Source organism: Neltuma alba, unplaced genomic scaffold (genome assembly GCF_004799145.2).
Source record: "Neltuma alba isolate B1F8T4 unplaced genomic scaffold, ASM479914v2 tig00011088_pilon, whole genome shotgun sequence".
NCBI classification, from domain to species: Eukaryota; Viridiplantae; Streptophyta; class Magnoliopsida; order Fabales; family Fabaceae; genus Neltuma; species Neltuma alba.
Genome location: NW_021635829.1, coordinates 9469 through 69790, shown reverse-complemented (window position 1 = coordinate 69790; position 60322 = coordinate 9469). Strand labels below are relative to the sequence as shown.

Below are 60322 nucleotides of genomic sequence, written 5' to 3'. Positions count from 1 at the left end.
ATATAACTTGCTTCTAATAAGTAATCATTCAATCTGTGGATCACGCCGAGGAAAAAAAGTCAATTTCTTTTCAAGACTTATTGTCACTTTTCTATATAGTTATTAGGGATTCGATAGGTAAGATTCGATATTTGAGTATTTGTCTGACTCATTATTTAAGAGAAGTCATCTATTACATCCAATTTAAGTAATTAATTTATTTATACATTTGTAAAAAATCAGTTATAGTTTTATTTATCAAGAAATTTTGGTATTCTGAAAATGATTATATTTTTGGCCAAAAGAAAATTATTAAGTTTTAAGTATTTTTAAATTTTATTCTTTTAAATTTTCAGACTTGTGTTGTCCTCAGAATCCTTCATCAAATGAGCAAGACAATGATTTAAAAATATAACATAAAGACTTCCACATATGCTTTAACATCGAGGGTTAAATGAAAGAATTTTCTGAAGCATTATAATACAAGGAAAATCCCAAAAAAATGATTATTTGAATTTCAAAATTTTAAAATAGGAATCACTACAAAAACGTGTTATCATTTGCTTTTTAAATGTAGTTATTTTCTTTATGAGTATAGTAATTAATACTGATTTGAAATTTTGAAATTCAACAACCTTTTTTTTTTTTTGAGATTTTTCCTTATAATATGTATAATTGAAGAAATAAAATGTAACAGATTCACAACTGTCCATGTATCACTCTAGTTGTATCCTATAAGCAATAATATGAAAAAAAAATTAATGTTTTGACCTTAGAATGACATTGAGGAACTCTTGTCAAACTCTGTGTGTGTGTGTGTATAGACACGACACACATACATGCTGAAAGTCAGTTATAGTTAAGTAAATATCTTTCCACGCTTATATATAAATTAATTAATTAAATTTTTTATGGTTCCACTTCACCAGCATTGTTAATTGACTTTTTACTAATGTTAAATAATATTACCTCTGATTCTTAATATAAAAATTATATAATTAATTAATTTAAGAAGATTAAAAAAATAATTAAGTTAGTTAATTATAACAAATATATGTTAATTTTTAAAACTGTCTTATTTAATTATGTGCATGGAAAATATCCCTCGGTTGAAACCTCTTACAATCAATAGGGATAATTTAAAAAAAAAAACTACTAACTCTTATATTAAAGATGAGAAGTAGTATTATTGGATTTTGACTTATTTTTGGTTATTTTAATTTTGAAGTTTTTCAAGTCAGATGGGGGCTTGATTCAAAAATTTACTAGCAAATTCATTCATAACGTTACTAATTAAAAAACTAGAATTCGTTTTCACAACTCTTTGCTATTATTATTCATTCTGAGCCAGATTGTAATAAACTAATAAAAACCACCCAACCCATGATTCTAGAAACAGTTGTAACTAATAATTTTCAGCTTGAAACTAAATGCATACCTAATAAATTTTAGTCAACATATAACTGTTAAAATCCAACATTGTGCCTATTAGATTATACCACCTTTTTTTTAAAAAAAATTTTCAACTCAACTCAAATGTCATGATCAAATATACTACCTCCAGTTTTAAATATAAGATCTAGTTATATTTAGAACCAGATGTAGTATTTTTCAAAAGAAAATTACTTCTTAATTAATGTCGCTAATAAATTGTATTAAAATTCAAATACTGAAGCTAAGGTGTCTCTTTTTCAAATGTTTAATTTTTTTTCTTAATCAAGAGTTTATTTAGAGCCAAGTTCATTCATTTATAAGATTTAAATCCTAAGTTTACTTAAGAAATATATTAAGTTTTTCAATTGTGCTAAATCACTATCGATGGGAGGAAAACAGGGAAATTTTTTTTTTTTAAATGAATGAAGTTTGAAAAAGAAAAGAAAAGATTATGGGAAGTTGGGTCGAAATGGAACGGGAGAAAGGGAGAAAAGTGGAGATAGCGTCAGAGGCCACATTTGCAGAAGAAAAGAAAAGTGGCCCCAACGACCCACCCACCGACTCTGCCATCCCCACAACATCTCCATTAACCTCACTATATTTATTTGCCTTTTCCACCCGCCACCCCCATAACTTTCTAATTTAATTTTTTAAAACATTTTTATCCGATTTTTATTGATTTTTTTTACTTTATTTAAAATTCTGTATAAATTTTATCCAATTTGTGTCTACGGTGGCCGTCCAATGGTACGGTGGAATGGTATAGATGTGTGTTAATATGTATGGGCCAATAGAAAAATGAATATAGTTCCTAGAAAATTTAATTTCATAATAAGTAGACAACATCAACTTATTGTCATTTCATGTACTGAAACTTATCATTATATGTTACTCATTTATTGCTTAGCCTTTATATAGCATGAAAGCTCCGCTATAAATAAAAGTTCACTGTGGTCTGGACTCTGAAGGTGTCTTAATATTTGACATTGGATTTTATATTGTATGTGCACTTTATTCTATGGAAATGGTGAGCATCAAGTTACATATTTATTCTTCAAAAAATTCCGATGTAATATTAAAAAAATAACATAATTACCAAAATATCACATAACAAGTGAATGGCAAATTTCAATACATCAAATGACAACAAGACCCATGCTACTCACTTGTTATTAAGACTTTCAAATTTTTGAAAAAATTGCAATAAGGTCCCATAAAGGAACATATTCACAAAAAGGTCTCATAACAACTGAGCAGCTCATAATGATAAGTTTTATAATGGGAAATAACATGTTTTAGCTACTCACTTGTCATTGAATTTTTTTTTGTGTGAATATGTTCCTTCCACGTGATCTTATTGCAATTCTCCCTAATTTTTTTTCCCTTGAGACATCATATTGATTTTCCTTTTATTATTCGCAAACTTGTGACCTTCTTCCTCATTTGTAGACATTTCCAGGGTTGATCAACGAAGGAGGAGACTGAGAGGAATGGCCAAGGTAAGGAGAGAGTGGTGGGATTCAGAGATCAAATTTGAAAAAGGATTGGGATGATTATTACAGCTCCTTTGTTTTACAGCAATTAGATCAATATATAATCTGACGGTCTAAATCAGCACATTTTGACTATATTGGCACGATAGTAGAATCATCTCTCAACAACAAGATCTTCATGTGAGTAACAAAAACATGTTTATAGGAGATGAGTTGCGGCTTTAATAGTTAGATTAATCTTCACTGACTTGTATATTATTTTCTTAAAAAGCTATCATATTACTTTTTTCATGGTTATCAAAATTAATCATGTTTTATTATCCATGAAGTTGGAGAATTTATCCTCCCAATACTTAGAACTTTATAAGACAAAACTATTTTCACACATATATATTTATCACGTAAAGTGGAATATTAAATCTTCACCATTAATCCAGATATAAAGCTGTCAACAAGGGCTTGCTCAGCCCTAAAGGACCACCCTTGACAAGCTAGGGCCTAAAAAGACCAACCCTTTATATCATTTTTAAATTCTAAGCTTTTAAAATTATTTTAAAATAAAAAATAAAACTATAAATCTCTTGAAATTCTTGATTCAAATAATAAATATTAGTAAAATACAGTGTCGAATTATTATTCTTTAAAATTTCAAAACTGATACAAATCATACCTCAATCAATAATAGTGTGTAAAAAACCGTCAAACACTAATAAACTGTTGCCCAAAATTTTTTTTTTAAAAAAGATCAAAACTAAATAAAACAGACAAATGAGAAAGATAGGAAAAAAATTTCTTTTATATTTTGAACTTTCTGACATTTCGAAAATGTAGAGAAAATATGTGTGTGTATGTTAATAACGAAATTTAAAGAATAATTATTTAGTTATTAAAATAATAAAAATGTAAGAATATTTCTTTAGGAGTTTAATTTAATGTGTGCGAATCAGAATTTTTCATGTAGTAGCATTAAGATTTTTCCCACTAAATAATAATATTAATATGAAAAAGTAGTAATCAATAGATCCGGAATCCCCGCACCCAAAATCTAAAACTAGATTGCTTTTGTTTTTTGTTTTTGTTTTTTTTAATATACCCGAAACCTAAAACCAGATTCTGTCAAAGAAAAGAGGGAAAATAATATTTAAATGGAAATCGACAAAGTGAATGGAAAAAGCCTGTTAACCAAGGGAGAGTGGCTGTCCCCGTCAAGCAATACAATGGCGGCCAATCCCTAAGAAGACGGAAAAAAGAAAAAGCAATATAAAGGAAAATACCGATTTATTATTTCTAAAATTTTACTCATCCCTTTAATATTATAATTTAATTAGTTTTCGATCATTTCCATTCTTTTATTACATATCAATGTTATTCAATGTAAACAATGAAGTTTGTTATTTTTTTTTCATAACTTAAAAGCATCTCATTGATTTCATGTTATGCATAAAAATACGTCTTTGCCTTTGGCCTATCAGCTTGCTTTTGGCTCCTGCTGGCTTTATATTTGCATATACTACCTTGGATTTTTAATATAAAAACTACTCCTCCGATCCTAAACATAAGACTTTTATACTAATGTGTATAAAGATCTTATATTTAGAACTGGAGGCGTATTTAATTAATTGATGAGTAGATTAAAGTGGTTAAAGTTAGTTAATTATAACAAAGTGTGACATAATTTTCTTGAAAGATTTCTATATAACATTAGATTATATACCAATGTATAATTTAGGTAAATTAATTGAAGGGAGAAAATGATAAATATAAGAAACCAAGTGAATTTAGGTCTTACATTTATAATTAAATCTAACCTCAACTATGTAACCAAAAAAAAAAACTCTAACCTTAGCTAGTTTTTATATTAAAGATAAAAAAGAGTAATATATATGTGCGGTGGATTGATATATATGTAGCAAAAGGGGGAAAAAAATAAAATTAAAGATGATTCAAAAGTTATTAAAAAGAAGACATATTTTGGAATGATATGAAACACTGACCCAAAATATGATGAATGAGATCATAAAACACTAGAATTGCAACTATCACAAACCTTCTCATCAATCAACAAAGAGAGAGATACAGGAGGACCACACAATACTGGGAGATTGATCCAATCAACCAACCGTTGAGTGCACTATATACATCCATACATATATCACAAAATTGGTCAACATTTCACTCAGGCTTCAAATTAATTAATGGCCAATAATTCTTACCAATAAGATTGGATAATGGCGTGCCTTCCTTATTAATGGATTCTCAACAAACATTTCAAGGGAAAAAAAGGGTTTTGACTTTAGTTTTATACTACCCCATTTCTTAGTATAAGAGCTAGTTGACTAATTTGAATAAATTAAAAAACTTAGTTAAGGTAGTTATTTGTAATAAATAGGGGTTATCTTTCCTAAAATATCCTTGCTAATCAAGTGTATTAGCTATAACTACTATTATTACAAGGACCACCTTGGAAAACAAAAGGTAGATATGAGAGACAAAGTAAATTGAGATCTTAGATTTAAGATCAAAATAAAAGTCAAATGAACTCTTATATTAAAAACAAGAGGTAGTATATTGCAAAAAGTCAGAAGATTGAACATATACATTATTGCGGGTGGGAGAGATCCCACCTCATATATGGGAGCATCTTTTTGGCTGTGAGAAAAAGTTGGATATAATTCATTTTGGCTTAATGGAAGCCTTACAACTTTAGCAACAGTTACAAAAAAGTATTAGTATCTAACAATAATATTATTAGGAAAAGAAAGAACTTAAATGTATAATGTTTGATTCAATGAAGAAGAGGGAAAGAATTTTAGCAAAGGAGAGATATTCTGTGAAGGAGAGAAAGTTTGAAGATTCCTTCAAATTTCCCCGATTTTGAAGGAGAATGTTTAGGAGCTCATTTGGTTTCTTGTTTTGGAAACAATTTTTTTATTTTTAAAAAACAGAAAAACAAAAAAATTTGTTTGATAATTTATTTTTAGTTAATTATTTAAAAAACAAAAAAATAGTAACTTGTTTTTGAAAACTAAAAAACCAAAACAACCTTTATATTTTTTTGTTTTTTTTTTTTTTTTTGTTTTGAAAAATTAGAGAAATCTTCTCCTCTTCTCATCAACTATCCGTCACTTATCACTATCAGTGACAATTACCACCCGGCAATTGTGATTTTATATTTTTTAACTGTCATTTTTAAGTTATCAAAACAAAGTTTTTTGTTTTGTTGTTTTTAAAACTTGTTTTAAGAAACAATTTTGTAAAATTATTTTGAGAACAAGAAAACAGAGAATAAAAACAAACAGACCCTAAAATTCTTCTTCCTATCTTCTCCATCTGTTTTAACTAAAACAAGAGTATTGGAAATATCTCCCTTCCGTATTTTTATATCAAATAAGGACAGGAGAGTAAAAGCCCTCCTTTTCTCCCTCCAACCAAACAGATAATGAACTAAAATAAAAAATACATAAATAAAACAATTACCTTGATTTTTTTTGTTTTGAAAGCAGTTTTTTATTTTGATAAACAAAAAAAACAAAAAACAAAAACTTGTTTGGCTATTCATTTTTTGTTAAATGTTTTTTAAAAAATCTGTTTTTAAAAACTTAAAAACCAAAACAATTTTAATTGTTTTTTGTTTTTCGTTTTGTAGTTCTTATTTTTTGTTCTCCTCTTGATGGCTTTTTCTTCTTTTGAATATTTGAGTTTCATCATAGCCTCACCCTCTCATTTGAGTATGTTTATTTTCAAATGTAATTCTTTAGAACAATTTCCAAATAGATTTTTTTTGTTTTCAAAACTTGTTTTAAAAGAAATTTTATAAAATTTTAAAAACAAACAACCAAAAACAGATCCAAACAAGCCAAATTTCGGTATTCCTTCTTTAATTAGGTTTAAAATGAATTGAATATTTCCCTCTGCATGGATCGAGAGGAATAGAAGGGATGGGATGAAAGAACTTAAATGTATAATGTTTGATTCAATGAAGAAGAGGGAAAGAATTTTAGCAAAGGAGAGATATTCTGTGAAGGAGAGAAAGTTTGAAGATTCCTTCAAATTTCCCCGATTTTGAAGGAGAATGTTTAGGAGCTCATTTGGTTTCTTGTTTTGGAAACAATTTTTATTTTTTAAAAAACAGAAAAACAAAAAAATTTGTTTGATAATTTATTTTTAGTTAATTATTTAAAAAACAAAAAAATAGTAACCCCACCTCATATATGGGAGCATCTTTTTGGCTGTGGAAAAAGTTGGATATAATTCATTTTGGCTAATGGAAGCCTTACAACTTTAGCAACAGTTACAAAAAAGTATTAGTACCTAACAATAATATTATTAGGAAAAGAAAGAACTTAAATGTATAATGTTTGATTCAATGAAGAAGAGGGAAAGATTTTAGCAAAGGAGAGATATTCTGTGAAGGAGAGAAAGTTTGAAGATTCCTTCAAATTTCCGATTTTGAAGGAGAATGTTTAGGAGCTCATTTGGTTTCTTGTTTTGGAAACAATTTTTATTTTTAAAAAACAGAAAAACAAAAAAATTTGTTTGATAATTTATTTTTAGTTAATTATTTAAAAAACAAAAAAATAGTAACTTGTTTTTGAAAACTAAAAAACCCAAACAACCTTTATATTTTTTTTTGTTTTTTTTATTTTTTGTTTTGAAAAATTAGAGAAATCTTCTCCTCTTCTCATCAACTATCCGTCACTTATCACTATCAGTGACAATTACCACCTGGCAATGTGTGTTTTTATATTTTTTAACTGTCATTTTTAAGTTGTTATCAAAACAAAGTTTTTTTGTTTTGTTGTTTTTAAAACTTGTTTTAAGAAACAATTTTGTAAAATTATTTTGAGAACAAGAAAACAGAGAATAAAAACAAACAGACCCTAAAATTCTTCTTCCTATCTTCTCCATCTTGTTTAACTAAAACAAGAGGATTTGGAAATATCTCCCTTCCGTATTTTTATATCAAATAAGGACAGGAGAGTAAAAGCCCTCCTTTTCTCCCTCCAACCAAACAGATAATGAACTAAAATAAAAAATACATAAATAAAAACAATTACCTTGATTTTTTTTGTTTTGAAAGCAGTTTTATATTTTGATAAACAAAAAAAACAAAAAACAAAAACTTGTTTGGCTATTCATTTTTGTTAAATGTTTTTTAAAAAATCTGTTTTTAAAAACTTAAAAACCAAAACAATGTTTAATTGTTTTTTGTTTTTCGTTTGTTGTAGTCTTATTTTTTGTTTGGAAAAATTGGGAAACTCCTTTTTCTCCTCTTGATGGCTTTTTCTTCTTTTGAATATTTGAGTTTCATCATAGCCTCACCCTCTCATTTGAGTATGTTTATTTTCAAATGTAATTCTTTAGAACAATTATCCAAATAGATTTTTTTGTTTTTAAAAACTTGTTTTTAAAAGCAATTTTATAAAATTGTTTAAAACAAACAACAAAAAACAGATCCAAACAAGCCAAATTTCGGTATTCCTTCTTTAATTAGGTTAAAATGAATTGAATAATATTTCCCTCTGTATGGATCGAGAGGAATAGAAGGGATGGGATGTTTGGGGTAATTTTTAATGATTTTATTTTAAAAATAATGAAGAGGTAGGGTGAAAAATTTTAATAAATTTTCCCTTCTCTTCTCTCTCTTCTATTCTCTCTGTTCTCTCTGTTAAAATTCCCCCAAGTCACAACTTTTATTTTTAAAAAAAGATATTAGAACCATTAAGATTTTTCCTTTCCACAACAAAACTAGAAACTGGAAAAAAAAACAGAATATAGTGAAAAGTGATAGAGTACGCATTCAATATAAAGGTTTAAAGCCCAAAAAAGCAAATATCTAGTTAAAAGGCCCAATAAGTCCTCCAGAGTATTCAAGAGATGTTTAGTCCAAGAATGCTTACATGGAGGAAGACATATATAATTGCTGGACTTGTATTCTCTCCACTACCCTTCCTATCTTCTTCCCCTCCACTACCCTCCTTTTCCCTTCACAACCATTGGATTAAAACTTCAAGGATCCAGATTTAATATTTTATAACATTTTATAAAAATAAATATTATTATTAAAAATAGATAAATAAATTTAAACTATTAAAATTTAATATGATGAATTCATAGTTGTAAGCTGTAATTATGGAGCAAATTTTTCTCAATTTTTTATTACAGTTGTGAATTGTTTAGACCAAATTTTAACAATTTAAATCTATTTATTTATTTATTTTTAATAACACTATGTTTATAAGATGTTAAATCTGAACCCTTAAAGTCCTGATCCGATGGTTGCGAAGGAAAAAAGACGGTAGTGGAGAGAATCTAAGTCCATAATTGCTTTGATGATAACATGAACAATCATATATGTGAAGCTTGATATGACACATGACAACATAGTTTCAATGCCGCAATGTTTGGCATGTGAGTTATTAGTGTATACACACTTAGATGTTAAGAAAGATAAGAGCATGTTTTAAAGGCCTAAAAAGAGTATTCGAACCCAATTCCCATGTGATTGAAGGCTCGATGCAATTGTCTGTGCAAAGAGGAACCAATGGAACTGCAATCTATTAAACTAGGGGGCAAATACATTATGTAATAGATCATGGGAGTTTTAGGACATGATCCAATCATATCTAAACCCAAATGGGTGTGTAAAAACCCATACATGTTTATAAACGTAGATACTATTTATGAAGATTTATTTAAAAGGTCCAAAAGGATTCAAAAAGCATTAAGAATGATTTTATATGACATTATTTTTTAGGTGATTTTTTATTTATATCTCAATTAAGTTTAAATATGTGTGAAAATTATTCTCTATTATCCAATAAGGGAGAATTCCAATTAAATCTAATTGAAATACGTAAATCCAAATTCAGCCTATATTTTTAACAAATTTCTAATCAGGCCATGAGGCCTCATTAGGGATTTATGAATGTGACCATAATGCCCTCTTTAATTAAAATAAAAATTGATTATTTTGCCCCTCCCAAGTGTTCGCTCATCTCTTATAATTATTTTTAGGACTAAAAAACACATAAGTATTTTTATAGCATTTAAAATTTGTATATATAATTAAAACCTGCAAAGATATTTTAATCAAAACATATTAAATTACATTATAAGTGTCCTTTAGCTAAATATTTTGTACTTTTAGGTTGTAAATATTTATTTTAAGATTTTAAAATATCTTAGTTACAAGAAATATTTATTATTAAGTTGTTGTAAATTATGTTTTTGTGTAGGAAACCAACATCTGCTTAACTAAATAAAACTAACGTAAATTATAAGAACATAATATTAAATTTTTTAATTAAAATATTTTGAGATCTTAAAATAAGTATTTGCAAACAGAAATAAAAAAATATTTATTTCAAGGCTATTTACATTGTAATTTAAAATGTTTTATTAGAATATTTTTTAAGCTTTTAGTTATATATACAAATTTTAAACACTATAAAATTACTTATGTGTTTTTTGTCCTAAAATAATCATGAGATATGAGAGATTAGTTAAGAGTAAAATAATTATTATTTTTAATTAAAGAAGGACATTTTAGTCATCTAACAACATTCAAAAATTCTAAATTAGGCTTCATGGCTTGATTAAAAATTTGTTAAAAGTATAAGCCTTAATTTGGATTTAAGTATTTCAACCAGGTTTTATTAGGATTTTCCCATCAAACAATGTCTCTGGGATTTTTCTTAAATTTTTGGACATCATCTGACGGTGCCGAGTGGAAGGGCCATCGCTTAACGGATAAAAGTTACTCTAGGGATAATAGACTAATTTGCCCCAAGAGCTTACATCAACGAGAAGGTTTGGTATCTTGATGTCGGCTCTTCACCACATGAGGCTTTAATTCTTGACTGGAGGGGACACCAAAGGCCTTTGCCTTTCCATTCCTTGGATAGATAGAGAGGGAGGGCAGAGAGTTTTTGGTTTTTTCATGTTGTTAAAAGTTGAACAATGAAAATAGATGGAGAGTGCCTAATCAAATTGATCAGGTCAGACTTCCGTCCCTGCTCGACGGTTGGGTCTTGCAATCAAGCTCCCTTCTGCCCTTGCATTCGAAGGCCAATCTCTGTCTGGTCTGAAGAAATTTTTGCACGCATCTGTTACCTTCTAGGAGACCTACACCCAATTAGGCTTACATACTCATATTTTTTCAAATATTACACCTTTGCTCCTACTAGGACATGAACGGGATGTTAGTTATATAATCTAGGGGTTGTTTGGCAAGCACCCCAAACCATGGTTTGGAAAAAATGCCAGCCAAACAGCCTCTGAAAAATATGAAACCATAGTTTGGGGGCAAACCATGATTTTGAACCCCCAAACCATGGTTTTATCAGAAGCAACTCTGATCTGCTTCTCGGCTCCAGTTACTGAAAGCGCATGGTGGGCCCTCAACAGATGACCAAATAGCCCTGTCTCCAATTATCAGAAGCAGTCGTCCAGTGGTTCATTCCTCTCCTCAATTATCATGATGACCAAACAATTGCTCTTCCTCTCCTCTTTTACGCTTTCTTCGTCGGTCCAGTGTTTCATTCCCCAGTCATCCACAGTCTTCCTTTCCTCCTTCACAGAACGAGTCACCGTCGGTGAAGAAGTTGCCGTCCAGCCATGGTTTGAAGGTGCCGGTGAGAGAAATCGCAGTTATTAGTTGTGAGTTTCGGCGCTCAGGTTCGGTGTGAAGCATTCGGCGGTGGTTGGTGTTCCCTGGCTCAGATCCGGCGCTCAGGTAAGGTGGTTCAGATCCGGCGTTTTCTTCTTCTCCATGGCCTCGAAATAGTCCTTGCTCTTATCCTCTGCTACTCGATGCCTTGGGAGTTTTCATGCTCTTCTGTTAATTTCAGTGTCAATTCGCTCAATTTTCATTTCTGTTCGCTCTATTTCTGGATATTCTTCGTTCTTTGTCTATTTCTGGACATTCTTCGTTGTTTATGCCTCATGTCTCTACTGTTGGGTCTTGCGACTTGAAGGGAATGACTCTGGGTTTTTCTTACATTCGAGATTTCTTTCTTTAGTGTTTCCATTATGTTTCGAGTTGTAATAATCAGTAAAAACCATGGCTTTAGATGCTGAAATAAAACTTTTGTGCTGGAGCAGTACTGACGGTCACAGGAGGAATGCACTTATTGTCACCGAAAGGGACATTCAAAGGATCATTGTTATCATCTTGTGGGCTTGCCCTCCTAATTTCCGATCAAAGCAACCAAGCATCTACTACATCTACTACCGTTCATACTTCTAATTCCTCTCCTTCTACTTCTGTCCTCCGACCTGAACAAGCATCCATCACACAAGAGCAGTATGATCAGATTCTTAAACTTCTTCGAAAGGAACAAGATGATATTGCCGTAAATGTGACTGACTGTCCTGATGAGACTTTCTCAGGTTTGGTTGCTGCTCTTCCTAAATCCTTTTGTGAATCTCATTGGATTCTTGATTCTGGAGCCACCTGTCATGTAGTCAATAGTGTTGATATGTTTGATACGGTTGATAGATACACTGGTCCTATAAAAATGATTAAAGTACCCAATGGAAGTCGCATGCTCATCACTCACGTTGGCACAGTCAAAATTTTAGATAATATTGTTCTTACCAATGTTTATTATGCTCATGGGTGCTGTTATAATTTAATCTCAGTATCTCGTCTAACAGCAGGGAAGGAGTTTATCGTTTCTTTCTATTCTGATTTTTGCACATTGCAGGATCTCATTCGTGGACAGACGAGGGAGATTGGTAAACTCCATGATGGACTCTATATCATTGAAACGGATTAGAAGGGCAGATACAACACTTAGTATTTCTGCTAGGCATGCACAGGATATTTGGCATAGACGTCTAGGCCATGCACCAATAGATAAACTCAAGCATCTAGATCAAATTAGACAGGAAGTTCCTACAATTTACATGATAAGTGCATCATATGTGCCCGTTCTAAACAACCCCGCTTACCTTTCCCTTTCAGTACTTCTAAATCTCAGTCTTGTTTTGATCTGATACATGTAGATGTGTGGGGACCATATAAAAGGCCCAGTTACAAATTCTATCGTTACTTTCTTACTATTGTCGATGACTACACACGTTGTACTTGGACTTTTCTGCTTGTTAATAAAAGTGATACTGTTTATCATTTAAAGAATTTTCTTGCCTATGTCCATACTCAGTTTACTTCTACTGTTAAGAAAATTCGTAGTGACAATGGCTTAGAATTTGTTAATGCTGAATTACAACATTATTTGCAAAGCAAAGGAATTATACATGAGACTAGTTGTCCCTATACCCCACAACAAAACGGTGTTGTGGAACGTAAGCATCGCCATCTATTGGATGTTGCTAGGAGCCTTCTATTCCAATCTGGTATACCCCTAAAGTTTTGGGGGGAAGCTATTAAAACTGCAACTTTTTTGATCAATCGTACTCCCTCCTCTACTTTAGGTCATAAAACTCCTTTTGAATTATTATATGGTTACCCACCTGATTTGTCTTTCTTAAGAGTTTTTGGTTGCTTGGCCTTTGCCACTAATTTAAATATTCAAGACAAGTTTCAAAATCGATCTGAACCCTGTGTTTTCTTGGGTTATCCTGGCACTCAAAAGGGTTATTTGCTTTATAATCTCCAATCTCATAATTTTTGTGTTAGTGGACATGTCATCTTTGATGAAACCAGGTTCCCCTTTCAAGATGCAGCAGGTCTCAATCAAGGGGGAGCTCCTCATAATGATATGATTGATCCCTTAGAGCAGTTCAGCCACAAGTATGATGAAGAAGCTCCTCTGCCTATTACTTTCAGGCAAGATACTTCCTCTTTTGACCACCAAGACACTGTTGGAGATAAGCATGGTGATCCCATCATTCCAAATGAAAGGGAAATACCTCAGAACAGACCTGTTAGATGCAGAAAACCTCCTATCTGGATGAAAGATTACACATCCAGCACTGGAACATGTTTCAAAGGTCTGATAGGATATGCATGTACATCTCAAACACCACAAACAGTAGGTAAAAGGGAGGTAAAATATCCTATGCAATCTGTTCTTTCTTATTCTAACCTTTCTACTAATTACAAGCATATTCTATCTAGCATTGACAGTGTCACTAAGCCTTGCAGCTATGAAGAGGCCATAAAGGACCAACGCTGGATTGATGCCATGCAAATCGAAATAAAAGCTTTGGGGGATAATAAGACATGGGAGATTGTAGATTTGCCTAAAGGTAAAAGACCCATAGGGTGCAAATGGGTTTATAAGGTTAAGTATGACTCAAATGGAAACATTGAGCGCTTCAAAGCTAGACTTGTTGCTAAAGGGTATAGCCAACAAGAAGGGATAGATTACTTTGAAACTTTCTCACCTATTATTAAGATGGTAACTATTCGTATTGTTCTCAGCATTGCTGTGATGAATTCTTGGGAACTTTTTCAGATGGATGTGCATAATGCCTTCCTCCAAGGTGATTTAAAGGAAGAGGTATATATGCACATTCCACAGGGACTTGGTAAATTTGAAAACAACAAGGTTTGTAAATTAACTAAGTCCCTATATGGCCTTAAGCAAGCATCACGGCAATGGAACGAGAAGCTTACTGAAACTCTTTTACAAGGTGGTTTTAGGCAAAGTTTCTATGACTATTCTCTGTTTGTTAGACAATCTGATTCTGAAACTATTTTGGTGCTGGTTTATGTAGATGATTTAATAATTACAGGCAGTAATTTAGATAGTATTGCTGAGGTAAAACGACTGCTGCACAGTAAATTTAAAATTAAAGATCTAGGAGAGTTGAAATATTTTCTAGGAATAGAAGTAGCTAGGTCAAAGCATGGGATAATTCTTAACCAACGTAAGTATACATTGGATATTTTTTCTGAAATGGGCTTGACTGCAGCTAAACCGCTTAGTGTACCTATGGAGCAGAACATCAGATTACATGGTAAACCCAAGAAGGAGACTGATGATCCTTTGATTCCACAGCCAACCATGTATAGACGATTAATAGGTAAGCTCTCCTATCTTACGGTTACTAGACCTGACATTAGTTTTTCTGTGCAGACCCTCAGCCAATTTCTGAATGCACCAAGGAGATCTCATTACAATGCTGCACTCAAAGTGGCAAGATACCTGAAAGGAAGTCCAGGATTGGGAATAATGATTGCTGTATCTAAGTCAAACAAGCTGGAATGTTATGTTGATTCAGATTGGGGGACATGCCCGGATACTAGGAGATCAGTCACTGGATATGTGGTAAAGTTTGGAGGATCTCCTATATCGTGGAAATCCAAGAAGCAAAATACCGTTTCAAAATCTTCAGCTGAGGCAGAATATAGAGCCTTAGGGAATGCTGTGTCAGAAGTGGTTTGGGTCACCAGATTGTTGGAAGACCTCCATGTAGATGGACTGAAACCTGTCAATGTATTCTGTGACAGTAAATCTGCCATACACATTGCCAACAATCTTGTTTTCCACAAAAGAACTAAGCACATAGAGATCGATTGTCATTTTGTAAGAGAAAAATTGCAGCAAGGAATCATAAGCCTCCAACACGTGAAGAGCAAGGAGCAACAGGCAGACATACTAACAAAGGGACTTGGAGTACAAGATCATGTTAGGTTACTTAGCAAGTTAGGGACAAAGAACTTATTTGCCCCCTAACTTGAGGGGGAGTGTTAAGATATGTGTTCTGTATATTATTGTAATTATCTCGATTGTTAGGAGGTTAAGTAAGACTTTTGACCGTTGGACCAATGTCTATAAATAGAGGTCCAAATATGTTCGGTCAAGTGTGTAATTGAATGGGCTTTTAGCCTAAACTATCAATGAAGTCCAGATCGTTCTGTCTTGAGTTCTCTAGCCCATCTTAACATGGCTCAACCACAAGCGAATCCATTTGATCATTACATGCCCTATTATCAGTCTCATCAGCAACATGATGTGTGGATGAATCTAGCCAATCCCTTTGCTCATAGGGCGTATCCTGGGAATCCTATTTCACAACCACAGGTCATTCATGGAGCGTTTCATCAAGAAGCTAACATCAGCCGAAATTGGAAGCATCCTCCAAGGGAATAATCGGTATCGATATATATAATGCAGAAAATAGAAGCAGAGAGAATGAAACTATTTTGATGTATAATGGCCATGGACCTTGATGAGAATGAACTATGTTGATGTATTGTGGATCCATAGAATGAATAATGGAATTATTCAGTGAATTGTCTCTGTTATTGGATTGTTGTGAACTTGCTGATTTGGGATTTGATTTTCTGTAGCGCCAGAAACCCCGTCGTCATATGTATGAAAGTATTGATTTGGCAGGTTAAAATGATATGGTTCAAACTATGTAAATCATTTGATTATATATTTTTATCTTTCTCTGTTATATATGAATAGATCATTTATATATTAGGCTCGGAGTTTTGTGTGCGTAAAAATTTATAAAGCACAAAACATAACAATAATATGATTATAGTACAAAATAAATTAAATTAACAAAAAATTTTTAAAAAAATCTATGATTACATAAATTAACAATTAATTAATTAATTATATTAAACATCAGAGGTTATTATACATGTAGTATGTTATTACAAAAAGTAGTTGTGAAAAAATGTTATAGAATTTCATGTTTAAAATTATTAAAGAAAATTAATATTTTTCTGTTAACAAAAAAAATTCATTTTTCTATAAACATATTTAATATTATGTTTTATAAATATATATACACATATTAATTATGTATTAATTATATTATCTTATATATTATTAATTATGTTAGTAAAAATTATTTCATTAACAATTTTATTTCTTCAAATCAAAATATATCATAAAATATATCTTTTATATAATTATCATATTAACTTATACCCTTTTTGGTAATTTCCACATGTAAAAAGTGCTTCTGGTAATAACTATCCAAACACTCTCACTTCTCAGAATCTCTTTTTCACAGAATTTATTCTCTACAGAATCTATTCTCCAGAAGCTATTTTCTAAACCATGGTTTGGTTTCATCCAAACACACCCTAAGAATGTTACTTGGGCATATGTACTATTTTATTTAACTCTTAACTAAATTTTAATTATGAGTTTAGCCTTTATTAGATAAAAAAAAAAAAAAGAAGGAAGGATCTTGGCCAGTGATGAGGAAAGGGTCCAAGAGATATATAATTTTGTTCATTGATGTTATCTTATTTTATTTTTGAATTAAATTTTAAGCGTAGAATTCCTCTTTATTTCATTTATTTATTTTTCATACCGTCAATCATTTAAAAATCATCTTTAACCCAAAGAAATATCTCCGAGCATATATGGCAAATGATATTATATTTGATCAAAAAAATAATTAAAAAAGACACATATACTATATGTACTTTGCTAAATTGGATTTTTTTTTTTCAATTCTATTTAGGAAAAAATAATAACATAGCTTCAATACTACCTCTTATCCTTGATATAAAATCTAGTTTGTAATTCAATTACTATTTGATCATAAAATCATAAAAGATTTTATGTTTTCTTTTTGTTGGGATGCATTTAACTGATCATTTCATCTACTTGTTCACAAGCATTCCTTTAATATACCATATTGCTTAAGATTTGTAATCATATTAATTTAATTGTAATGAATTTGAATCCATCAATTTTAAACCCCTAATTAACCAAAGTCAAAGCTCAATGAAGTACAAATTGTAAATAAGCTTCAAATAATAATGACGGTATTAGATTTAATTTATTCAATTTCCCTCGTTTAAATTGGATTTTTTTGATCCTATTTAAGGAAACAAAATAACCTATTTGCCAATTGCCATATGTTTAGGAGAATCCACAAAATCATACAAGAATTTACTTTTTGTCCATAATTAATTAATTGTTTTTTAAATTCAACAGTCGTTCCCAAGCAAAGCTTTCAGTTTCAACACAATAAAAAAAATAATTTGGTCAAATCTTTATATAAAATGGATCAACAAAGAAATTGTGCGTCTTTAATTTTATGCACCCATCTACAAAAGTGGATATTATCATACATCTGGCAGAAACACATTTGAAACAAGCCCCATGAAGCGGCACGATTATACATGCAGGGTTGTCTAATTCGTGAGTTTAAGAAAACTTGTGATAGGAATATAAACTCAAAACATAGATTCAGATCGTAAGCTCATAAGTATTTACTTTTATTAATAAATTGGTATTAAAAGTTTACAATTAAATATTACAATATTAAAAATGACAATAATTTTATTTACAAATATTTTAAATCCAAATAATTAAAATTACATCTATCAATGTTCATAATATATCATATTCAACTAAAAAAATTTCTATGAAAGCCACATAATTATAAAGTCACTGAACAAAATTAAATCCAAAATTCTAAAACGAGTTTAAGAACTAGTTGATACAATTTTGTAAGCTAAAGACATAAAAAGAGTAAACTCACAAATTCAGCTAAGGTTATAGCTAGTATGGTTTAAGAATAAATTGACATGATTTTGTAAGCTGAAAACGTAAAAACATTAAACTTGAAAAGTCATCTTTTGAGTTTGACAACAATGTATATATGTTTTTAATATAGTAATAACCTACCAATTACAATAATATTGCTCAAGATATGCAAGAGGAAATCCAGCCAAAATAAATAAATAAATAAAGACTATGACTTCAGAAATAGCATTCTACGTTTTATAAATTTTGGGGAACAATAGGCGGCAATTCGCAGAACCTTTAGGACATGCTGATAATCTTATGAGCATCTGAAGGTTTGAATCTGCATTTTCCTCAGAAGAACTGCGGATGAAGATGGTCCTCAAATTCCTTGCATACTTCATCATCAATGAAGCGAGTTCAAATTGATCGACATTCCAACCCTCTATATTCAAAAAGACAAATTTCCTTAAGATTTGATGCAATGGAATGAGGAATTTCAGGCATTGCGTCGTCCATCTTCCTTCTCCTGAAACCAGACACAGGTTGAAGCTACATATACATATGTGTGTGTGTGTGTGTGTGTTATAAATCTCAGTTAGAAAACTAACCAACTAAAAAGTAGCGTGAGCATTAAGTTAACTAAAATCACAACCAACCTTATGAATGACAAGAGCTTCAAGTTTTGGGAATCTTTCAAGACATTCCACAAAGTGATTCGCGTCATGAGTAATAATCCATGACAATTCCAGGTGAGTTAAATTATAAAATGTTGGAATTGCATTTTTATGAGGTACCCACCAGTCCTGCATTAGGAAAACTAAACAAAAAAGTTTACAATTCCGGATATAAAAAAAAATTATGGGAATGAAACAAAAGAAATAATCATTGTGAATACCTCAACAAACCGGAGAGACCTGACATTGCTAAAAGCTGTCAACCGAACGTGGGGTGGTCGAAGTTCTGCTGACACCAAATGTTCCAACCTTCTAATTTTGGAGGTCCCAGATAAATGCTCACATTTCAACACCACTTCTTCAAGATGAGAACATCCATTAAAGATATTAGCTGCAGATTCAGGGCTTTTAAATTGAACTTTCTCCAGATGCATTACTTTAAGTGAAGGCAAATTAACAGTAGATTGAGCATTCAGGAAAACCCTAGACAACTTTAAAACCATAATGGTACTGTTATGGAAAAGGCGAGTAGGCAAATCAACGTCGTTATTAAAATTTGCAAAACACAGCTCGAGATGCTGGACTTTACTATTGATGGCTGCGTTAATCCAAAGGTTAATCTTGAAACGGGGAACTATGAATTTCTGACATTTGAGGCGAAACATGTTTATGGTCTTCGAATCTGACAAGAACACGACTGCGTCTACGAATTGAATGAAAGAGACGAGAAGAGGAAATGCAGAGTTAATAATATCGAGAATGGGCATGGCTAGCCCTAGCAGTGCCCATCTCTTGGACAAGATCAGACTTGTGGCAACGGCTTGCTTGATCGGAAGAAAAGAAAGGGTGTGGTGAAGAAGATGATCTGGTAAGTTGCTAATCCTGTCACTCTCTTCTTGTGTAGGCGCTAATTTTGCGAGTTTGGACGCTGATGAATTTGCCATACCGGATCGGCGAAATTTCACAGAACGAGGCTTAGCTTCTTGGGATTACTGCCGGAGGCCGGTCGGAGTACTACAAAGCCGCCTTTGGACGCCGCACAGTTGGTTGGCCGGAAAAGTCCGCAGAACAGGTTCGGAGAAATTTCAAGAACTGAGGCTCTTTGCTTTATGTAATAAGATCCTGACCCTGTAATCACGAACTGGGTGCTCCCTTGCCCAAGTTTCAAAAAAATCAAGGTTAAATGAATTTCAGATTTTAAATAACCTTCAATTAATTGTTAATTATAAATATAGAATTAGATTTATTCAATTCAATTTTCCTAGTGTAAATAGGATTTTCATGATCCTATTTAAGCAAGCAAATAACGTATCTGCCATGCTATTTAGGACATCCCGCAAAATCATGCAAGAATGTTTTTTTTATTCCAAATTAGAATCACACAATAATTTATTCCGATCAATTCATTGTTTCAATTCAACTATCTTGGTGCCGAAGCAAAGTTTTCATAAAAACGCCTTGCGATAACCTTGGGAGCCAATCAATGGAACTTTTATTTTTAAGAGTTTTTATCCAAGTTTTTCAATATCTTGATTAAAAGTAATTTCGTTTTATAATAAAGAAAAAAGTAATTTTATGCATTCATCCTTTTGACACCTATTATTCTCCATTGCTCATCCTGTTCTCTCCCAGAGAGGACAGAATTGAAATAATCTGCCACCATTAGAATAAAACTACGTTACTGATTCCCCCCCCCCCACAGGATTTGATGTCTTTAAAATTTGATACGAACACCCACTTAACAAGTGCAATTAACTATTGACAATGCCATCATCCTCAAATAATACACACTAACTATTTGTAAAAGATGCATCTTTGTCTTTTTGGGTCAAAAGTAAAAGATATATCTACTCTTGATTTGGGAAATCATTCTTAAGGCACTTCAAATTAAAGGTGATGTTCTACAAAATCACAACATATTTATTTTATGCTGTCTGATCTATTCTTCTCTACAGTACTTCCAATGACCTTCTTTGATCAACATTATATATGGAGGGGAAAAAAAAATCTATCCACGCATTCTTGTATTGTATACATTATCCAACTCCAGTAATTGAAGAATTTAAAGGACATATGGTTTTTCTTTGATCGGTCTCTTGTGCAAATGGAATCCACACCCAACGCAAACTTCTACTCAGTTATAGCCTGTTATATTTAAGGAAAAAATATAAGGTATGTTTATTACCATTAATGAGCATTCATAAAATAATAAAATATTTTATTTTTTTAAATTTTTTAGAACGCAATTACTTAAAGAATTTTCATGGTGTTTAGGAGAAATATCTACATTGTATTTTCGATATATCATGTTGCTTAATTCATATGTTTTTGCCATACTATTGCTTAATTCAGATTTGTAATCATATTAATTTAATTGTAATGACTTTGGATCGATCAATTTTAGATTTATCCAATTTTCCTAGTTTAAGAATGGTGAACATTTTTTTCCCAGTTTAAAAAATAATATCTCCCACATTTGAGCGTGTCAAATCTTCCGTTAACAGCACTGTATGAAGAAGTTGAAAAGAAAACTTTCTATCATCAGAGAACTGATTCAATTGATATTTAGTATAAGACAATACTGTTGGTCTATATATTTTCTTTTTGAAAAAATTGCATCTAATAATTTCTGGGCATTTAAGATTAAAGAATTTAGACAGGAAATTTTTTAATACTTTATTTTTATCAGCGTCAAATTTATGAACTGATATTCAGACAAAAACAGTTATGATCTGATCGATAGGATTTACTATTTCAATTTACTTAAAAAAATTCATTTGCTGTAAATTTTCTGAAATTTTGTGGCAAGATTGAAGTAATTTCGATTTTCATTAAGTCATTATATTTTTCAAGATTATTATCATATCGAAGCTTTCAAATATCATGCTTAAAAGTAATTTTGGAACTACAAGAACAAATTTCCCGACTTGGAAAGACTACTCTGGTCCTTAATATAGGATTCAATTCTTCAGTTAGTTTTGGTCCTAAATATAAGACCCATTTCTCATATTTATTAATTTTCTCTAAATTACCCTTATAGATACTCCCTCAACCATAATCAAGTAAAAGAGGGAGAGGGGGTATTAAGAAAGATGGTTATGGTGTTTTAGGAAAAATGTGTCACTTTTCTTATAATTAACTAACTTACCTAACTTTCTTAATTTAATCAGATTAGTTAAATGGCTCTTATATTAAGGACCAGAGGAGTAACTTCCTTGGCTTCTAAACTACATATTCTGTACTTAGATGAGACCTTTTGGTTAATAATTTATCAAAAAAATTTGACTGTTGATAGAGTACATATAATGACTTTGTGTGATGATCTTAATGGATAAAGCTTGTTGTTGGCAAGTAGTTTCCTAAGCCATGGATTACTCTTGGACATTATGTATTTTAACACACTTTTTTTTTTTTGTATCACCAAACGTAAACAGAGTCTGGATCAATCTGACCGGAAGGGTATAAATATGAAAGTTAATTACAAAAGAAAGTAATACACACAAACAAGAAATTGTTACTTACCTGATTAATCACGAGAATTTCAAGTTTGGAGCAGTTTCTTAGGCCTTCCCCCATCCAATTCAACTCTTCAAAAGAGGTCCTTAGGTATTTTGGACGACAGATTTTGCAGTGAAATCTTTTTAACAATTTCCCTCAAAATAGAAGTAGAATCGATCCTCAATTAACATTTTTTTAACACAATATGATGTGTCTACATAATAATCGTATTTCATAAGGAGTTTCTTAACGTTTTTCTTATTGATATCATTTGATCTTTTATTTAAAAAAAAAAGGAGTTTCTTCAGAAAAAAATATTACATCTTCTCAGACGCTTAAAGTTTTAAAAATTAGATTGGAAAATCTTCAATATTTTATTTATCATAAGGATGAAAGATATGATCATGTTTTAAAGGATTTATTACTTCTTTTTTTCAAAAAAAAAACTGCCTCAAATTTTAATAACAATATTACATCGTGGTGTGAATTTAATTTTCTTAAATTTAGTCTTAAGATTCTCAAAATTATATTTTTTAAGATTATATGATCCAAATATTTTCTATAAGGTGACTCTTAAGTTTTCTGCTAATATTATAAAAAAAAAATCTAATTATAGAGCGAGTGATGCCAATTATTTATGATTCTCTATTAAAAATTTCAATGAGAATTATCTTTGATTTCTCTTGATATGATTGCCCCCGTTAAAGCATAAATTATTTCATATTTTGATTATCTTAAATCACATACTTCAACTGTTGTTCTTCCTGGGAAAAATCTCATGCCATTTTGAATCATACTTAACTAACTCACAAAAAAATATTATTGATCTCATTTAATTGAATGATTGATGTCTCTCCAATTTTTATAAATTGCATTTTAAACTTTACGTATCTAGAAATTCAACAAAACTCCATCAAGAGGCTGAAATACAATATAATGTTCATGGTAGAGAAGAAAATACGATACAGTGTTACACACATATATAATATTACTAATCACTTAAAATATTGTCCATGGTAGAGAAGGAAATCGTCCAAAAAAAAAAGAAAAGAAAAGAAACGTAGCACCCAGATTTCAAGTATTTAATTGAGCAAAATCCTGCAATTCACAGAAACTTTGGGACACGATAGTAATCTTGTCTTCAATTGGAGCTTCGAGTCTAAATCTTCTTGAGCAGGAAAATAAATGGAGATCGTCTTCAAAACACTTGCACTCTTCATAATATATCTTAGAAGTTCAAACTGGCATTTTGTCTCTCCATACTCACACAGACTAAATTTCTGAAGATGTGACCCAAGACACTGAGCTGGAACATCAGCCATTTGGGTCTATCACACTTCTCTTCCAACCAGAAATAGGATCAAGCTAACAAAACATATATATATATATATATATATATGTCAGTTAGAAAACTAGTTAACTAATTGAAATTATTTGTGCCAACACAAATTATGTGTTAAAATCTAACAAACCTTGTGAATGACGAGAGGTTCAAGTTTTGGGAAGCTTCGAAGAAATCCCACTATTTTATTAATGTCATCAGTAACCATATATGACAATTCCAGGTGAGTTAAATCGTAAAATGTTGGAATATCATGGATAGGTAACTGCATGTTCTGCATTAACAATAATTACTGCCAAGATTTTGGATATATCAATCAAAAGAAAATAAAAAAGTTGCAAAATAAATTATCAATTAGTACCTCAGTAAACCGAAGACGTGTCACATTACACAAAGCATCACACTTAAATAAGGGGGTATTTCTGCAGAGACCAATTGTTTAAGTTTCTGGATCTCTATCTTTGGCATCTTAGCTTTATTATGCATATGCAAAAATTTTAGTACCAGATCTTGTAGGAGAGCACTACTAGAAAGGAGTTTTGACATGCATCTAAGATTCAAAAATGTAACATTAACCAAATGCATGACTTTGAGTGAAGGCAAATTAATATAACGATGATTAGGTTTAATGGTGACATGAGTCAGCTTTAAAACTACAATGGAAGAACTATTGAAAATTCGGGTGGTCACATTAAAGAACGCAAAATCTGAACACAGCTCAAGATGAGGAACTTTGCGATTTATTGCAGCGTTAATCCAAATATTAATCTTGAGAGGGGCACTTGTAATTAATCTTGAGCACTTGAGACGAAACATGTTTATGGATTTCTCACAATCTCGTAAGATGAAGATTGTGTCTACAAATTTCATGAAGTAGTCAAGACTGGCGAATTCAAATTCGTCAAAGTCAAGGGTGAGAAGTGAGAAACACAGTGGCCTCCATCTTTTGGACAAAAGGCTTGTGGCAACGGCCTCTTTTGTGGTAGAAAAGAGAGGATATGGTGAAGAAGACGATCTGGTAACTCGCTAATCCGATCGCTCATCATTGGCCTTTCACTTTCTTGTTTATGAAGTGATTTTGCGCCTTTGATTCTTCTGATATATTTGGATTCTGGAAGAACCCTGACTGTTGATCTGCTTTCTTTAACCCTCTGGCAACATCAAGGCTTTTCTTTTTTCGCTTTTGATTCTTGATAATTTCTTGGGAAAATTAGGAAGAATGACATAGAAAAAAATAATATTTATTAATTAAGAAGGATCTTAAAAAAAACTATAATTATTTCTAAGGACCAAACACTAAAATATAAATTTAAAAAACTAAATTACCCTTAATTAAATTCCTACATTTTCTTCCATCAAACCTTTCATTGAATATTTTTCTATAATCTCCTTCATTCTTTATAATCCTTTTCTCTTCAATATTTGCAAAAAAATTTATTAAAATCAAATCAAAATAATTTAATTAATTCAAAATATCTTATATAACTAAACAAAATGAAATTATTTGTTTAGTTTTGTCTTTGTTTTTCTTTGAATTTCAATTGAAATTCTCTCTTTATACAAATATGTCTTCTTTTAAATTCTTTTGTTTTATAAATTATTTGATTATATGTTTTATATTATAATATATTTAAATTTAAGAAATATATTTAAATTGATTTCAATAAATACCATTAGAATTTTTATAAATATTTTTCTTGATTTTAATTTTTTAAAATAACAAAATAATCAAATAAATGACAATTTTCAGATTCATTATTATATCTACAATTTTTCATTCTCTTAATTTTAATAATTTTTTAATTATCCTAACAAGATCAAGAAAAAAACAAAAAATTACAGAAATTGATAAAAAATAAAAATAATATGAAAAAAAATTAAAAATCAATTTGTGCAACTGATTTCTCTGCTTCTTTGTTGATTTATGTGGAAGTGATAGATTTTTAATTTTAATCCAATATCATTAACATATGTATAGGAGCATACGTGAGATATGATTAGAAAAAACTTAGGAATTTAGTTAGGGATAGTTTAATATATTTAAATTTATATTTTAATATTTAGTCCTTCTAGATAATTGTGATTTTTAAAATCCTCTTCAATAAATATTATTTTATCTATTTCCTTCTCATTAATTCTCCCTAATTTCTTCTTAGAACTGGTGGAGGCACTGAGCGCTGGAGAGAAGCCAATAAAAAAATAGATCGAGAATTGAATGAACTGTACATAATCTCTAACACAAATAATCTCGAAACATATACAACATATATATCTTTCCGTTATGATAAAGATTTTTAGTCTCATCAATTTCAGTTTGACAAAATATAGTCTTTGCTCCTCATAATTTTGGTTAACTTGGGGTCAATGTCACTGCAATTTATTTCTCAAATAATTAATTTTTAAAATTATAACAATGACGTTTGATCACAATAGAGATTTTGCCCAACGTTGATAAAATATCTATATTTTTCTTGGCTAAATTGGATTTTTTAAAATTCTATTTGAGGAAACATATAAGGAATCTTCATAAATTACCATCTATATATGAGGGTCCAAAAAATCATAATTGATTTTTTTTTTTCAAATTTTTGATAAGGACGCCTTTATTTAAAGAATTTTCACGGTTTTCACAATTCACACAAGCTTCATTTAATATTTTTCTTTGCCAACCACAAGCTTCATTTATATATACCATATTGCTTGATTAATATATTTTTCCATAATATTGCTTGATTGAGATTTATAATCATACTAACTTTTTGATGTATTTCTGAGTATCATCCAGTCACTTTAGATTTGAAATTAATCCTTATCGCGTTGAGAGCGTTAAGGTTAATACCTTTCCAACAAGTGCGCTTCCTGAGAATCATACTAATTTATTTATTATCATGAAGTTGAATCCTTTTTATGGAAACAAAACAAACGTATAATCTCCCACAGTAGAGCGTTTCTTTTTCTTCTTTTTTTTTTTGGGTCAAACATTTGAGCGTTTCAAAGTTACCATCATTTAAGGGAAAGATAAAGAATCCAGTGAATGGCAGCCAATTCCTAGAAAGGAAACAACCGCATATGGTAGGTTTTTTAAAGATCTATTTGTCAAAGGGTCTATATGTAATCTCTAATTCTCGCTGCTTTTTTTTTAATAACTCACCAACGTACAGGATGGAACCCATTCCCTCACATTGAAGAAAGTCTTAAGGGTGGTTTTTGGTGACTGTAATTACAATTATAGTTTATGAATATAAATTTGACTCATTCAATTAAATGAACAAAATAAATAAGACTGATTTAAATATCTGGCCCCAAAAAGTAGAACTGATTATTCATTACTTGTCTACACCCACCATATTATTTTTGAAAAAGCACATATAATAATATTTGGATATTGAAAATAAAGTATTTTAGATTGAAGAAAGCTCAATTCTAATAAAATTCACAATATTTTCTCCGTCATAGAAGCCACTGTTTTTTTCAGACCTTCTTATATCTGAGTTTTTCAGTTTCATGCTTAAAATTAATTTTGACCATTCACCCACTTTTTTAACGGGTTCTATTTTCTGTTGCTTATCCAAGAGAAGAGAGAAATTAGGGATTTAGTTTCTCCCTCCATTTTCAATCTTAATAATTAGATTAAAATTTAAGCAGTTCAAGTTTAATATAAAACATTTTTAAATATTTTTTATGGCGATTTTGAATGTAGAAGTTTTTCAACTTGAAAAGACTAACTTGGCCGCTACTTAAACAGAACTTCTTAGCAATTTATCAACAAAAAAAAATTGATTGTTGAGACTTGAGACGTATGTTATCATAAATATTGTTACTGTTATTAACAATTAGCTTTACGAAATTTAGTATTGTTATCATAAAAACCCTCAAGATTTAATTATTACCTCCTCGTAATCCATGGATTGTTCTATTAGGAGTGATTATATATGTATTTTAACAAGTATGCGCAATGACATTGCCTCCTTGCATGGCATAAAATTAAGGTCCCTTGAAAGTGGGAGGTTGTAGTTTTAATCCCGCATTTGCACTTATAATCTCATGCTATTAGTACTTATCATAAAGAGTGTGAGAATCACCTGAAAAAGAATATAAATTAAACATGCTTGATTTCAACAACACTCCACTAAATTTCAACCCCCCCCCCCCCAAAAAAAAAAGAAGAGAAAAACAGTAATAGCAAATCAGTTAAGATCATCTCTGGACAACTTTAGTGGAACTCAGAGGCTCCAGGAAATGGTGAGAATCTTTCGAACATTCTGTTATTCTTGTTTGTACGATAGAAGCTGGAAATGAAGATATTCCTCATTGACAAATTCAAACTCATCTCAAGCCCTCGAATCTACCAAGTCTCTGAATTCCTTCAAGTGTGATGAGACACATGGAGGAACTTCCAATATTGGTTCCATCGACCTTCCTTTCCTATGAGGATGAGCAAAAATCTGACCAAGGATATGAAAGAAATCAATGCTACACACATATCATTCAAGTTGAAATTAAGAAATTAACTAACCTGATTCATCACAGGAACTTCATGTTTGGGGCAGCTTCTTAGGCCTTTCACTACCCAATTCAAGTCTTCATCATAAAGACATGAAAATCCTATGCGAGCTAAATTCTCAAACCTTGGAAAATCATCATTGACAGATGATATTTTATCCTACATATGAATGGAGACTAAACTGAATTAATTTGGTAATAGCATTGTATTTAGAATGAAATAAAAAAGACAATATAATATAGATCAGCATCATTATTCATACCGTATTTAACCGAAGAAAAGTCACATTGGAAAATGCTTTCCACTTAATTAGATTGAAAGGAACAGCTGCTGAAACCAAATGTTGAAGCTTTTCAATATCTGATGGTGTACATCCATGAATGTATCTAAATCTAAATCTTATACCAAATCTTGCAGAAGAGGACATCTCGAAAGGAGATTTGCCAAACTTTCAAGATCTGGAAATATAGCCTCCGCCAAATGCATGACTTTAAGCAAAAGGCAAATTAACAGAATAAAAAGTGCTCAATCTAACCCCACCCAACTTTAAAGCCCTAATGGTACCACAGCTAAAAATTCTAGGGGACACTTTTATGTAGAAACTACTGCAGCATAGCTCAAGATGCTCAACTTTTGGATGAATAAGTGTGTTAATCAAAGATTAATCCTAGCGATCCTTTAGCTATCATACCGATACCTAGGCCAATAATTTCGAAGCCGAAAGTTTTCTATGGGTTTCGAATCTGCCATGTAGAGGACTGTCTACAAACAGAAAGAAATTGTCAAGACTATGGAATGATGCATCATCAAAGTCAAAAGTGTTCATTGAAAGCCAAAGGGGCTTCCATCTCTTAGACAAAAGGCTTGTGGCAACAACGAACTTCCTTGGTTGGAAGAAAAGAGGGGATAAGGTGAAGTATAGAGTCTGGTAAACTACTAATCCTGTCTTCCACCCTTGCTTTTCTTCCATGTCGCTTTCTTTGTTCGGACATTGATATTTCCATATTCCAAGTTGGGACTGCGCGTAGCGATCCATTACTCAGCAAGGATGAAGACTATGAAAGAAAGGAAACACTATCATTAGTATTCATAATAATACTATTATTTGCTTTTTCAATTATCTGTAACATCCATAAAAATAAGAGAACACTATTGTTGAAAAATTCCCCATTGCAAAACTGTTACCCGGAAGTTCCAGGTGCAGCCGATATACCGCACACAAAACAAAAATACTTGCACATAGTTGACGATACTGAAACAAAGAGGTCCTTAGGTATTCTGGGTAATAAATTTTGCAAAGAGTAATTTTTAATAATTTTCCCTAAAAATAGAAGAGCTGATCCCAATAAACATTTTTTAGCATAATAGCCAGATTTCATAAGGAGTTTCAAAAGTCAGAAAGAAGTTTACATATCTCTCCAAACGTTGAAAGTTTAAAAAAATTAACATGGAAAATCTTCAATATTTTATTTATTTATCAAAAGGATCAAAGATATAATCACATTTTAAAGGATTTATTACTTGATTTGTTTTTTTTCCCCAAAAAAATTGCATCCAAATTTTAATATCAATATTACTTGATTTTCTGAAATTTAGGTTTAAGATTCGCAAAATTATATTTTTAACAGTATACGATCCAAATATTTTCCCCACACGCGATTACATGAAATTCAACCTGACTTCAGATAGATTTTTTGCAGCGCGGAACCTCTCCATTGCATACCGTCCCCATTGTGCCTCCATTTAATTGAAACGGCATTGTTTGGATTTTTTTTTGGGGAAAAAATGGCAGCTTTCTTTTCCAACCCTGTTCAGCATCCATCCCAAATTTGTTTCGGCCTCTTTTTTTTTTTTTTTTTTTTTTTTTGCAGCTGAGCAAGAAATTCTGGGTTTTGTCTCGAAAAAATTTCCCAAGTCATATGTGAGAAGAAATAATGGAAGAAGTTGCTTAATGGTTCACCTCTTGTGTTTGTTGGTTGCCTCTTCATTTCGTTATATGCATCTGTTTTATAGTTTGTATGCACTCCTTTTAGTTACTTTCATGTTGTTTCTTATGATCGTTTAACCAGGAAAAAGAAGGAATCGTTTCATTTTATATTTATACTTTTGCTTGCCTCTTACATGTTTCATCACCTTTGTCCTGGGTGATTTTCGGATGATTGCCCGATATCAATTTGCCAAATTTGGGATGGACATAAAACGGGACTGGGAAAGAAAGCCGCCAATTCTTGTTCAAAATAAGCAAACGATGCCGGTTCAATTAAATGGTGACGCAATGGAGAGGTTCCTCGCCAGATTTTTTTGAGTGGGGAAAAAGGCAGAAAAGACTAAATCTTAGCTTCGTAGGATTATGGAAAGAGTATTTCAGTGGAGAGTTAAATTACTTTACATTATTGAAGCCTATCCGCTAATCTATTTATCTACGGTAGTATTACTGTATTAGAATTATATGTTTTTGAACGGAAAAATCCCTTTTTTAATAAAAATGAATGGAGAAATCTACATAAGAGAGACGATACGTAGCATTTAAAATGTTCATAACAAATTTCAAATCTCATTTAATTTAAACGATTATTTAATATGACTGATAAGCTACATTTTCAAAATTTGAAATTAGTTTACACTTCTCTTTTATGAATCTCCGTTAAAAGTTTCATGAGGATTATATTTGATTACTCTTGATATTATTGCCGCTGTTAAAACATACATTATTTTAAATTTTGATTATTTTATCAATTTGCAATTTCCCGGTACAAAACTCCCGTATGAATTTTGAATAATGCACAAATAACTTCTTAACTTTTTTTTCCCTAGGTACAAGTATCCTCATATTAGAAACAACATTATTTAAAACACTGTCAAGCACTAAACTTGAACATTTTTCCAATAAGAATTCAAACTTGGTTTATTACATTATGAGGAGATAACTCCTTCCGTTAGACTTGTGTACCCAACTTCTTTGATGACTTCTTAACTTTTAAAACTTAATAATAAACCTCTATTAGGTTTGAAATTTATGTGGACAACTAAGAGTGGAAATAGGCCAGGCCCCATCCTTAATAGGCTAGGCCTGTGGTGAGGCCTTTGGCTTGAGCCTGGCCTGTGACTTGTGAAAGCCTTTTATTTGGCCTAAGCCTAGCCTGACCTGTGACCTATTAAAAAACCCTTGTTCAACTCAAATTATCCAAAATATAAACAAAAAATATGAAATAATGAGGAATAGGAATAGCCGAATGGGAATAACTTGAGTGACCTAGGTTAAATTTTAACACTCGTAAATTTACAATTTTAATCCCAAAAGAATAATAACAGGCCTAGATTACCTGACAGGCCTCATAAGCTTATTATCAAGCTTGACTAGCCTAATAAGATAGATAGGCCCTTTTGTAGGCCTAAGCCTGCTCTTGTATTTAAATAGGTCAAGCCAAGCCAGGCTAGACCAAGCCATTTACAAGCCAAGCGACAAGCCCCTGGCAGGCTGCCTGGCCTAGGTTCACCTCTACCGACGACTTCCAAATATCAATTACATGGCCAATTAAACTTTATTTTTGGTGCACATTTTTAATAAAACTAATTAATAACTAATCATGTTTTAGACATAACTGAGGGGCTCCAATTAATTTGGATGTCTAACCCTATACTGCATTGAATCTAATCAAAACACTTGCCACGCCCTTTTCATGACATGATTGGAGATGCTCACAATATTATTAATTATTGTCTAGAGAATTAAAGTATATCTAGTACCCTAAAATATTATTAATAAGGTCATAAAAGGATTTTTTTTAAACATATAAGTTATTGTTCGCAGGGCAAGTGCACGGGTCGTGACAAGTAATAAGGTGATAAGAAAAGATCATTCCCACGGAGATTTGTGTAAAAATCAAGACCAAACAAAGGCTAAGTGAATTTAGTTAAGTTGAGCCAACCAATTCTTTTGATGGGAAAAGTGAATTTTGAAAACAGCTTTTAAAACTAGAAAGTAATAAAAGTAATTGATTCTTAAACTTCAAAGGGTAAGAGGGCCTTGGATTTAGGGGTGAGTATTCGGTTATTTGGTTCGGTTAGTGCAAATAACCGAAATAACCGAATAACCGAACATAACATGATTTCAACACCGAACCGAAACCAAACATAGTGAGGTAACTGAACCAAAATAACTGAAAATATTTCGGTTTGGTTAGTGAACTTATTCGGTTATTGGGCTTTTTTAATAGTATGTCTATTATGACCCAACCAAACTAGGCCCAATTAAGATCTTTTTTTTTTGGTGAATTTCATTAAAATATTTGCCTCTTTTTTATGTTTTTGCACAGCCCATTAAAATATTTGTCTCTACCCATTATTGTAGTGGGTCATTGAAGAGGGAATTTGAAAAAAGAACCACACATACGTTCTAATGAAAAAAAGACAAATAAAACTACAAACAGTGAAGTAGATAGCCTCGCCTCATTTTTGAGAATTGATTTGGATGTGCTTCATCAGAAGCTCAGTGCATACTCATCTTTTTTTAGTGCTCCTCCTGTCCTCCATACGCCACTACCCAATTGCATCTCACAAATCCTAGATCCCCCATTCCCGATTTTATGCATGTTACTTACATATCATATTTTAAACATAAATACATAATAGTAAAATAAAGGAACATAACAAGCCTCACGCCGCCAGCAACACCGCCATGACTCCCAACTGACGCTTGCAGCCATTCACCTTCCACTTCATCTCATATCTTTTAGCTATTGAACTCTTGTTAAGAAGCCACTTGAAACCCTTGGCTGTCTCTATTCTGAAGATGATGGAAAATGCGACGAGAAACAGGCCTGAAAAACGCATCCATTTTTCATGTTGGGGTTAACAAAATGCGGCTGGGAAAAAGGGCTTTCAAGATGAAAATGCTATGCCTATATTTTACCTATAAAAAAGCCAAGCGCTGCGAAAAGCCAATGCCCAGAAACACTAAGTTCCAGCATCTTCTAATTCCAGCCGCTGAAAGTTGTGAGGCTTCCTAAGTAACCAGTTGATATTGCTATGGCTAGATGCTCTGACATGCGTGATATGTCTCCTTTGAATACAACACCAAACCATCCCATAAGAAAATAACCCACCTGGAAGAATATATGTACAGCATTTGCATCAGCAAATCATGTTCATTAAGTCAACATGAACTTAAGTGCCACTCATTTAACAGCAAGGTTAAGGCTTCTATGAGATTGGCCATATTTAAGCAATTCTACGCTGATTACCAATTGTGCAACTCTAGTAGTTGCCGCTTAGGAAAAATAAAAGTAGTATCATTTTTCGGTTTTTCCCGTCTTCAGTAGATAGAAATATTTCTACTTAAAAAAAAAAATAGCTTGGCTCATTCCTCATTCACTTCGAGCCAAAGCAGAAAAAAACAAATCCAAATAAGTAGCCAACCTAGATGAATCTAGTCTCTCAGTGACTTCCTTCATATAAGCTGGTAAGGCGGATACAGAGGCCATTATAATCTCTAGATGTTCTTATCAAATCAAAGATAGCAGCTAAAAGAACAATGGAGAGTGAATATTACGAAGTTGAAAACTCAAAATGTGCTATCTTTACATCTATCTAAAGGAACATATAATTATCTTTTAAGAAATTAAAGCTTGAAATAGAGGAAGCTTCGGTCACCGTCACATATTCCACAAAACAGATCAGTAATGACAGACTCATCTCTCACTGATGCATATAAGGCTGTATCCCTGTCGGAGAGTGGAGAGGACACCGGACAGCCGGAGCACCGAAGGCTTTACAGAATCACAGGGGTGGCAGAGAGCCAGAGACGAAGCAGGGGCGATGTCGGATTACCCTGAAGTCTGAAGCCACAAACCAGATGCGAGGTAATGACGGCAAGTCAGCAACTGGCGACGGTTGAGCTCGGTCTCGGAGAATGCAAGAAGCTCAGTGAGAAAGAAGGAGAGGACACGGCGCCACTGCGATGTGCGATCTAGGGCAAGAGCGCGAGAGACACTGAGACAAAGTCACTGAGAGAGAGAGTCTGTGAAGTCAGAAGTGTGAACAGTGTTGCGTGTGTGATTGCGTGGTGACTGGTGAGTCATGAGTGAGTGCGATGCGTTGCGTTTTGGCCTTTGGGTCTGGGAGTGAGGGAGGGACCGAAATATTTTTGAAAAAGAGAGGGAAATAAAAAATAGTAAAAAAAAGGATAAAAAAAAAGAAGTTATATTCGGTTATTCGGTTATAACCGAAATTTCTTTATACACACCGAACCGAACCCCGAAAACCGAAAAAACCGAAAAAAAATAACCGAAAAAAAATAAAAACTAAATTAACCGAACCGAAAAACCGAATTAATTTCGGTTCAGTTTGGTTTTCGGTTACAGTTCGGTTTTGCTCACCCCTACCTGGATTATTCATCCCCCTTGTATTTCATAACCTTTGAATTATCTCCTCTTATAAATATGCTGAAAATATGTGTTAGTCTAGGATTCAAAAAGTACTTGTAAAAGCTTTCCCTAGTCAAGCACAAGTATTTAATTCCATTAATTGCTCAATCTCTTGTTACAATTACTAAAACCCAATTTTTAAGCTTCAATCCTAAAATGAATATGCAAGGTTTGGTAAGTATATCTCTATCTTGCCAACAAAACTATCTATTCAACAAGCAAACTTCAAATTCTTGCACAATTTTACCCAAGTTCTACACGTAACCTAACCTTCTTAAGTATCAATCAAATGAATAAAGCAACTAAATGGTGATCAAGCATTTAGAAGCATTAAGAAAAGAGTAAAATAAACACATATATGTCATTAATCCCAAAAAGAGAGGAGCAATCAAAAGTTAATCCATACAAGGGTTTAAAATAATCCTATAACAATGTATTTAGCTACTCATAGTTAGCTACAAGCCATAAATATAAAGGAAATTCAGCAGATTACAAGAGAGGGAATGGAGGAGAAATAGAAAAACCAAGATGAAGCCCCAAGTCTCTTCCAAAACTCAATCCCTTGCTTCCAACTCTTCAAACACCCAAACCTTAGCACAAAAAGCTCCCAAGAATGCCCAAGAAGTGCCGAATACTGTCCAAGGTTGAAAATGTGGTCTTAAAACCTGAAATTTTTTGGTTTAGTTGAGATGTGTATTTGTTGTCAGCAAGTGGGCCGCGGCTTAATTTTTATGTGCTGCGGCCAACTTTTTCTCCGTTTCAGTTGGGCTGCAGCCAAGTTAGGGTGCATTGTGGCTCAATTTGCTTTTGAAAAATTGAACTCTTCCACATCAAACAAGGATCTCTACCAATGTTGTGGCTTCTAATGATTCTTCTTTGTTCTCATAATGCCTACGTGACACAACCTAAATCCTCGAACCCTTTGAATAACTCTATAAGCTCATAAATAGCAAAGATTAAAGCCAAAATATGCACACTTAAGCAATAATGTGCAAACCAAAAACATCATGCACATTTTCCTACCCTTGAGTATGAAAGTATGCACTAATGCACCCAAAAGTATCAAAAGCTTAAGGAAAATGTGCTGAAATTACATAAAGATCTAGTGGTTAAGAGTTACTCCTTGGTACTTGTCCAAAACGTGTGAAAGATTGACTAGGTAACCTTAATTAAACAATACTCCACTATAGTCATACTAACTATTGGGCGATACTCTTCAGGTTCTAAATATAAGACCCTTTTTGTAGTGTAATTTACACTACAAAAAGGGTTTTATATTTAAAACTGGAGGAGTATGTTATAAAAAATATCATTGGAGCTCTATTACTGAAAATAAACAGAATGAAAATCATCTCAAAAAGAACAAAAGCATGACTTAGACAATAAAACTACATCTGAAGACTTCATTTAAATGAGAGCCTGCAATGCTCAGAGACTCTAGGACAAAAGGCCAGCTCCTCGAGATATTCGTATTTGTCCTTTTCATCCATATGACTGCAGCAGAAAATGGAAATGCTCCTCAAAACTCTTGCATTCTCCATAATATATCTTGCAACTTCAAACTCACATTCCCAGCCTTTGTATTTTGTAAGAGTGAATTCCCTTAGGTGTGAAGAAAGACATTGAGGAACATCCTGTGTTGGTTCCATCAACTCTTCCTCCACATCAGGATCAACATAAATCTGAGCACAAATATGAAAGTTAGAAACTAACCACAGAAAAAAGGAAATAATGTTCACAAAATCAATTTGAAATTAAGAAGCTAACCTCATAAATCACAAGAATTTCAAGCTTGGGACAGCTTCGCAGACATCCCATTATCCAGTTCAAGTGTTCATTATTGACACGTGAAATTTCTAAATGGGTTAAATTGTCATATACTGGCATATCACGTACAGGTGACTCGTCCTACATATTAGGAAGACCAAGCTTAATTGGTTATAAAATCTTAGAATGAAAAGCGGTAATGTAAAATAGCATCATTCATGATACCCCATTTAAACGCAGAAATGCCACGTTAGTTAAAGCTTCTGAAGAAATTAGAAAGGAAGGAACAGCTGCTGAAACCAAGTGTTCAAGCTTTTCAATATTCACAGTGAAATCTTTTTCTTCCTCTTCATCCTCGTCTTCGTTATCTATCCTCGGATCTAATATCAATTCTTCGAGAAGAGGACAACCAGAGAGAAGATTTACCACACTTTCATAATCTGGAAGTTCAACTTCCACCAAATGCATGACTTTAAGTGAAGGTAAGTTAACAGAATGAAAAGAATTCATCACTCTAACTTTATTCAGCTTCAAAACCCTAAGGGTATCAGAGTTGAAAATTCTCGAGGTGACTTCAATGGAGGACACATAAGAGCATAGTTCAAGATGTTGAACTCTGCGATATATAAGCGTGTTAATCCAAATATTAATCTTAATGACCCTTGATCTGTTATGCAAAAAGCTAAATCTCGCACGAAACTTTTCTATTGGTTTCGAATCTGCAAAGAAGAGGACTGCGTCTACAAACTGAAAGAAATCATCAAGACTGGCGAATCTTTCATCTTCAAAATCAAAAGTGCTCATTTTAAGCCAAAGTGATTTCCATCTCTTGGACAAGAGGCTTGTGGCAACAACCTGATCTGTTGGAAGAAAAGAAAGAATGTTATGAAGCATAGAGTCTGGTAAACTACTGATCCTATCTCCCACCGTTCCTCTTCTTCCATGTCGTTTTCTTTCTTTCGACGCTGCCTTTGCCATATTCGGAGCCAGACGTGGCCTCCTTTACTTACCAGGGAAGGATGAAAACTAGGGCTTTTTCAAAGGGAAGGGATTGAGAAGCGCAGAAAACTATCTTCAACTAAATACAGAATAAAAACATTTTTGCATATAGTTAAAGGAAGACGTCAATATATTTGGATCATATAATCTTATAAATATAATTTTAAAAATCTTAACACCAAATTTCCGAAAATCAAATTTACACAAAATGTAAAGTTTTTAAAATTTGGTTGCAATTATTTTGAAAAATATAACAATAGATCCTTTGAAGATGTAAATTTTAATTTCTTAAGAAACTCCTTATGAAATATGATTATTATGTAAACACATATAATATTATGTTAAAGGATGTTTATTGAGGATCAGTTCTATTTCTAAGAAAATTGTTTCAAGAAAAAATCCCTCAAAAGTAACTTTTAAAGTTTCTGTTAATTTTGACATAGCATCCAGGTTTCATATATTTCCTTTGACAAAAGAAAATAGAAGAGAACAAATCTTTGTAGGCAATACAAAGAATATTTCAGTACAGAGAAATCTACTTAGAGATGATATGTGACACTCAAAATGTGGACAAAATTTTTGAAATCTCATTTAATTTAGACGATTAGTTATATCAAACATGATTGATAAGCTATATCAGCATTTCCAAAATTTCGAAATTTGTTTATTGATCTCCTTTATGAATCTCCGTTAAAAGTTTCAATGAGAATTTGATTATTTTAAATTTTAATTATTTTATCAATTTACAATTTCCCTTGCCTATCATAAAAGCTAATTTTAATTTTGAGGCTAAATTATACAACTCCTATGAAGTTTGAATCATGTACAAATAACTTCTTAGCTTCTAAAACTTAATAACAAATATCTACCAGCTTTGAAATTTGGAAAAACGACAGAAAAAAGCCTCAAATTGCAATTTTTAATTTAGGAAGCTAAGGGTTCAACATGACAGAGAGAAAAGTTCAAACTAACATTTTAAAACTCAAAAGAAATGACAAAAATACCATTCTATTTTTTATCTTAAAAAAGGTTTAACCCCTCATTAGAGACCACATCGGGTTTTTTTTTTGTAGGATTTTTTTTTCCATGAAAAATTATTTGAGAAAAATGGTGTGGATGGGATTTGATCCCACCACCACATGGTCATTTGGGCCAATAAAAAAAAAGTGACCATTAGACCACCAATTATTGTTAATATTATAATGCAAAAAAAAAAAAAATACAAGTTAACTTCTTTACTTCGGCTCCAGCTCGAGACAGTAATTTATTTGAGAATGACAAGTCTGAACTTGATACTAACAGTGTGTTTTTCCTGATACATAACAGGAAATAACATGTGATTAATTAAAAATGATATTGTTAGTCCCAAGTCTAGATTTGTCATTTCACAATCAAAATTTGTCATTCTCAGATAAATTATTGTCATTTTTAATTAATTTACATGTTGTTTCATGTTATGTATCAAGAAAAAATACTTGTTAATCTCAAATTTAAACTTATTATTTTTCAATTAAGACTTATCAATCCTAGGTAAATTGTTGTTTATTTTAATTAATTCACATGTTATTTCAAGTTATGTATCAGGAAAAAAAAGGTTTTTAATCTCAAGTTTAGACTTGTTATTCCTAAATAAATTGTTGTCATGAGCTAGAGTTAGAGAAAAAGAGTTAGCTATATATATATATATATATATATATATATATATATATTTGTATTATAATATTAAAAAATCATTGGTGGCCTAATGGTTCCCTATCTTTTAATTAATTCACATGTTATGTCAAGTTATGTATCAGCAAAAAAAGGTTTTTTTAATCTAAAATTTAGGCTTATAATTTTTTAATCAAAACTTGTCACTCCTAGATAAATTGTTGTCATGAGCTAGAGCCAGAGTAAAAGAGTTAGCTTATATATACATATTTGTATTGTAATATTTAAAAAATCATTGGTGGCCTAATGGTTACTTATCTTTTTGGTTGGCCTAAATGATCATGGGATGGTGAGATCAAATTCCATCCCAACTACTTTCTTTAAATAAGTTTTCTTGGCCAGAAAAAAATCCTGCCATGACAAAAAAATCTGCCTGTAGCCACCATGTCGGTGGCTGTTGCGCGCGGCGAGGGATTGAACATTTTTAAAAATAATAAAAGTTAATACAAATTTTAGTCCTCTAAATTTATCCTTATTTTGGTTTGGATTTGTTAAGTTTCAAATCATAAGTTTTGGTCTTTCAAATTTATTTTTATTTAAAACATTAGTCTCTATAATCCAATAAAAATTTGAACCATTTTGCCCCTTAAGAAACCAAAACTTATAGTTTAAAATTTGAAGGATTAAAACTAAAATGAGAGCAAATTTAAAGGACTAAAAATTATATTAAAAAAAAATATATGAGCATTTTTGTCATTTTTCTTGAATTTCAAAATTTTAGTTTGAGTCTATTTCCTTCCCTGTTATTTCTAACTTTTAGCTTCCTAAATTGGGAAATCACAATTTCAAGCTTTTTTTGGTCATTTTCCCTGGAAATTTATGCGGATGACCTCTGAATATCAATCATATAGCCCATTAATCTTTATTTTGTGTGCATATTTGATAGGTAGATAATTACGCTGAATTTAATTTGTTTGCAATGAAGTAATGTACAAAATTAATCATACTACTGGAGTTATCTACATAAATATAAGAATTTAAGTGATTTATTGTAAAATTTCAAAGATTATGCAGATTATCGGGACATGATCCCAAATTCACAACAGTTATTCATAATTTGACTTGATTTTGATTCAAAATTATTGTGATTATCACATATGTAAATTTGACCTGAAAATTTAAAATAGTATTTATATTGCTTCCCGCCATTAAAAATGTTAACGATCAATATTACTATTTTAATAGTCAACATTAATTATTTAACAGTAGCGAATAATATTACTATAATTTTCAGAACAAGCTCACATACACAAAAAAAATTTGAATACCCAGACTTTCAAGATAAATTTACACTTTTAACTTTAATTTAAATATGGAGCCGGTTCTAATCTAAAGAGAGCGTGTCAAAGCCTGAACAACCAATATAAAACTCCATCAAATATTTACATTAAAGGTCAAAAATATTGCTTACTACTTCACCATATAGAAACAATTTGGTCCTCTTGCGACTTTCCCTTCACGTTTTCTTCTTAGTTGTGCATAGGTTGCTTCATCTTTCATTCATTTTTTTTTTCTTTTTTTGATTCAACATAGTAACAAATACAGAAGACCCATTCGTTCACCTTACATTCTTTTGACGCTTGCTTCTCTGTTGCTCTATCCTCTCTTCCCACCAAGGCAACAGAAATCAGACAAAATTCTGAATGTTGCAGAGCCATGAGGGCACTAGCATAGTCTTTTGATCATTTGTTGAGGAATGAATAGCCATATTTTTGTGGGAGATACCAGGTTTAACAAACTATTTACAAACCAATCGTCCTCAGATACCGAATGGTTCTAAGCACCTTCAATGCAAGACTAGGCAGCCCTAAACCCTAAACCCTAAACAGTACTGCACTTGAATAGAAATCAACCCAAAAAAGAACAGAAGCAGGATTTAAACAATATCACTGCATCTGAAGACCTCAGTTAAATAAAAGCCTGCAATGCTGAGAACCTCTAGGACACTAGGCTAAGTCAGTGAGATATTCGTATCTTTCTTCTGGATCTATACAAATGCTGCAGCAAATGGAAATGGTCCTCAAAAATCTTGCATTCTCCGTAATGTATCTTGCAATTTCAAACTCACATTCCCAGCCTTCGTATTCTCGAAGAGTGAATTCCTTTAGGTGTGATGCAAAACATTGAGGAACATCCAGTGATGGTTCCATCAACGCTCCCTCCCCATCAGGATCAACATAAATCTGAGCACAAATATGAAAGTTAGAAATTGACCACAGAAAGGGTAATCAATCAAGTTGAAATTAAGAAAATAACCTCATCAATCACAACAATTTCAAGCCTGGGGCAGCTTCGTGGACATTCCACTATCCAATTCAAGTGTTCATCATCAAGAAATGGAATTTCTAAAGGCGTTAAATTGTCATATGTAGGAATATCACGTACAGGTGACTTGTCCTACATCTTAAGAAGAACAAGCGTAATTGGTTATAAAATTATAGAACGAAAAGCGATAATGTAAATCAGCATCATTCATACCACATTTAACTGCAGGAGCGTCACGTTAGTCAAAGCTTTTGAAGCAATTACAAAGGATGGAACATTTGCTGAAGCCAAATGTTCAAGCTTTTCAATATTCACAGTGAAATCTTCATCATCGTCGCCATCACCATCATCATCTTCATTGTCGTCATCATCATCAAACCTCATATCTAATAATAACAACTCTTCAAGAAGAGCACAACCCCAGAGAAGATTTGCCAAACATTTATAATCTGGAGATTTAACTTTCATCAAATGCATGACTTTAAGCGAAGGCAACTTAACAGAAGAAGGAATATTCAGTCCGACCCAATCCAACTTTAAAACCCTAATGGTACTACTGTTGAACATGCTTGAGGGCGTTACAACACACTCATCATAGTCAAGAGCATAGCTCAAAATGCTTAACTTTGCGATTTATAGCCGTGTTAATCCAAATACTAATCTTAGTGGAGGGAACCCTTTACGGTTGAGCCTTTTACCTTTTTGTCGTACGCAAAATCTATGACACTCAAGCCGAAACTTTTCTATAGGTTTCCAATCTGCCATTAACAGGACTGCATCTGCAAACTGAATGAAGGAGTCCAGACTAGAACTTCCTCAAGGTTTAAAGTCAAAAGTGAGCATTGAATGCCAAAGTGATCCCCACCTCTTGGACAAAAGGCTTGTGGCAACAACTTCTCTTGTGGGGAGAAAAGATAAGATATGATGAAGTAGAGAGTATGGTAAGCTACCAATCCTATCACTCACAATTACTTCACTTCCACTTTCTCGTTGCTTGGACACTGCTATTACTTCATCCTCACTTTTTTATTGTTTGGACATCGTTTTTAAACGTTTCCACCCTCTTACCATAGTCCTAGTTATGACGTAGCGATACTTAACTCGAAGGAAATAGGGATGAGAAAAGCTTTTAGTCGAGGGTCAGTAGGGGTAATGACAAATCAATATAGCCCACTGCAACCAAAATATTGATTTAAGTATTTGTTTCTTTCAATGACCAGATTTCCAAATCCAAAATGCACCAATGAGACAAATAACTTGCTGTCCAAACATGAGCCCAAAAACGGGCCACATTATCAAGCTATTAAATATGCATCTACTGCATCTATTTGAACTCAATCATAGCGGTCTGTTTGACAAGCATTAAGACACATTCAGAAACTCCTCTGCTGAAAAGTTTATCAACATTCTCCAAGATTATGGAGGTTCCATTGGCAAGAAAGAACTTCAATAAGCAAAGTAAGAGAGAAACGAGTCATTTTTCAGCAAATGTGATCACACTGTTATTTCCCTAGCCAAAATCACTCTAAGGTGGTTTTCCTTGCTTTCATAAAGTCTAGGAAAGATAGCATCCTGCACTTGTGGAAGCTTTGTCTGTTGTTTTTATGGCATTCATTGCACTGGGGAGTTTTTATTAAACGTGAACAGAGAAATGATGCAAAACGCAAAATAAAAAACCCTAACGAAGTAGCCTATGTTGCGCAGTAAAATAAAAAAGAAAGACAAGGCCAGGTTAGTCAAAATTTCTTACAATTAAGCTGGAAAAAAAAACACATCAAACAAACAGACCCACCGAAAGCAAATGCATGTTCTTAAGATCATTAGGCAAAAAATAAAAAGGAAAAGACTTATTTGATCTAAAAAAGAACTATAACGTCGGATTCTGGAAGAAAGTGCTTTTGACCAACGGCTAAGATTGGTCTAAAGGGGCTTTGGAACATGCCAAAAATGTTTTTAAAAAATATTTTTCGTAAATTGAGACAAATTCACTCATTTATTTATTTTTAAGGTATTTGGAGAAAAGTGCTTTTACACAAATTGAAACAAAATTTTTTCACATCATATCTCGAATTTCGTAAAATCACTTTTAAAATTATAGTTTGATTTTCATCTAAACACCTTCTTCATATATCATAAAATCACTTTTAAAACTATAATTTGATTTTTACTCAAACAGTCTCTTATCGAATGGCCTCAATGAGGTTCTATGCTTTGAATAATGTGGCTCAATGTAGTGTCTAATAGTTTTTATTTTTAGTCCCAATTATTTCAAATCATAAGTTTTAAATTTCTCTGTCCAAAATAATAGTCTCTATATTTTAAGAAAACCTCGCTAATTTTACTTCTCAAGAAACCAAACCACCTATCGTTTGAAACTATAAAAACCAAAACCAAAATCAAAACAAATTATAAACAATTATGTATCTTTCAAAACATCTTTATTTGTTAATTTCAATTATTGAACTGAGTGAGTAAATAATCTTCTTCAAGTTCCGACAATCTCTGCGTCTTTCCAAGTTGACCATACATTGATTTGGTTGCGTTTGAGAGCACTAGCCCCGGAAAAAACAAGCCACAAGATTTTGACTTTCCTGGTACGGTTCCCATTTCAAAGACATGTTTAGAAACTTAGAATGAAATATTGAACTTCCAAATGAAGCTCAATAGTCACTTCAGATAAAGACAGTTTCACATGCCCAAACCAACAAGAAGACTAATTTCTCTGTCCATTACTTCCAACAAACACATTCAGAAAGCTTAATTATACAATGTTAAAATTAATTTACAGAAACAGAGTCAAGAGTCTAGCAGTACGTCATGTTACAGATCCTAAAATAACTTCCTACTCTAAATATTACTGATGATAAACAAAGAAGAAATTAGCCTAAAAAGAACACTAACATGACTTCAACAACATGCTACATGTGACAAATTTAGCTAAGCAAAAGCCTGCAATCAGCAGAGGTTCGAGGACATGAGGATAATCTTTTAAGCATTTCGTACTTCTCGTCTTTGTCTAAATAAAGAAAACTACTAATGGAGATGCTCCTCAGAGCTCTTGCATTCTTTATTATATATGTTGCAGCTTCAAGCTCACATTCCAAGCCTCTACAATCACCTAGACTAAATTTCTTCAGGCGTGATGAAAGAGATTGAGGAATATCAAGTATAGGTTCCATCACGACAGCCTTTTCCCCCTTATTAAAAGGAACATAAACCTGACAACAGGCATTATCAAAGTTAGAAACAAAATGAAGAAAAGGGCGCAAAAAAATAAAGTTGAAATCAACAAACCTCATGAACTAAAAGAGCTTCAAGTTTGAGGCAGTTTTGCAGACATTTCACAATACTATTCCCATCACTATAAGAACGTGAAAATTCCATGCGCGTCAAATTGTAAAATGGTGGAATATCATCATGGAGAGGTGACCACCTATTCTGCATTAGGAAGACCAAATGCAAATTATCATAATACACACACACACACACTCTTATGGGCTTCAAATATAAATTCTCATCAGTCTTAATTACCTCATTCAACCGAAGACATGTAACATTAGAATAATCTACCAACTTAATTAGGGAGGGTTCAACATCTACAGAGACCAAATAATAAAACCTTGCATATTGAGTTTGGAACCAATATTAGGTACATCCAAACGTTTTAGCAGCAATTCCTCAAGAAGAGAACATCCAGAAAGGAGATTCGCCAGGCAGTCCAAATCATTAAATCAAACACTTGCCAAATGCAAGACTTTAAATGAAGGCAAATTAACAAGAGAAGGAGTATTTATTGCAACTCCAGTCAACTCAAAACCTTGATTGCAGCTAAAAATTCGAGTGGGCAACTCAACATCAAATCTACAATATGCAAAACATAGCTCGAGATGCTCAACTTCGCGATTTAAAGCTGCATTAATCCAAAATTTAATCCCAACAGGGGGCACTTCTAAATCCACGTGTTTCTGTTTCCTCCTCTTTTCATATACACGAAAACTCTTACGCTCCAGGCGAAACATTTTTTTGGGTTTCAAATCTGCCAAGCACAACTTTGCATCCACAAACTGACAAAAGGAATCAAGACAATAAAAATATGATCCCTCAATGTTAAGACAGAGCATTGATAGCCAAAGTGGTTTCCACCTCTTGAACAAGAGGCTTGTGGCAACTGCATCGTCTACTGGAAGAAAAGAGAGAATATGGTGAAGAAGAGTCTGGCAAACTACTAATCCTGTCAATCATCAAAAGTTCACTTCCACCTTTTAGTTGTTTGGGCACTGGTATTCTCGCTTGGGGTGCTGATCTTGCCATGATCTCAGTTATGCTGCAGTGATGCTTTACTCAGAGTAACCGATGATGAAAACAAAGATTTTAGCTGACGTATCCCTGGATAATGATACTTTTATATATCACACCTCAACTACGATAGCGATGTGTGTTCTGCTTTCTCTCACCGAGCACACTTATGAGCACATGCCCCTGCACAGCAAATAATTTCAGACATCTACACAACTGAAGAATGCAAAATTTGCCAAGTTATCAACCTATTAAATGGGCATTTGTACCATTTGTGTGAACAAAATCACAGCCGATCAGTTTGAGAAAGCATAAGATAGTTCAAGAAAACCTCTGGTACAAAGACCATCGACCTCTTCAGCAATTTTTGGAGATCCTGTTGGCAAAGTAAAGATAGAAACGAGTCAATTTGAACACATATGATCACTTCTTCTTTTTTTTTTTTCAATTTCCATATCAAAATTCAGACCAAATCTCCATACTACGGATTTTGAAAACCCAGCCTTGTCCATTGGGATGTATAGTGGAGGTGGTTTTTTCTATCACAAAACTTAGAAAATACAGCTTTTTTGTTGACTTTAAGGCATTCATTATAATTGGCAGCCTATATATGAAACCAAAAAAAAGAATGAACAGAACAATGATGCAAAGGCAAAACGCAAAAGGCAAAAGCCTAAAGAAGTGGCCAATGTAGAATATCTTGAAAAGAAGGCCCGGTCATTTCGAATTTCTTATAATCAAATCGAAGGAGAAAACGCGAATCTAGGACTGTGAGATATATCTCTAACCTCTTAGAGTTAAGTTTGTTACAGATAGTTAACGGATCCAGCTAATGACAGCTCATTGTACACGTGTCCCCTAAGTCTTGAACTAGTCAAGTCTATATATAATCGTGTCCTGTAATCAGTCCGATTAATCAAGAATACAAGAACCAGAATTATCTCTATTTTTATGTCTAACCTTTTGGCATGGTATCAGAGCTGCTGTCGTTGACAGTGCTCCGATCACAAAGCCACAGTACAGCCATCACCGTTGATTGATCTCCAGCCTTTTTTGGATCAATCGATCGACAAAACGATGGCACACTCCTCTGGTTCACAGTCTAGTGCAGCGGTCACTATGGCGGATTCCGTCATGGGATCGACCATTCCCAACTTCACCAACAAGAAGATCAGCATGAAATTGGATGAATCTAACTACCTTTTATGGAAGCAACAGGTGGCTTTCATGGTTAAGCAACATCGTCTCAAGAACTATCTTATGGGGACAGCAAAGATTCTGCCGCCGAAGGTTCGAGATTCAAACGGCTCAGAAATTGATAATCCTGAGTTCGAGGCATATGAAGCACTGGATTCCGCCTTGGCTTCGTGGCTCCTCTCCTCTGTAAGTCAATCGATTCTACCTGAGCTTGTCGGTCTGGAGTCATCCTCTGAGATTTGGTCAAAACTTAATCGCATCTACTCCAGTAAATCTGCTTCAAAGGTTCTTTACTACAAGAACTTACTTTCGAATCTCAAGAAAGGGGAAATGTCAATGAGAGACTATTTGGCCTCTGTTAAATCTACGTGCGATCATCTTGCCATGTTAGGAGAACCAATTCCATACTCGTCTCAGATTTCCTATATCCTTAATGGATTAACAGCTGAGTTTGAACCAGTAATCGCTGTTATAAATGCATCTCCTAGCAACTTTGACTTAGACACTGTTCATTCATTGCTGATTGATTCTGAAGCTCGTCAAAAGGCTTTCGTTCATAACACGATTGCTCACGCCAACTACACCACAAAACTACCTTGGGATTCTGGAGTCGATGAGCAACCTCAATTATACGCATCACAAGCTCCTTACACGTCTCATAGCAACGGCGGTCGTGGTCCGCCTCGAGCTCCGTTTCCACTAAATTCATTTTTTGGACGAGGACGTGGTCGCGGAAGAACTTTTCAGCCGATTCAAGTGTCCTGCCAAATCTGCAATCGCACAGGGCATACAGCTGACCGATGCTACTATAGGTATGATTTCTCTCAAAATCATTCTCAAGGACATTCTACTACGGCCTATCATGCTGATTATGGAACACAAAACTTTGATGATATTGCCTATTACTCTGTTCCTGTAACTAATCATTCCAATGGCCATGAGTATTCAAACACTACTTCAATGCATACTCCTGTATCTACTGTTCCTACTGTTCCACCAAGTCAGTCCTTCGAATCTGCTAGTTCACCTTCCCCTGCATCTGCTCAAGCTTTTATTGCAACACCAAATATGATTACTGATGATGCCTGGTATGCTGATTCGGGAGCAACTCAACATGTTGCCAAAAACACGAATGGACTACAACAAACAATCTCTGGCAATAATGGTAAGGTCATGGTAGGAAATGGTTTTGGTTTGGATATTACTCACAAAGGACATATGCAACTTACATCATCTAATTCTCGGTTATATATGCATAATGTCTTGTGTGTTCCTGCAATGAAGAAGAATTTACTATCTGTTGCTCAAACGGCACAGGAGAATGGGGTCTCAATTGAATTTTTTCCTCATGCTTGTTTTGTCAAGGACCTGAGGACAAAAAGAATACTGATGGATGGTATTGAAATCAATCGCATGTACAAAATAGGAGCTGCACCCCTTGTACGCCAGTTATCTGCATCTGCTGATGAATCTCCTATGTGCAACAATGTGATGACTTCTGATTCTTTGACTGTGTGGCACCATCGTCTTGGACACCCGGCCATAGACACTGTTAAGACTGTTCTGAAGAATGCCTCTATTCCCTTTAATAGTAATACATCAATTCCATTGTGCTCTGCTTGTCAACTTGGGAAAGCTCATAAGCTTCCTTTTTCTGCTTCTACAACTGTATATGAGAAGCCTTTGGAATTAATAACACTAGACCTTTGGGGACCAGCCCCTGTTCCCTCTCATGGTTTTAATTACTATCTTGCTGTTGTTGATGCTTATAGCAGATTTACTTGGATTTTTCCAATGCATAAAAAATCAGAAGCATTACAAAAATTTAAAGAGTTTAAGACACAAGTTGAAAACAGATGGAATACCAAAATCAAAGTTATACAGTCAAACAATGGGGGTGAATTTCTGAGTTTTAAACAGTTTGTCACTGCTTGTGGGATAGAACATCGATTTACATGCCCATACACTTCAGAACAGAACGGCTTAGTTGAGAGGAGGCACAGGTTGATTGTTGAAACTGGATTATCAATGTTGGCTCATGCAGCCTTACCAATTTTTATTGGTCAGATGCCTTTTGTACAGCAGTATTCCTACTTAATCGCTTACCTAGTACTGCCATCAATGGGCTCACACCATTTGAGAAGATATATAAGTCTAAGCCAGATTACTCTATCTTGCGGGTCTTTGGTTGTGAATGCTTCCCTCTGTTGAGACCTTACAACAAACACAAACTAGATTTTCGCTCAGCTCAATGCATTTTTCTGGGATATAGCCCTCAGCACAAAGGATACAATTGTCTAGATGTTCGAACTGGACGTATCTTTGTCTCTCGACATGTTCGATTCAATGAGACTGTTTTTCCAAAAATTTCGCAGGTGAATGTTAAGCAATTGGCTGCAAATAATTGTGCAGATGAGCTCATCTCTTCCCTCTGTCCTATACCTAAAATCACAGCACTACAACCGATACCCACCTTAGTGCCCACTTCATCTCAATCAACTTCATTGACTACCTCACCACTTTTGACCTCTTCTCCCCCACCCACATCAACAAATTCACCACTCCCGACCTCTAACCCAACCACACCATCAAACCTCTCTTCATCAGCCCCACCCACTCCTATTTCTGCCTTAGACCAATCCCCTCCACCTTCTCTTAACTACATACCAAATAACACTCATCCCATGGTCACTAGAGGAAAAGATGGAATTTTCAAACCCAAGGTGTTTCTGGCTATAGATGATCTAGCTCCTCCAAATTCCATTCAAGAGGCCCTAAATGATCCTCTCTGGAAGCAAGCTGCTGAGGAGGAATTCAATGCTTTGCTTAAATTTGGCACATGGGAACTTACTGAGCTGCCACCTGAACGAAAGCCTATTGGGTGTAAATGGCTGTTCAAAACCAAAATGCATGCTGATGGGACGCTCGCAAAAAGGAAAGGCAGACTAGTTGCCAAAGGATATGTGCAAGAAGCTGGGATAGATTACACAGAAACTTTTAGTCCTGTGGTTAAAGCCATCACAGTCAGAATTATACTCACTATAGCTATTACAAATGGTTGGAAACTTCATCAAGTAGACTTCAACAATGCATTTTTGAACGATGATTTGCAGGAGGAGGTCTTCATGGAACAACCTCCAGGATTTGAAAGAACTGGTCCATGCGGCCAACCAATGGTATGCAAGCTGAAGAAGGCTATATATGGACTCAAACAAGCCCCTCGTGCCTGGTTTCAGAAACTTCACTCTGCCCTTGAGTCACTTGGATTTCATGCCTCTAAGGCAGATTCATGCCTCTTCGTTAAACATGATGGTAATGACATTATATATCTACTTGCTTATGTTGATGATTTAGTTCTCTCTGGAAGTTCAGAGGCAGCAGTGCAAAAATTAATTGTTCAAATGAGTGATATTTTCTCTCTCAAGGATCTTGGTGAATTGTCCTTTTTTCTTGGGATTGAGTTTACATGTACTCCGTCTGGCCTATTGCTCACTCAATGAAAATACATTGATCAACTATTACAAAAGACAAATCTGTGGCTTACTACTTCCTACTCCACTCCAATGGCAATAAACATGCACTTAAAACCGTGTGACAGTGCGTTATTTTCTGATCCATCACTATACAGAAGTGTTCTTGGTACACTTCAATATGTCTGTTATACCAGACCAGATATAGCCTTCACTGTCAATAAACTGAGTCAATTCATGCACGAACCAACTGTCAAGCAGTGGCAGTGTGTCGAGAGGTTACTCAGGTATCTCAAAGGAACACGTGCCCATGGGCTACTCATCAAGCCAGCTCACGATCTGCGAGTTCAAGCCTTTGCAGATGCAGATTGGGGTGGAAATCGCTCAGATAGAAGGTCTACTAGTGGCTTCTGTACATACCTTGGTCCAAATCCAATTACTTGGACGTCTCGCAAACAATCAGTGGTATCTCGTTCGGCCACTGAATCTGAATATCGAAGTGTCGCTGATGCTGTAGCTGATGTTATCTGGGTAATGGCTTTACTTAAAGACATGAACATTACTGTTGTAAATAAGCCTACCATCTGGTGTGACAACTCTGAAACTGTGGCACTCTCTGCCAATCCAGTACTTCACAATAAATCCAAACATGTGGAGCTTGATCTTCACTTCATTAGAGAGAAAGTTGCTGCAGGCATTGTTCAAGTGGGCTATGTACCATCGTTTGACCAAGTAGCGGATGTCCTGACAAAAGCACAGGCTAGTGCTTTATTTTTCTACTGCAGAAACAAACTCAACATTATCTCTTTGGAAACATCAGATGTTGTCACTGGGCCTCACGCAACTGCTGCCATCAATGATGACGAGGACATTTGAAATTTTTTTTTTCTGGTTCTTTCTTAAGCATGGGTCTCCATTGGTAGGGGGAATGTGAGATATATCTCTAACCTCTTAGAGTTAAGTTTGTTACAGATAGTTAACGGATCCAGCTAATGACAGCTCATTGTACACGTGTCCCCTAAGTCTTGAACTAGTCAAGTCTATATATAATCGTGTCCTGTACTCAGTCCGATTAATCAAGAATACAAGAACCAGAATTATCTCTATTTTTATGTCTAACCTTTTGGCAAAAGACTACCCAAAGAAATTCATTCATGGCAGCATAGTACATAAGACAGACCCAGAGAAAGTAAATACGTATCAAAATCATTTCAAAGAAAAGAGAAAAGAAAAACAGTACTTCATCTGGAAAAGAACTAGAAAGTAGGATTCTGGGTTTAACGAAGACAAATTCGGACCCGTTTTAAAAAAAAAAAAAAAGGCGATGCCTGATCACAAAGATGAACAGCGAAAAAGAGAGAGCAGAGAGAAGGATACCTGGAAGCGTCTAATAGTCATGAAGAAGATGGAGGAATAGGTGTAGGGAACCTGACTTCGGACTCACTGTGGACTCTTTGCGCCTAATCGACGAGGAACAGACATGGATGAAATGCATGTATCGGTGAAGGATGGAGGTGCTCTGCGTCGTCGGAGCGATTTTCTGGAGAAAAGCGCTACAAAACAGCGTTTAATGTGCTTGAAGCCAAAAGAAAAAGTGTTTAGTGTGGTTGAATCCAACGATCAGGATTTCCTTGATGCATTTTCTAGGATTCCATAATTTCAAACTACTAATAAAGAGCTTTGTAGTATATCCGCTCCTAATTATAAAACCTTGTTTATATATTACAAATAAGATCTTATAATTAAAACAGGTGATAATATTTTATTAATATTTTTTTAATTAAAATTTTAAAATGCTAATGAATTTATAATATTTCCCCAAAAAAACTTCAAATCACTTGACCAAATTTTTTTTTAAAAAAAAGAAAACTAATATACAGGTCTTTATAGTTATGTCTCATTTTAAATCAAGTTCCTGAAGTTATTTTCTAATCAATGGGATTTTTGATGTTTCAACCATTCCATCCGTTAGTCCTCTTGGTTGAAAAACGTTAAACGGAGATTAAACACCATTGAAGATCCCTATACGGTGGACAAGTGGATGAGATGTAGCAACCCATTCTCTTTCATCAGTCTATTGATTTAATTCCAAGAAACTTCTTCCCCACAAGGTTCCCTGTAGAGGGCAATTCCGAGTTGGTGAGATGCAAGGGTAGATTGATATGGACGAAGGACTTACAGAGGTAAGAAGGATGGCTTTTGAAACTCGAGAAAATGGAGGATGGGCTAAAGCAAGTACAGCTCATGACCTGAAAATCCCAGCATAAATCTTTAACTCCAAAATCTACTGTTTGGCCAAAGAGGCTGGCAATGGCAGTGCCAAAGCCGCCAGCACCATCGGCTGTATCTGGTGAGACTAGTGTCACGGTTAGGCATGATGATGTTTGGAGGAGCGTCGAACTCGACGTTGCCCTCTGCAGGTGACGACCTTTGGAGAAGAAGGTTCTGAGAGGTCAAAGGCAGTAGTTTTCTACAGTGATGAAAGAGAAATGGCTTGCCACGTTTGATCCACTTGTCCTCCATGGCATCATCAACGGTGCTTAACCCCGTTTAACATTTTTCAAACAGAAATATTAACGGGATGGAATGGTTGAAACATTAAGATCACATAAAATACAAAATAATTTTAGGTACTTGATCCAAAATGGGACAACCTATAACGGCTTACATATTGGTTTTCCCTAAAAAAAATTGTAAGTCTTAAAATTTTGCAAATTTAGGTGAACTTTTGAGATTTTGAAATTTCAAATACCATTTTTGTGGAATTTTTTCTTTTAATGTGAACATATTTTTTCCTATTGATTATAAAATTCTGTGTAATTAAGTGAAATTCTAGTACTTTGTGAATATGAAGTGATGAATTTTTTAATTTTTTTTACGAATTTTTAAAGAAAAATACTTTAAAAGTGTGCAGTTTTAAATTTAGGTGAACTTTTGAGATTTTGAAATTTCAACTATCATTTTTGTGGAATTTTTTCTTTTAATGTGAGCATATTTTTTGCTACTGATTATTAAATTCTATGTAATTAAGTGAAATTCTGAATTTTTTAATTTTTTTTACAAATTTTTAAAGAAAAATACTTTAAAAGTGTGCAGTTTAAATTTATTTCTTTTGAAAAATTATAGAAAAAATTCTAAATTGATAGTTTGATACAATTCATGCCCACTTTGTTTTAGATGAAACAAGGATATCCTAAGTCACATTAGACCTAGAACGGTTAAAGAATAGTCCTTTCAACAAGTGCGCTTCCCAGGATTCAAGCTTGTATGCTCCTCCTTACGGGTGAGGCCACTAACACCTCAACCAAGAGCTTGTTGGTCAATTCATGCCCACTTCTATATAAAATCTAATGATCAGTAAAAAAAAAAAAACATTTCGGAGCTTGAAGAATTTTTACACGAACCCTCACATAGGGTGAGGTATTAGAAGCCCTTTCCCTTGTTTCTCAAGTTTTGACGTTACGTTAATGCCGGTCGCCTTTGATTTTTGGTTGCCAGTTTGAATTCTCTTATTTTAAATGATTTTATATAAAATAAATACATGAGGAAAAAAAAAGTAATTTCCACGTTTTACCAAAGACGCATGTGGTGGCCTTGCTTCTCCCGTTTTGCTCATCATAGTTTGCAGTGCCTTACCTGTGCGTGTGTATACACATTCTTTTACTAGAGGCACTTTTATTTGAGACACTGTTAGGTATTAAATATGGATATTTTTTCTAATAAAAATTCAAATATTAATTTATCATGTTGCAAGTAATTAATCCCTTTCATTAGATTTAACCCGCTTTAGTCATCATTAATTTTTTTTTGTATGTGTTTTCTGCTGTTTTTGCTTGTAGCTTTGTTTGGGCTTATGTGTGCACTTGTGCTTCATTTCTGTTAATTAAGGCCTAAGCTTTTTGTACTTTTCCCTTTTTATTCAACGTTATAAAATAGCCCAATTTGCATGTATCATTTTATCTTTGTACGAATTAAAATTTTTTTCATAAAACATAATAATGGCACAACATATAGGTTGAAAACATCGCTAATTGAAAATCTTGAAGCCATGTTAGAATCATTTTTAATTATGCATATCCATCAATCGTCCATTAGTATTAGTGAAATATATATAGGGTTAATGCCATCATTGGTTCTCTGAAAATTGACCTCACTTTAGTTTTAGTCCCTAAAATTTGAAACTAATGGTTTGGATCCATGAAATTTAATCTCATTTTAGTTTTAGTCCTTGTTTTAAGGACCAAAATTCTTGAGATGGATAAAAATGAACTCAAATTTCAGATACCTCTGGTTTAACAATTAGGGACTAAAAACCAAAATGAAATCAAATTTCAAAGACCAAAACCATTAATTTTAATTTTCAAGAACTAAAAGCAAAACGAGATATTAAATTTTAGGAATTAAAGATAGTACTAACTCATAATTCTAAAATTTGTCTCGAATGATCAGTCCAACATAATAAGTTTTTTTTTTTTTGGGCCTGAATGATTAGAAACTACAGAATGCATAATTTAGTTTCTCTGGTCTTACCCTTTCTAGTATTTATCTTTGTGTTTGTTGGCTTTCCCTTTTATAACCGTACTATTATCTCTTATCTTTACTCTTTTTCCTAAAATAATTACATAACCCACCCCACCCCATGTAATCCTTTTTGAGGTTCCAAAGAGCTACTAATTAATTAATTAGATAATTAAATGATACTCCTCGAATCCCCTTTATAAAATTAAGATATAATAGTATATTTATAAAATGGAAAACCGACAACCACAAAGATAAATGGGAGAAAAGGTACGACCAGAGGAAATAAATTATGCATTCTGTAGTTTCTAATCATTCATAATTTTTTTTTTGCACATTTCAATTAATCTTTAATTAAAATATATTCAATTTCTTATTTCTTGTCCGATCAATTGATGAGCAAGTTCATGTATGTTCAACGAAATAAATGCAATTATCACTTGCAAGGTATTAAAAAACCAGACCAGCCATTGAATCAGTCTGGCTCAAAATGCGATGGACTACTATTTTCTTAATTCAAAGAAGAAATCGTTTTAGACTCGGCAAAAATAAATATAAAAAATTGAACCTGGTGAAATCGAAGAGTTTTAATACGAAGATCAATTACCATGAAACTTTGCATCTTGATTTGCCGCACCTATATATATCTCAAAAACAACGTTTTCTATACTTTGCCCAAATACAGTTGAAATAATTAGGCACATTAGACTTATGAAACAATGTTTTCTTGTCCTTAATTAGCTGGGCCGCGAGTCAATCTTTTTGTAATTTTTGAAAAGAAAAGGGAAGATCATGCTTTTTAATTTTAATAATATATCCTTGCTTATAAACGAAGAACACTAATAATTAGCATTAAAGACTTGGAAAATTAAAAAAAAAACTACGTAACAAAAAACCCATAACTAATTCTAATTCTATTTCTTCGGGGGAGGCCTCTCATATCGGCCAAAAAAAGGGGGCATATTCATCAAACCAAGAAGAAAGATTCCCGCAAAACTTTTAAAAAGAAAAAGAAAAGAAAAGCAGAAACATAAGAAGAATAATTAAGGATATTAATGTTGGTCATTGCCAAAGATAAAGAGATGGGAAATCAGGCCAAAAAGATTAGAATTAACATGACAATATATAAAACGATCAAGATGAATATGACACACTAAGGGCTTTGTTTATTTTGTTCTTCTCAAAATCAATTATGAACATAAAATCAAATACTTATACATGGAAAAAAAATCAATTGTGAACCCTAACTCATGATTATCTCATAAGGTATTCCTTAAACATCTCGAAACAAAAGACGGCAATTCACTGAGCCTTTGGGACAAAAAGATAACATTTTGCGCATTTGATGCTTCCAACTGATTGAGGAACCAGAATTCATGCCAATGGAAAAGGTTTTCAAGCAATTTGCATGCTTAATAATAAGTCTTGCAAATTGAAACTCACTTTTAGAGCCAATAAAGTCATGAAGATAGACTTCCTTCAAGTGTGATGACAATAATAGACATTTGGGAACATCCTCAAGTGTTGACCTTTCATCATCCTTAACTTTATCAATTACAAGAATTTGAAGCTTGGGACAGTTTTGGAGCCAATTTAATATGATATTCAAAGGATGACCCATTGAAAGTTCCACATGGGTCAAATTGTAAAATGTTGGAATCTCATATGTAGATAAGATAGACGGGACATCATCATCTAATGTGACCAAACGTTGAAGCATTTCAATGTTGTGATCATAATCGCTGGTAGAAATTCTGTTTAGTACCAATTCTTCAAGTAGCACACATCTGGATAGGAGTAAGGAAACACATTTAAAACATGGGAAATGAACGTTCTCCAAATGCAAGGCTTTAAGGGAAGGCAAATCAACTGAAGAAATATTACCCACTCTTCCCCCGCGCAACTTTAAAACCCTAATGGTACCGGAAACAAAAATGCTGCAAGGCAAGTTCACAACATACCAATCTGGAAACCATAGCTCCAGATGTTGAACTCTGAGATTCAACACTTCTTTGACCCAAACTTCAAACTTGATAGGTCTTAGGCGTAAGTTTCCGGAGTATTTGATGCGAAACATTGTGATGGGGTTTGAATCTTTGAAAATGTTAATTACTGAGTCCACAAATTGGACGAATGAAAGAAGAGTAGAAAAGCTTTCATCGTCAAAGTCAAGAGTGGGTTGTGAGAGCCAAACTGAGTTCCATCTCTTGGACAAGAGGCTTATGGCAGAAGCTTCTTTGGTTGAAAGAAAAGACAAAATATGATAAAGCAATGAGTCTGGTAAGTTGCTAATCCTATCTTTTAGTATAACTTCTTCGCCTTCGGTGTTGTGAGTTTTAACGGAATCTGATTTTGCCATAACCTATAACCAAGGAAACACGTTCAGATGGTTTGCTGCTGAAATCTCTAGGTAAAAAATCTGCTGGGCAGGAAAAGAGGAAAATGTGAAGTATAGAAACCATACAAAGAGGAATTCAAGAGAGGGAAGAGGTGACGGAAACTTACACGACGATGGCGCAGCTCGGGCGAAGGAAATTAATTGCAGATAGAGTCTCCAAGGGTTTTCAGAATTTGCAGGCAAAAAAGGTTTTAATCTTCACACAACTTAATCAAGGGATTTTTTAAAGGATATTAATCTAACTGATATATGAATGCTTTTTTCAAAAGGGTTTTTTATTTACTGGATATGTGATTTTTCTCTTAAGAGAATCGCAACCAGGTCATAAATAAGAAAATTAATTATTTATTCCTTAGACCCATTTATAAGTCAGAGTTCTTAATTTTTATGTCAAATATATATATATATATCTAGAAATAGTGAGGACTTGTGAGTAATTATTATTTTTTATTTGGGAACTATATGTAATTCTCCTTTTTTTCACAAAGGATTTTTATATCAGATACGAGATCTTTAAAAATATGCATTTTGATAGGATATGATTACAGGAAACTATTGTTAATTATTCTAATATTTTATTTATTTAATTTTAAAAATACTTTTAGAATTTGAGATATTTGACTTTCTTTTATAAATAAAGGGATTTTTTTTTTTTAATCTGGCAATTCAGTTAAGCTTATAAGATTTGGAAGAGTAGGGAGGAGGAGAGTTTTCAATACGTATTTCCATTTGTTGTATATCCCAACAAGTAGGAACCGTAGTTAATGAATTTGAGGAGTAAGGTTTAATTTTTGTTTTGAAAGTTTTTGCTCATGAGTGATGTCCAATTGTCCAAAAGGTTTTTGAAAACCAATCTTTTCTTGGAAGTATAAAAAACATAACAATATCACCCTATTCGTTGACAAAATTAATTTTGATCATTAATTGATTTAATTATGCTAAGGTGGCTATGTCACATAAATGGCTATGGCAGAAGCTTCTTTGGTTGAAAGAAAAGACAAAATATGATGAAGCAATGAATCTGGTAAGTCGCTAATCCTATCTCTCAATATGGCTTCTTGGCCTTTGCCGTGATGGGTTTTATTGGACTCTAATTCTGCCATGACCAACAAAAACACGTTCAGATTGTTTGCTGCTGAAACCTCTAGATAAAAAATCTTGGCAGGAAAAAAATAGGAAAGTGTGAAGTAAAGAAACCAAACAAAGAGGAATTTAAGAGACGGAAAAGGTGACCAACACTTGGGTACTATTTGGTATGAGGGAAATGGAGGGGAGGGGTGGGGAAGGAAAATTTTAATGAGATCTATTTAAAAAAATTGAAAAAATGGGGTTTTAAAATTTTAATATAAAAAAGTAGTAAAAATTAATTAAAAGCTTTTAATCCCAATTTTTAATTTTTTTTAAATCAAGCTTATTAAAATTGTTCTTCTCCTCCCTTCCTCTCATTTTTCCTCATGCCAAACGGACCCTTACATGACAAAGAGGCAGATAGGTTCTTCTAGGATTTTCAAAATTCGTAGGCAAAAAAGGTTTTAATTTTCCCACGACTTAATTAAGGGATTTTAAAGGATATTTATCTATCTGAAATATGCATGTGATTTTTTTTTTCACCAAGGATGCATGTGATCTTTTTTATTTATTGAATATGCAATTTTCCCCCTAAGAGAATCACAACCATATCATAAATAAGGAAATTAATTATTGGGAAATTTCAATTAAGGACCGCAGTTGAGAATTTATTTCAAATAGCCCTCAAAACATTTTGAAATATCACTGCAGGACCAAAAGACCAAATTGAAATTAAAATTAAGAGTAAGATTACCATAATACCCCTCATTTTAATTTTTTTTTAAAAATAAATTTTAATGGTTGCCAGAGTTCCGGCCACCAGAGGTCGGAGGCCCAGCCACCTATACTCCGGTGGCCGTCGCCAGAGGTTGGAGCTCCGATGGCTAGAAAGTTTTTTTTTTGAAATAAGGTAGCCCAGGGAAGGTTTGAACCCATGACCCCTTGGCACACCAAAAATAATATGACCACCAAGCCAACCAAACTACTTAATCATATGATGCAAATAAAAATATATATAACAAAATAAACGTAACAGTCGAAGTGTAAGTGAATAAGTCAAATTCGACACTTTACAAGTAAAATTCAGCAATTTACAACAAAAATTTGGCGATTTACAAATAACATAATGAAATTGACAACCCCAAATGCAAGTGTTTAAGTGTAAATGAACAAGTGAAATTTGAAGATTTACAACAAAAGTTCATGAATTTACAACCCAAGTTCGGCTATTCACAAGAAACCTAGTGTAAAATTCGCAACCCAAAATATAATTGTTTGAGTGTAAATGAACAAGTGAAATTCAGCTATTTACAACCTAAATTCAGTGATTCATAAAAAACATAAATATTACAAAACTAATAAGAGAATTCATAACTTCAAATACAAGTATTCATATTTCTTATGAATCGTTGAATTTGGATTGTAAATATCTTAATTGTTGTTGTAAATCGCTAAATTACTTGTTCATTAACACTCAAACACTTACATTTTGGATTATGAATTTTACGCTGGGTTTCTTTTGAATAGCCGAATTTGGGTTGTAAATTCATGAACTTTTATTATAAATCTTCAAATTTTACTTGTTCATTTACACTTAAATACTTCATTTGGGGTTGTAAATTCTATTATGTTATTTGTAAATCGCCAAATTTATTGTAAACTGTTGAATTTCACTTGTAAATTGTCGAATTTCACTTGTTCACTTACACTTGGACAATTGTGTTTGTTTTGTTATATATATTTTTATTTGCATCACATAATTAAGTGATTTGGTTGGCTTGATGGTCATATCACTTTTAGTGTGCCAAGAGGTCATGGGTTCAAACATTCCCTTGGCCACTTTATTTCAAAAGAAACTTTCTA

The 60322-nt window shown here is 33.1% G+C and overlaps 4 protein-coding genes and 1 long non-coding RNA gene across 5 annotated transcripts; 1 reads left to right on the top strand and 4 right to left on the bottom strand.

The window, feature by feature from the left end:
* The first annotated feature begins 11388 nt into the window (after positions 1–11388).
* On the top strand, positions 11389–13992 carry LOC114761183 (uncharacterized). Its single transcript, XM_028950514.1, has 5 exons — positions 11389–11542; positions 12012–12469; positions 12617–12647; positions 12918–13751; positions 13979–13992. The coding sequence occupies exons 1-5, from the start codon at positions 11389–11391 to the stop codon at positions 13990–13992; spliced, it is 1491 nt and encodes a 496-aa protein (XP_028806347.1).
* A 4832-nt stretch (positions 13993–18824) lies between these two features.
* LOC114761182 (F-box/FBD/LRR-repeat protein At5g22700-like) lies at positions 18825–19946 on the bottom strand. The gene is made up of 3 exons (XM_028950512.1): positions 19224–19946; positions 18985–19131; positions 18825–18854 (listed from the first exon to the last, which is right to left on the bottom strand). Exons 1-3 carry the CDS (start codon positions 19944–19946, stop codon positions 18825–18827), a joined length of 900 nt encoding a protein of 299 aa, XP_028806345.1.
* An 8227-nt stretch (positions 19947–28173) lies between these two features.
* Positions 28174–29382, bottom strand: LOC114761181 (uncharacterized). Its single transcript, XM_028950511.1, has 4 exons — positions 29106–29382; positions 28609–28706; positions 28359–28505; positions 28174–28287 (listed from the first exon to the last, which is right to left on the bottom strand). The coding sequence occupies exons 1-4, from the start codon at positions 29380–29382 to the stop codon at positions 28174–28176; spliced, it is 636 nt and encodes a 211-aa protein (XP_028806344.1).
* Positions 29383–32782: 3400 nt separating this feature from the next.
* LOC114761212 (uncharacterized) lies at positions 32783–34333 on the bottom strand. The gene is made up of 3 exons (XR_003742121.1): positions 33999–34333; positions 33259–33451; positions 32783–33166 (listed from the first exon to the last, which is right to left on the bottom strand). It is a non-coding gene; the product is annotated as an uncharacterized LOC114761212 (long non-coding RNA).
* A 1841-nt stretch (positions 34334–36174) lies between these two features.
* On the bottom strand, positions 36175–37516 carry LOC114761180 (F-box/FBD/LRR-repeat protein At4g26340-like). Its single transcript, XM_028950510.1, has 3 exons — positions 36764–37516; positions 36539–36679; positions 36175–36453 (listed from the first exon to the last, which is right to left on the bottom strand). The coding sequence occupies exons 1-3, from the start codon at positions 37514–37516 to the stop codon at positions 36175–36177; spliced, it is 1173 nt and encodes a 390-aa protein (XP_028806343.1).
* Positions 37517–60322: the final 22806 nt, after the last annotated feature.

Excerpts from the sequence above, each read along its gene's own strand:
- LOC114761183 (XM_028950514.1), top strand. The coding sequence starts at position 11,389 with ATGACCAAACAATTGCTCTTCCTCTCCTCTTTTACGCTTTCTTCGTCG. Across the intron at positions 12,470-12,616 it reads GTCGCATGCTCATCACTCAC|GATCTCATTCGTGGACAGAC; the intron begins GTTGGCACAGTC and ends TGCACATTGCAG. Across the intron at positions 12,648-12,917 it reads TGGACAGACGAGGGAGATTG|ATGTGTGGGGACCATATAAA; the intron begins GTAAACTCCATG and ends TGATACATGTAG.
- LOC114761182 (XM_028950512.1), bottom strand. The coding sequence starts at position 19,946 with ATGGCAAATTCATCAGCGTCCAAACTCGCAAAATTAGCGCCTACACAA. Across the intron at positions 19,132-19,223 it reads GGTCTCTCCGGTTTGTTGAG|GACTGGTGGGTACCTCATAA; the intron begins GTATTCACAATG and ends TTCCTAATGCAG. Across the intron at positions 18,855-18,984 it reads AAGCTCTTGTCATTCATAAG|GAGAAGGAAGATGGACGACG; the intron begins GTTGGTTGTGAT and ends GTCTGGTTTCAG.
- LOC114761181 (XM_028950511.1), bottom strand. The coding sequence starts at position 29,382 with ATGGATCGCTACGCGCAGTCCCAACTTGGAATATGGAAATATCAATGT. Across the intron at positions 28,707-29,105 it reads TTTCTTTCTGTTTGTAGACA|ATATTGAAAAGCTTCAACAT; the intron begins GTCCTCTACATG and ends GTACACCATCAG. Across the intron at positions 28,506-28,608 it reads CTTTTCTTCGGTTAAATACG|GATAAAATATCATCTGTCAA; the intron begins GTATGAATAATG and ends ATTCATATGTAG.
- LOC114761180 (XM_028950510.1), bottom strand. The coding sequence starts at position 37,516 with ATGGCAAAGGCAGCGTCGAAAGAAAGAAAACGACATGGAAGAAGAGGA. Across the intron at positions 36,680-36,763 it reads CATTTCTGCGTTTAAATGGG|GACGAGTCACCTGTACGTGA; the intron begins GTATCATGAATG and ends CCTAATATGTAG. Across the intron at positions 36,454-36,538 it reads AAATTCTTGTGATTTATGAG|ATTTATGTTGATCCTGATGT; the intron begins GTTAGCTTCTTA and ends ATTTGTGCTCAG.